This window comes from Gopherus evgoodei, unplaced genomic scaffold, assembly GCF_007399415.2.
Source record: "Gopherus evgoodei ecotype Sinaloan lineage unplaced genomic scaffold, rGopEvg1_v1.p scaffold_34_arrow_ctg1, whole genome shotgun sequence".
Classification (NCBI taxonomy): Eukaryota; Metazoa; Chordata; order Testudines; family Testudinidae; genus Gopherus; species Gopherus evgoodei.
In genome coordinates, this window is record NW_022060016.1 from 3,501,098 (window position 1) to 3,571,744 (window position 70,647).

The 70,647-nt window shown below is 52.3% G+C and overlaps 2 protein-coding genes across 5 annotated transcripts in view; both read right to left on the bottom strand.

Moving 5' to 3' along the window:
- Positions 1 to 9,961: 9,961 nt before the first annotated feature.
- LOC115641382 (serine/threonine-protein phosphatase 5) lies at positions 9,962 to 60,400 on the bottom strand. The gene is made up of 13 exons (XM_030544474.1): positions 60,265 to 60,400; positions 40,863 to 41,104; positions 39,883 to 40,030; positions 35,716 to 35,837; positions 35,252 to 35,317; positions 31,099 to 31,197; positions 29,689 to 29,794; positions 27,296 to 27,438; positions 26,269 to 26,356; positions 16,954 to 16,994; positions 16,045 to 16,223; positions 14,719 to 14,800; positions 9,962 to 12,238 (listed from the first exon to the last, which is right to left on the bottom strand). The coding sequence occupies exons 1-13, from the start codon at positions 60,383 to 60,385 to the stop codon at positions 12,176 to 12,178; spliced, it is 1,500 nt and encodes a 499-aa protein (XP_030400334.1). The 5' UTR covers positions 60,386 to 60,400; the 3' UTR covers positions 9,962 to 12,175.
- A 5,546-nt stretch (positions 60,401 to 65,946) lies between these two features.
- Positions 65,947 to 70,647, bottom strand: part of HIF3A (hypoxia inducible factor 3 subunit alpha) — a 22,320-nt gene continuing 17,619 nt past the window's right edge. For 2 of the 4 annotated variants that reach the window (XM_030544664.1, XM_030544663.1), the window contains exons 14-16: positions 70,279 to 70,375; positions 66,084 to 69,739; positions 65,947 to 66,030 (exon numbers count right to left, since the gene is read on the bottom strand). In XM_030544664.1, the coding sequence (XP_030400524.1) occupies positions 69,588 to 69,739; positions 70,279 to 70,375 (249 nt within the window). In that variant the 3' untranslated portion in view covers positions 65,947 to 66,030; positions 66,084 to 69,587. The remainder of the gene's footprint in view (positions 66,031 to 66,083; positions 69,740 to 70,278; positions 70,376 to 70,647) is intronic. The other 2 variants (XM_030544666.1, XM_030544665.1) reach the window with 1 other exon arrangement.

A 70,647-nucleotide genomic window follows, 5' to 3' on the forward strand; every position in this document is an offset into this window, starting at 1 on the left:
GGGACCTTCCGAAGGCATGCCGCCAAATCCACAGGACTGATGACCTCCTGCAGGCAAGCCACCGAATCCGCGGGATCAGGGACCTCCTGCAGGCAAGCCGCTGAATCCGCGGGACCAGGGATCTCCCGCAGGCAAGCTGCTGAATCCGTGGGACTGGGGATCTCCCACAGGCAAGTAGCTGAATTCATAGGACTGGGGCCCTCCCGCAGGCAAGCTGCCGAAGGCAACCTGCCTGCCGTGCTTGGGGCAGCAAAAAAGCCAGAGCCGCCCCTGCTTCCTGTATAGGTTCCTCCTTTTTTAAAAGGTTCCCCCAGTTCCTAATAAATCTAAACCCCTCCTCCCTACACCATCATCTCATCCACACATTGAGACCCTGCAGTTCTGCCTGTTTAACTGGGCCTGCACGTGGACCAAGGAGCATTTCAGCGAATGCCACCATGGAGGTCCTGGACTTCAATCTCGTACATGGGCAGTGGGTGAAGCTTCCCCTGGGGGATGTTAGCTCTCTGTCCTGCCTCTTCCCCCCTCAGCCCTCGCCACACTCCAGGCATTCCCGCCCCGCTTGGCCCCCTCCCTGCTCAGCCCCAGTCCCGGTGCCGTGTTCCTCCTCACCCCCCTGCCTGTGGCGAGATCCCCCCAGCCTGCCATTTGCCACGTCCCTCCTCACTCCCACACCAGACCCTCCCCTTGCTGCAAGACATCCCCCACCCGCTCGTGGGGGTGAAGAGTGAGGAGGGACGCTGCAAGCGGCAGGGACCTCCGGAGGTCAGGGGTGGAGTAGAAGATGACTTACCAGGCAGGCAGCAGCAGGCGGTGGGGGCCTCGGCGAAGAGGTGGAGCAGGGAGGGGAAGAGGCAGGGCCACCACGGTCCTGGTGTCCGCCGGTGGCTGCACCTTCCCTGGCCTATTATACCCTCCGCCCGTGATCTCTTACCCTGAATATTTTAGAGCATCATCATGGCAGGCTTTCGTATTGGGCCATGCCTGGTGCCCGGACTCATGTCTCTCCATGGAGCACAGGGTGAGGTTGTATCCACCGCCCATCTCATAGCTGGCCCACTAGAAGATAACAGCCTACTGCTGCCACCGGCGATGGGAGCCACTCCTTTAGCTTCAGCAGCAGACCTGCCTGTGCTGGAGGTTCAACAGCTGCCGAAATCCCACACAGGGACTAGTGAACCTGGGTGATAAAGCACAGGTGGGCCCCACCCCAGAGGCAGCATCCTGCAGCAGGCACTAGAGACGGAGAATGGTTTCTGGCTTAGCCACTGAAGGGACCTGCCAGGAGTCCTCTTCATTTCCCACTCCTACCCTTTGGTGCCCTCGCTCTGTTTGTCTGTGCAGCACGTGGTAGGTTCCCATGGGCTAACATCCCATCATAATAGCAGCTGACTTCTTGCTTGAGAATAACTCCGGGAAGGCAGGCAGGGAGTAGTGGGAGTAAGGGGGTGGGCAGGGAGAATCCTCTTGAAAACAAAAGGGCACCGAATCCTGTCACGCAAGCGCTGGGTGCTGAGGGGCTGATGACAGACTGAAGGGGAAGAACATGCTGTCATTGAAAGGGCGGCTGGTGGGTTAAATTTAGGGCTGCGGCAAAAGCAAGAATGTTCCCAGGGTTTTGTTTCTTTCTCGCTTTGCTTTTCTTTCCCCCCACTCAGAACAGGTTTGGGGTTTTTTCCCCCCTCCCGTCCTCCTTTATGGGAAGTCACTTCCCTCCTTGCTGCAGCTGGAATGGCAAACATCTGGCCGGCTCGGGAAAGTGGCGAACGAACAGGATGCCAAGCGGGCGGTTTTCATTATCACCCCAAGGGAGGAGTGGAGCTTCCTCTCCAGCGTGGTGGATTTCTGCACACTTAAGCTGAGGAGGAAATTCATATGATTGTTCTAGGCATTGCACCGACACCAACCAAGAGTAGAGCCAGGGGAAGGTGGAATCTTCCCAAAAGTGGGGGCCAGGAGCCCCACCTCCTCCATGGCCCCACCCCCTCCTCTTCTGCCCAAAGCCCTGCCAAGCCAGAAGCTGGAGTGGGCCAGGAGCAGTGGATCCTCTACCTGCCCAGGGTGGGGGGCCCGAGAGCAGACCCTGCCCATGTCCCCACCCTACGGGCCCCCCGTCCTGGGCAGGTGGAGGGTTTGCGGCTCCCCACAGCTGCCCACGCAGTTCTTACCTCGAAGCTGCAACCTGGCCATGGTAAGAGCCACCCGAGCAGCTGTGGGGAGCTGCAGACCCTCCACCTGCCCAGGGTAGTGGGTCCACGGGGCAGGGACATGGGCCTGGGACTGCTCTCACAGGTGGAGGGTCTGTGGATCCCCATAGCTGCCCGGACTCCCTGGACAGGCTCCTGCTGCCAGCCTAGCCATGGAGGGGGTGGGGGGGGAATTTGGGGTGGAGAGGAGGAGAGGGGTCAGGGCCCATGCTGAAAACTGGACAGGCCAGGCCCATCCACTTTCAAAAACTGGGAGGCCAGGGCCCTCCTGCTGTATTCCGGGGCCCTGCTCAGGGACCCCATTGTGCCTGGGGACCCTGACCGAGATCAGGGCCCAGTGATGGGGGGTCCACCCTGCACAGGACTGGAAGGGGTTAAGATGGCCAGGCCAACCAATTAACTCCACGGGCTGCATCTGGAGGAGCCAAGTAGAATCAGGCTCAGCTGGGCAGGAACAGGTGGGGCCTGTATAAAGCCAGGAAACTGGCAACAGAAGGCAGCTGCGGTCACCCCCCTGGGAGGCTGGCAAACCCGGGAAGGCAGGAGAAGGCCCAAGAGAACAGCAGTGCAGACCATGAGCTGGAACCCAGAGCAGAGGGCGGGCCTGGGTGCCCCTACCAGCCACTGGAGACATGGCACAAGCCAGGCAGAGGAGGCAGACTGCCTGGGAAGCCTGGAAAGCCTGTGTTACGGCTTCCCCGGAAAGGGGGAGTACCTAGGGTGATCTGGCCGGAGGGCCGAGTCATGAAGAGGAGGCTGCTGTTCCTGGAGTGAGAGGGGTCCACAGAGTGGGAGAGATCCTGCCGGAGGGGCGGGGGGCACAATGGCTGGCCAGAGCTAATCCCCAGGATGGCCAGCAGGAGGCGCCACTAGCAGTGAGTGCACCCCAAGGCCAGGGCATTGTACCTGGCATGGGGCTCCCGCCTGAGGCCAGGGCCCCGGCTGTACCGGGCACAGGGCTCCTGCCAGCTCCCGCCCGAGGCCAGGGCCCCGGCTGTACCGGGCACAGGGCTCCTGCCAGCTCCCGCCCGAGGCCAGGGCCCCGGCTGTACCGGGCACAGGGCTCCTGCCGGCTCCCGCCCGAGGCCAGGGCCCCGGCTGTACCGGGCACAGGGCTCCTGCCGGCTCCCGCCCGAGGCCAGGGCCCCGGCTGTACCGGGCACAGGGTTCCTGCCGGCTCCCGCCTGAGGCCAGGGCCCCGGCTGTACCGGGCACAGGGCTCCTGCCGGCTCCCGCCTGAGGCCAGGGCCCCGGCTGTACCGGGCACAGGGCTCCTGCCGGCTCCCGCCTGAGGCCAGCGCCCTGGCTGTACCGGGCACAGGGCTCCTGCCGGCTCCCGCCCGAGGCGGCCCCGGCTCTCCCGGGCACAGGGCTCCTGCCGGCTCCCACCCGAGGCCAGGGCCCCGGCTGTACTGGGCATGGGGCTCCCGCCTGAGGTCAGGGCCCCACTGATACAGGACATGAGACAGTCCCGGCCCAAAGAGCTTCCAGTCCCAGTAAACAGGCAAGACAGAAATACTATACCCATTTCACCGCTGGGTGAACCGAAGCTCGGAGAAGGGGAGGGACGTGCCTGGGCCGCACGAGGCGTCTGTGGTAGAGCTCAGCCTTGAGCCTACAGCTCCTGAGCACCAGCCTCGAGGCCTCACGGGACGGCACTGCCTCTCGTCGCTCCTTCCACCTGGAGCAGCTGCTCCACGGATGGGGTCAGCGACTGTGGGGCAGGCGACCGCTCGGGGGGAGGGTGCACTTCTGATTCTAAAGCCTCTGCCTTTGGCACCGAGGGGGCTGGTGATGCCAGGAGTAAAGAGAGACATGTCTGCTCAGGAGCAGGCAGAGTCCTCTCCCTGCTTTCAGCTGCTGGCCATACGGCTTCTGCTTTAACACGGGATTCTTTTTTAAACTCAGCTGTGTCCCGTTAAGGCCAGGTTCTGTGCCAGCAACGCCGCCCCAAGCCACCGGGTGCTCTGTCTCCTGCAGCCAGCCGCTGCCTCTGGCTTTACTCCCAGCAAGCCTCAGCGAAAGGTCTGGGTTTGGAGGGCCCGTCCCCGCCCGGGAGCAGGCGAACTGAGCCAGACGATCTGGTTCGCAGCTGGCACGGCTTGTGCTTCTCGAGTGATTTCAAGGAAGTCACTCCGATGCCTTCAGTGGGTTCCTACTAGTTTGTACATGTGTATTTTATTAAATCACCAAGGATCAGAGCAGCAATGCTGTGGGGTCCAGCGGCTGGAGCAAAGAACTGGTTTTCAGCTAGGGTGACCAGACGTCCCGATTTTATAGGGACAGGACTGATATTTGGGGCTTTTTCTTATATAGGCTCCTATTACCCCCCACTCCCATCCCGATTTTTCACACTTGCTGTCTGGTCACCCTATTTTCAGATATCTGGGTTTTTCCTGTTCCCAGTTTTGGGCTAGAAGGGGAGTGGGGTCGAGTGGTTTAGAGTGAGGGGAGGGGGGATCAGGACTCCTGGGTTCTATGCCTGGCTTGCTTTGTGGCCGTGGCCGAATCCTTTCCCCACCTGTAAAGCAGCGCTAATGGTCTGACCCCTTGGTTTGGAAGTGTGTCACATCCTTTCCGGCCAGCAGCAGTCTAGGAATTTGCTGAACGTGCTCTGCCAGCTCCGGTACGCACCCAGGAGAAGCCCTGCTCCTGATCCACGACTAAGCCCCATTCCTGGGAACCAAATTCCCAGCTCCCACATGCAGCTAGGGCTTCAGCTGGGCTGCTTATCAAGGCACTTAGATGCAAGAGCCTATCTGCTGGGACCGCAAGACCTCTGGTTCTCAGGAATTGGCTTCCGTCAGTCATGACGTCCCTTCATTTTCATGCACTGAGGGTGCCACTGACACGTTTAGGGTTATATTTTTCTAAAAGGGCTCATGATTTTGGGGGCCCAACCAAAAACCTCCTAAAGGGGCCTGATTTTTAGATATTTGGAATAACCCCAAGCCCTCAGAATCGGTTGATCTCAAAGGGAGAAATTCAAAGATGCTGTGGAGGCAGGAGCGGCGCCAGAATTTCTGGCGCCCTAGGCAGAATCCGAGGGGTGGCATTTTGTGTGCGCCCCATGGGGCACGCGGGAGCTTCCGCTTCCACTCCCATCATGCCACCGAAGGACCCTCCACTGAAATGCCGCAGGCGACAAGGACGGTCATCGAGCTGCTCAATTGCCTGCCACTGTTTTCCGCGGCATGTCGGCAGATCCTTCTTCGGCAGCGCAACGGGAGCGGAACCGGAAGCTCCCATGCGCCCCATGGGGAGCGCACAAAATGCCGCCCCCCGAATCCTGGCACCCTAGTTGATTCTTATGGTAGGAGACCTGGAGCACGAACAGGATGACTTTGTGGGACCAGCTATGACTGCTCCGGGGGGGAAGGTACCTGCCCACTCAAGGGTTACAGTCTTGAGGGGGAGGGTTTGCAAGGGGGTGTCCACCCCACACAGGACAGGAAGGTGGCCAGGTAGGCCTTAACGCCACAGGCTGCACCTGGAGAAGCCAGGGAGTAGATCGCAAACAGGTCCTGTTGGGCAGGAACAGGCGGGGCCTATAAAGCCAGGAAGCTGGCGACAGGGGCTGCAGTGCTGGGAAAAGGCAGCCACTCCTTGGGTGTTGGAAGTTGGAGGGGGTACACCCATAGAAAGCAGGGGGGTGAGGAGTGGTGGGAAGGAGCAGGGAGGGCAAAGAGACTACAGCCCAGAATTGCTGGGTTGAGGGGTCCGGGTTCCCATACCCGCCCCGGAGGAAGTGGTACTGGCGGGGCAGTGAACGGGAAGACGAGGATTCTCTGCAGCTTGAGCTCTTCAAACCACCATTTGAGAACTTCAGAACCTCAGACATACGTCAGCGGTTTGTTACGGGAGTGGGTGGGTGAGATTCTGTGGCCTGCATTGTGCAGGTCAGACTAGATGATCATAATGGTCCCTTCTGACCTTAAAGTCTATGAGTCTATGAGACTGCCTGGGTTACTGTGGGAGTGAGAGAGAACATGAAGGACCCCAGAAAGGGGAAACCACAGCCGTGATCGAGCCAGAGGGCTGAGTCATAGAGGTGGCTGCGGTTCCTGGAGTGAGCGAGGGGCTGCAGAGAGACGGCACGACGACGGGCTGACTGTGGGAAGGGGCGTAGCACCTGGCAGAGCTAATCCCCAGGACAGCCAGGGGGAGGCGCTAGCCAGTGGTGAATAGAGCACCCCATGACACTGGGTCAGACCAACGGTCCATCTAGCCCAGTGTCCTGTCTTCCGACAAGGCCCACTGCCAGATACTTCAGAGAGAATGAACAGAGCACAGAAATTACCGAGTGATCCATCCCATCATCCAGTCCCAGCTTCTGGTCAGCAGTTTAGGGAAACCCAGAGCAAGGGGTTGCGTCCCTGAGCATCTTGGTCAATAGCCATTGATGGACCTGTCCTCCAGGAACTGATCCAGTTCTTTTTTGAATCCAGTGATACTTTTGGCCTTCACAGCATTCCCTGACAATGAGTTCCACAGGTTGACTGTGCGCTGGGTGAAGAAATGCGTCCTTCTGCTTGGTTTAAACCTGCTGCCTATTAATTTCATTGGCTGACCCCTGGTCTTCATGTTATGTGAAGGGATAAATAACACTTCCCTGGTTACTTTCTCCACACCGTTCATGATTCTCTAGACCTCTGGCCTATCCCCTTTGCTGTCTTTTTTTCCAAGCTGAACAGTCCAAGGCTTTTAAATCTCTCCACATATGGAAGCTGTTCCAACCCCAGCTGCAAAAAATAACCCTTCACACTATAACTTTTATAGTGCTACTATAACTTAGCTGGTCCGCTCTCTTGGGACATCTTTCTGCTCTGTCTTTGTACAGCACCTGGCGCAATGGGGGCTGGCTCCTCGGTGCTAACACAAAATTAGGAATAATGGACTACAGCATCAGGAAAAGGAATAGATCCCAGATGTCCTGAACACCTGTCATCTCTTCTAACCACTAGTCTCCATTCCCGTCCAGTCCCAGGAGGGGAACCCAGGCATCCTGTGTGCCAGCTGGCTCCTCTCATTGCTCGTTCTCTCCTTTTGAGTCTCTTCTGGCTGCACATTGCACAGAGCGACCAGGCTGCAGTGCACCCCCAGGGAGAGTGTGAGTGGAAAAGCGTGACCAACTGAGCCTGGTTTGTAGCTTGCTTGTGATCTCAACCCTGGCGCGTGCTGACAGATCCATGGTGGTATCTCTGTGTGTGCGTCACTCACGTAGGCAGAGCAGAAATGATTCAGCATATTGGACCGGCTCTGTTCAATATCTTCATCAATGATTTAGATGTTGGCATAGAAAGTACACTTATTAAGTTTGCGGACGATACTAAACTGGGAGGGATTGCAACTGCTTTGGAGGACAGGGTCAAAATTCAAAATGATCTAGACAAATTGGAGAAATGGTCTGAGGAAAACAGGATGAAGTTTAATAAAGATAAATGCAAAGTGCTCCACTTAGGAAGGAACAATCAGTTTCACACATACAGAATGGGAAGAGACTGTCTAGGAAGGAGTATGGCAGAAAGAGATCTAGGGGTCATAGTGGACCACAAGCTTAATATGAGTCAACAGTGTGATACTGTTGCAAAAAAAGCAAACATGATTCTGGGATGCATTAACAGGTGTGTTGTAAACAAGACACGAGAAGTCGTTCTTCCGCTTTACTCTGCGCTGGTTAGGCCTCAACTGGAGCATTGTGTCCAGTTCTGGGCACCGCATTTCAAGAAAGATGTGGAGAAACTGGAGAGAGTCCAGAGAAGAGCAACGAGAATGATTAAAGGTCTTGAGAACATGACCTATGAAGGAAGGCTGAAACAACTGGGTTTGTTTAGTTTGGAAAAGAGAAGACTGAGAGGGGACATGATAGCAGTTTTCAGGTATCTAAAAGGGTGTCATCAGGAGGAGGGAGAAAACTTGTTCACCTTAGCCTCCAATGATAGATCAAGAAGCAATGGGCTTAAATTGCAGCATGGGAGATTTAGGTTGGACATTAGGAAAAAATTCCTAACTGTCAGAGTAGTTAAACACTGGAATAGATTGCCTAGGGAAGTTGTGGAATCTCCATCTCTGGAGATATTTAAGAGTAGGTTAGATAAATGTCTTTTAGGGATGGTCTAGACAGTATTTGGTCCTGCCATGAGGGCAGGGGACTGGACTCGATGACCTCTCAAGGTCCCTTCCAGTCCTAGAGTCTATGAGTCAACCTCATTCATAGACCTAAGGGACTTTGATAAGCTTGGCAACTTCCTAGCTTAATGAGATCCTAATCAAAACCTGGACAAATGGCTAAAAGCCAAGGACATTTACAGGAAACAAACCCCAAAGAGTTCATTAGACTGGGCCATGGCTGCCATGGGGTTAAGAGGCAGCGGCACTGCACTGAGAATTTGAACTAGGCTGAAAGTCCCCATCCACCCACCCCGGAAAAGGTCAACAGAAACAAATATTATTTTTGAACAAGCTTCTCAAACTCCCAAAATGTTCTTTCTGCAGCAGCCAAAAGGCAACATTTGTTCAGTTTAAAACAGACACTGCAAACTCAGCTATTTTGAATGGCAAAAAAATGACACACTGAGGAAACGGAAGTGGCTTTCCCAAGGTCAGCCAATGGCAGACCCTGGAATAGAACCCTGGGTTCTTGAGTCTCAGCCCACTAGGCTACGCTGCCTCTAAAACAGCATGTGATAGACTGCTCCCAATGATGCACACAAGGTGGGGCAGCATTAAGGTTATGGGGACATCCTTAAACCTAGGGCTGATAACAGCTGTGTGCTTGTCTTTGCAAGCTCGATAAGGTTCTTTCAGTGTCACTTTTGGGGGATGTGGTTAACTACTACAAAAGGAAAGGGGAGGCAGAGAGGACGGACTAAGACTCCCCCACCTGCCAAGCAGGAGATACCCAAGAGGCAGGTTAGAGGGTGAGGCGGCCATGTTTGTTGTGAATGAGGAGTTCTGAGGTTTTTCTGAAGCAGATATGCCGAGGAACTAAATGCAAAGGCCATGTTCATAGCAGCACCAGAGTATGGATGTAGGGTATCAAGTCAGTGAGTCTAGACTTGGGCAAACAACATTTTTTTTTTCAGTCCACTGGCAATTTCAAAAGGTCAAGGGGAAAAAATCATTTGGAGTCAAACCAAACATGAAAATTTTCAACCAATAGAAAAGTTGGGGGAAAAATGAGGGTTGGATCAAAAGCCACATTTCACTTGGACAAAATGTAATTTTTTTTGCCAACTCTGACCGAGTTGGCAACTCTCCCCATTGCACAGAGCCCAGCTAAAGTCTCTTCAGGGGCCCCTTTGCATCCTGTTCTATTGTCTCCGCCAACACGAACGCCAGCAGCAGTTGTGTGATCAGTAGCTGGCTGATGATATCCAGGGCAGGGCCTGGGTGTCAGATCTGGGCTGAACTGCAAGCCAGCACCAGCAAGGAAAAAGCTCCATTATCCCTTCCCCAGATCCACCCACTCTTTCATAGCAGCTGATCAGGAGCCCTGAGCACCATCCTGCAAAACCCCACTGCTCCGCCAATGCACAGCCTGAGGAGCAGGAGGTAAGCTATGAAATGACTAGGGGAAATTGATTGGCATAACTAGGGAAATAGAGTCATTCTGCTCTAGCTCCATGGGTCAATTTCCCTGTGTAAATGGGGGCCTTTTGCAGCCCAGGCAGAACAGCAGGGGGCGCTACAGCCACTCGGGCCAATCGATCTGCTTGCGGGCAGGCCCGGGACACAGGAGTGGCCAGTTAGCCTGCAAGGCTTATAATAATTACTTTATTTTAACATCTTTAATTACAGACAGTAAAATAACTCGAGAGGTGGCGGTGGGAGGCGGGCTCCTGGATCCAGTGGTGCACACGGAGACACCCAAGTGCTTTGGACGCATCAGCTGTTGGCTTGCGCACGTGGCACAAAAGGTCGGTCACGCTTCCTTGAGGAGGTGCCCGACGCTCCCCAGGCTGAGAAGGGGGCAAAGGTTGGGGTGGGCAGCTGGGGTAAAGCACCCCACAAAATCCAGTCTGGTGCCCCTCCACTGCCCCTGCTACACACACACACCCACACACTCCTGGCATGAGTTGGAGGCTGGGCCTCTGCCAGCCCAACACCCACACACCTATTGCTTATCTGTAAGGCCAAGATTAGGTCACGGATTCCAGGACTTTCCGAGACCTCTGGGACATTTTCCGCTTCAGCCCTTGGGCGGTGGGACTTCAGCTGTCAGCCAGCAGGAGGCCCCCTGGAGCTCTGAGCCACTATGGGGGGGGGGGGGGTCCCACATCTCCCAGCCGCTGCAGACCTCCTCCTTACCTCCCCCGCAGCAGGGCTCGGACTCTTATCCCACCCGTCAGCCCCATTTTGTCTCAGTTCTGTTGGGCGAAAGCCAGGGCCGGGTCACAGGGTTCTGTGAATTTGTGTTTATTGCCTGTGACCCGGACCTGGCTTTTACTAAACAAACTGTGACAAACTCTTAACCTTACTTCTTGGTTGTGGAGGGCTAGAGGCAGATGCCCAGGGAGGAGGAATGTCTCATGGGAAGGGAAGGGTGTATGCTGTCCCTGTCCTCTGCAGCCAGGAGCTACAATCAGAAAGCTCACAGAGGACCTAGAAGAGGGGCACCGCAGGGTGACAGCGCTCCTGTGAGACTGGCGGCTGGTGGTCCTGGAACCAAGATCCTGGCACCCAGGGGTCCTGGATCCAGATCCTGGCAGCCAGGGGTCCTGGGACTCAGATCCCAGTATTAGGGAGGTCCTGTGAGACTGGCAGCCATGGATCTCGTGGCCCAGATCCCAGCAGCCAGAGGTCCCAGGGCCCAGATCACAGCAACCAGAGGTCCCGGGGCCCAGGTCCTGGTATTAGAGACCTCTTGTCAGACTGGCAGCTGGGGGTCCTGGGACCCATATCCAAGCAGCCAGGGGTTCCAGCCCCAGATACAAGCAGTTAGGGGTCCTGGCCCCACAGATCAGCAGCCAGGGGTCCCAGGGCCTAGGTCTCGGTATTAGAGATTTCTTGTCAGACTGGCAGCTGGGGGTCCTGGGACTCAGATCCCAGTAACTGGGGGTCCTGACCCCACATATCAGCATTAGAGAGGTCCTGTGAGACTGGTAGCCAGGGATCCCAGGCCTAGATCGCAGCAGCCAGGGGTCCTGGGAGCCGGATCCCAGTATTTGAGAGCACTCGAACGACTGGCAGCCAGGGGTCCTGTGGCCCGGGTCTCAGCATTAGAGCCCTCTTGTCAGACTGGCAGCTGGGGGTCCCGGGCCCAGCTCCACCGAGCACCGAATGCCTCCAGGAATGCGATCAGAGATCCCTCCTGTGCCCAGCTCTCTCCCCGCCTCTCTGAGCTGACACAGGGAGTGCCTCCGAAGCTGGTGACAGCAGAGCCCTGCCTGCCCACCTTGGGTTTCTGATGCAGAGGGAAAGGATGACTAAGGATGGGACCCTCCCCCCCGTCGACACCTTGCTTCTGCTCGTGACCTGATCCTAATCTCTGACCCCACCTAGCCCCCTCGCCTCTCCTTAAACCCCCAAGCCAAGAGACCACCCATCAGAGACACGCCTCAAAGCCAGAGCACTTAAGGAAGGGAGGGGAGGCCTCTGCGCTCCACCCTGCAAGCCGTCTGTCGGGAGAGATCGGGCCACAGACAGAGCTGGCTTGCACCCAGCGGCGTCTCTGCTCCAGGCCGGAGGCTGAGCGAGCCCTGGAAATAAATACAATCTTTCCAATATATTAAAAAAAAAAAAAATACTCCTGCCTCTCGGCTGTGCGGCACCAGCTCACGGCAACACTACAAATGGGCTCGGCGTGGGGGGAAGAGAACCACAGCAACCCCCCCACCCCGCCCTCGTGATGGACGCTCCGGCGCCTGGGCAGCCTGGGCTGATGGTGGAAGAATGTAAAAAGGCTGAGGGGCTGTCTCTGCCTAGCATGAGGGGCCTCCAGGCGGGGGCGGTGGTGACAGGGGAAGTTACATCATCCCCAGCTGGAGGAGGGTGTTGGCGTAGGCCATCGGTTTGACGTTCGGGTGAGGCTGAAAGAGAAGAGGCGGCCAGGTTAGGGCCCGGCGGGGCTCTGGGGGTAGCACTGTCCCCCCTCCCATGGTATCTGCGGATTCCCCCACCCATTCGAGAAGCAGAAGCACAAACCAAGAGGCTGTAGGGAGACTGCGACGGTGGCGCTGTCCTCTCTCAAACAATGTCCCAGTGTGGCACTAAGGGGCGCCATGCTGCAGGAAGCAGGGTGGGGGGCGCTCTCCCCAGCAGTCAGTGCTTGCCCCAATTGCCTGGAGCAGCAGTAGGGGGTGCTGTGCTGCACGGAGTGTTTTTTGGGGTAAATAGGTAATATCAAGGTCTTGATAGCTTGTGGCTGTCAGAGGCAAAACAGGATCTCCCCTCCACACACAAGCTGGGGCATTTGCCTCTTCCAAGATAAATTCTAATTGGATAAATATGTCAGGCCCAGTGTTTCTGTTCACTTCCAGCCCTGAACAGGTGTGGTTGACTCCAAACACAGCTGTGCTTCTGCGCTGGGGGAAGTGACTGTGACACACATGCTGAGCCATTAAGCACTCAGGAATCTCAGATGCTCCAGATGGGTAGTAAATTAATTATTACAGGGGCTCATCAAGGCCCCAGTGCAGAGCCGGGGGGTGCTGGGCAGATCCCAATGCCCAGGCAGGGTGTCAGAAGGCACTGGGGGGAAAAGGATTGCCCACACAGCTGGTCAAAACGTAACATGGGGCACCACCACAGACACGTGGAGCATGACTCTCGACTGGGGATTAGAGCTGAGTGACAAAAAAAAGGAAAAAGGGGGGGGGAGTTCCATTTTGGGCAGAATTAAAGGGTCTGTTTTCTGGTGGGTTAATGGATGTTTTCACTCTATGTTTCTGGGGGTATGTCTACACTACCCCCCGGATTGGCGGGCAGCAATCGATCCAGCCGGCGGTCTATTTATCGCATCTAGTTTAGACACGATAAATCAACCCCCGAGTGCTCTCCTGTCGATTCCTGTACTCCGCCGCCACAGGTGCAGGCAGAGCTGACGCAGGCAGTTATTCATGTAGCTGAAGTCACGTAACTTAGCTCAACACCCCTCCCCGCAGCACAGATCAGGCCTAAACTATTCAACTGTCTGGAATATTTTTTACCTGTTATTCTTTTCAGCTGAAACTATTATCCAAATTTGACTTCAATTCACAAACAGTTTCGCTCCACCTGAAACTGCATTTTTCACCCAGAACTGCCCATCTCTCTTAGCCAGGGCCAGGGCTCCTGCCCCTTCTCGAAATCAGACCCTTTGGGAGTCTCGAATTGGCCCTTGAATCACTAGGCACCTTGGCAAACATAACCCCGGAGGGCCTGTTTCCCCTACAGTTACGGGACACCTGTCTCTCCCCTTCCCTTTGATGGGGCAGAGGCTGCCCAGCTATTCTGAGAATCGGGCCCTGTCCCTTTAAGACCCCTCAGTCCCCACAGGAAGGGTTTAAGTGCGTCCCAGCCTTTGTCTCCCATGGTTCATTCCCCTCAGGAGCCTTGTTGCCAATGGCTGACTCCCCGCTCAGGCAGCAGGGCTGGAAAACTCCCTCTAGCCCAGAGATCCTGTGGCTGGGATGAGGTGACCCCTCCCCAGTGCGATGATTTCATTGCAGCGAGGAGCAGAGACAGGAGAAGGGTAAACATCCCTTCACAGCCAAGGGCTGATGAAACTTCAGCGCAATTCCTCCTCCCTGCAGCTCCCAAGCAGCTGACGCCTGGCTGCTGATCGGCCTGTGTCCAGAGCATCCGAGGGAGGCTGACTCCATGGGCTGGGAGATTTGGAGGGGCACATGGTGGGCAGGTTTTTTCAGGATTCGGCCTCATTCCAGTGACAGTGGGCCCCATTCCCAGCTCCCCTGTCCCTGGGGAGAGGGGCAGCTTTACGCCCCCTCTGCGCTCCCCATATTCTGGGCCCCTGGTGTAAGACCAGCCCTGAAGCTGCTGTAATTAACTCACACTCTCTGCCCCTATGGGTCCTGGAGGGTAGAAAACAGCAACTGCGCCGTGTGCTCTGAGCATAAACCTGATCTCCCTCTTCCATGCTCCACACCTGCTGGGCAGACCCCTAGTGCGGGAGAGGTGGGGGGTGTTCCTGTCTCCCTCAAAGGCCTCTTCACGTTGCCAGAGCGGCCTACAGGGCCGCAGTCTGTCTGCACACTGCAGCACAGGGTGGTGTGGGACAGGACAAGCACATCCCAGAGCCCAGGACAAGCTCAGAGATTTCTCACCCACCCACCCACCCTGCTGCCCCAGGTCTGGTTGCTGGAACTGGGTCTGGACGGGCAGGGAACCCCAACAGGCAGACGGAAGGAGCAGGGGAAGGCCTGGGATTGTCTGCCTAGCCACAGAAACAGGCCATGCCCATGAAACTGCACCCGTGGGCAGCGTGACGGCCGGAGGGAGTTGCTCCAGGCGCACAGGGTTGGGTGCAGTCAATGCCCAGAGGCCCCGACAGGACAATCCAATCACTCACCACGGCTGTGAACTGGTGGAATTCGGGGCGCAGGTCCGACCCCCGCAAGTGGATGTATGAACCTTTATTCCCCATCTGGTCGCTGGGGAGAGAACGCACAGATAGCTGGTCACGTCCAGCAAAGGGGAATCCCATCCCCCGCCCACAGAGGCCTGCCTGACCTTTACCCAGCGGGCCCGGACCACCCCTGACTATGCTGCTGCGTGGGAGAAAACCACCAGACCTGTCTGCTTCATCTGCTTCAGGAGTAGGACGAGCAGCGCTCAGCACTTCCATTGAAACCTCAGACGCTTCATCAGCAGGGCTGGGAACCCCATGGGGAAACTGAGGCACAGAGCAGTACCGTGCCCAAGCACTTGCTGAGTTGAGGATAGCACCCTAGAGTCTGACTCCCAGCCACCTCCCCTGCTCTAACCACTAGACCACACGTCCCTCCCAGCTCTAAATACTAGATAACGCTGCCTTTTACATGTGCGCACAGCCTGTTAGCTGCTTGCTGGCCGCACTGCTCCCTTTTCCCAGGCAATGTGCCCTACCCGGGGGTGGAGGTGGGATATGCAGACGTTAACCAGGCCGGCTTTGCTCCTGCACAGAAAAGACCAGCCTGAAGCCCTGTGCTGTCATCCCACTGAATCTCACCCTTGATGCTGGGCTAGGTCAGTATTATACCATGATTTGAGACCTTCTGGAGAAAGCCAGAAACTGCTGGGAGCAGGGCAGAAGGCTCAGCAGGGGGTGTGCTCCCTGCTGGACACAATGTCCCAGTGCGGAGTTAGAGGGCGCTGTGCTGCAGGGGTTGGAGACTCACCTGGGGATGCTCTCCCCTCATACTCAGTGCTGGCCAGTGGTGTTAGGGAGTGTAGGAAGCGTGGACAAGATTGAAGCCTGAGATCCTGACCTCCTGGGGGTTATTAAGAATCAACAGCACTTCTCACAGGAGCTCAAAACTCGGCTTCCTGGGAAAATCTAGCAAATTCCCTCTGGCCATAGGATTCTTTACTTCCTGCCCTAACCTTGTAGAGTGTTGTGTTATTGCTGTTAAACAACTGCCACGCCCCAGAGGTGGCTGCATCTCAGCAGCAGGTGAGCATCCCTATACAAGCAGTGGCCATGTTCCACCTCAGATGTGGCTGCATCTCAGCGGAGGGGGAGAGGGAGGGTGGGAGCAGTGATCCCTGGGGTTGAGACTTCACGATCCGAATGCAGCAGGCTAGACAAGTGGCAGGGGCCCATACAGGCCAGGCCCTGAAGAAAACAGAGACGTGCCCTGCTCACTCCGTGGCGTGGCCAGCCAGGGGTCCCCAGGGCACGGCCCGGACCACTCACCAGTAGTTGGGTGCTGAGAAGACGGTGATGCACTTGCCCTCGTGCGTCACCTCGTAGCCCTCGGGCTTGACCTCGTGGCTCCGGATGATGTAATCTAGCTGGTTCCGCTCCAGGAAGCTTTTGGTGACGTCAGGCCCGAACTGACAGCTCACGCCGCGCTTGCTGACCGACCGGCCGTTCTGGAAAGGCGGGGGGAAGGGATCCCGACGGAGTCAACGAACATGTCCTGACGCAGCTGAGCGGGGGGCGGGGTCTGCACGTGGCGTGGGGAGCAGAGATCCCACAGACACAGGCTCACAATGCAGGGTGGATGCCCCCACCAACTCCCAGGCTCCTTTTCGATCTCCCAGATGCAGCTTAACTCCCTCCTGCCTGCCAGAGCTTTGGGCTGGCGTCAGGTGCTGCAGACAGCCCTGGGCAATCTCCCTTTCACCCCTGTACTGATAAACCTCTAGGGGGCGATGTGGATTCAATTTCCATGTCCCTCAGCCTCACAGCAAACGCGCCTGTGCCAGCGGAGACGGGCAAGCCCCTGCCACACCTCTGAGCTGAGCCCACCCAACTTACCCACCCCAGCCACTGCCAGAGGGTGGGGCTGACCCTGGGCTAGCACCAAGCAGAGCAGCAGATGGTCCCCCCTTCCCCCGCAGGGAGCTGTCAGCTGGGGCGGAGAACCAGCATCAGCTGCCAGGCGGTGGGGGGCCCCACACAGCTCCCTGGATGCCCCACACTGGTGAGGGCCAGCAGAGGCCGCTCTGAGTGAGCCCACCCGGAGCAGTGACCCGCTCGGCCTGTGATCAGCACTTCCGTGCAGATGGGGGTGCAGAGGACAGCGGCTCGGCGCAGAGCCCGCACCGGGAGCGGAACTAGCTGCACGCCCGCAGTGCGGGGGATTTCACTGGCACTCACCTGAGGCTGTGGGTCGGACCAGAGCAAGTCGCACATGGGACCTGCCAATAAGGAAAGAGCACACGTCACTCCACGCAGGGTGTGCTGGGGGAGCGCTGTCCTCGTGCAAATCCTACACCAGCTATCGGCTGTGACTGAGTGAGCCTTCCTCCCCCCACCCTCCCCAGCTCAGTCCCCTGGGCCCCTCCAGCCCAGAACCTCCCCGGCTCAGTCCCCTGGGCCCCTCCAGCCCAGACCCTCCCCGGCTCAGTCCCCTGGGCCCCTCCAGCCCGGACCCTCCCCCCACCCTCCCCGGCTCAGTCCCCTGGGCCCCTCTAGCCCGGACCCTCCCCCGCCCAGTCCCTTGGGCCCCTCTAGCCCGGACCCTCCCCCGCCCAGTCCCCTGGGCCCCTCCAGCCCAGACCCTCCCCGGCTCAGTCCCCTGGGCCCCTCCAGCCCGGACCCTCCCCGGCTCAGTCCCCTGGGCCCCTCCAGCCCGGACCCTCCCCGGCTCAGTCCCCTGGGCCCCTCCAGCCCGGACCCTCCCCCCACCCTCCCCAGCTCAGTCCCCTGGGCCCCTCCAGCCCAGAACCTCCCCGACTCAGTCCCCTGGGCCCCTCCAGCCCGGACCCTCCCCCCACCCTCCCCGGCTCAGTCCCCTGGGCCCCTCCAGCCCGGACCCTCCCCGGCTCAGTCCCCTGGGCCCCTCCAGCCTGGACCCTCCCCCGCTCAGTCCCTTGGGCCCCTCCAGTCCGGACCCTCCCCCCACCCTCCCCAGCTCAGTCCCCTGGGCCCCTCCAGCCCAGACCCTCCCCGGCTCAGTCCCCTGGACCCCTCCAGCCCGGACCCTCCCCCCACCCTCCCTGGCTCAGTCCTCTGGGCCCCTCCAGCCCAGACCCTCCCCGGCTCAGTCCCTTGGACCCCTCCAGCCCGGACTCTCCCCGGCTCAGTCCCTTGGACCCCTCCAGCCCACACCTCCCTCTCCCTTATGGGAGGATTTACTCAAGTGGACACTCTGCATCAATGGTTCTCAACCTTTCCACATTTCTGAACCCTCTTCAGGAGTCCGGTTTGTCTCACGTACCCCAAGCTTCCCCTCGCTTACAAAAATCAGACATCAAAACACACGGGTGCCCCAGCACACAGTTACTGACCAATTGCCGGAGTTCTCATTTTTACTATCTAATGATAAACGAAGGCGACTGGACTATGAATATGGCACTTTCATTTCAAATGTAATACCTGAACCTGGTTTCCCCTTGTGAGCCTGGTCACTCCAGGAGGCGGTGGAGCAACATCAACAATTAGGTTTTCCTCCCCACTGAATCTCTTCCTGCTCTTTGACTTGGCTGGCAGTCAGGGCAGAACACGAGACTACTGATATGTTAACCAGGAAGGTAACAGACCATCCGAAGCCTGGCTCCCACGGTCAGTGTCCTCTCTCTGTACTAAACACCAGAACTGGGCGAGTGAGAAGTCATTAAACATCATTGGCAGACCACGGTCTGAGGCTAGCTCAAGAAGGGATTTTCTTGCTGGCTGGCAAAGCGCTAACATCTGACAAAAGGAATGGGTTTTTTACCAACCTGAGCCGAGCTGTATTGAATGTTGGGGAAATGACTTGAACTCAGATGTCTACTATTATTTCTTTAATTTTGTTCTGCTCAAATTTCCCCTGTGCAGACATCAGTGACATGTGTGTGATGCAGTGGAAAACAGGTATAGTCGCTGCCTCTGCACCTGGACTTCCAGACTTTCTTGATAAAAGCACGCATTTTGCCATAGAGAGTCAGAATGTTGGTGTCACGGCCTAGTGTGGGCAAATTTAAATCATTCCGCTTGCTGAATATATCTGTGAGGCAGGCAAGTTGAGCTAACCACACATGTTGTCAAACACAGAAGCAAGAGGGGAGGAATGATCAGAAAGAAACGTGAGCTTCCGTGCGTAATTCAAACAATCTGTTAAGTACTTTCCCTCTTGAAAGCCAGTAAACCTCTGGGTGAAGCAACAATTGCTGATGTTCGAACTCCACCTCTTTGCAAAGAATGGGAAACAGGTAAGCATTGAGTGGCCTGGACAGGAGAAAGTTGACAATTTTGCCAGACTCATTTAAAACTTCATGCAGCTCTTTTGAAGCAAGTAGATGGCACAGTGCAGGCTCTGCAAGGAAGGGTTTTTTGTCCTGATTCTAGCTATTAAGTCTGTTCACTCTCCAGGTCAATGCACCAGCCCCTTCAGGGCAGCTGAATCTGCATAAATTCAAACTCAGTTTGTGTTCAGAAAAAACAAGTCAATTAAACATGTCCTCTCCAGTTGAGTGGGCCCTGGGCGGTGTGTGAACACCCACACCCCCCTTTTGGGGAAGCTAGCCCCCCCCAGCCTTGACCCTTTCGCCCGAGGCCCTGCTGCCCTCACCCGCTGAAGCCCCAAGTCCCTCTCCCCCATGGCAGGAGGAGCCCCTGCCGGCTCGCCCAAGCACTGTCCCCGACCCCTGGCCAGCCCAGACAGTTCTGAGCCACCAGCTGTTTTGAGCCCCGAGCTCCATGCCGCCAGTTGGAATTGTGCCCCCACCGGCTTCAGGGGATGGGGGGAGTGGGCGGGGCCTCAGGGCGGAGCATGGGTGGGGCCACGGCCTGGGTTAGAGGAGGCATAGCCTCCCCTGGCCTCTAATACCCGCCACCACCCATGGAGTTGGCCTTTATCCTTTTGCAAAACAGTATGTGCCCATTGGTATCAGTGGTTTCAAGTATCAAATGTGAGCAGCTGAGCGTCTCCGCTGATATCCGTGGACTCGTCAAGCTGAAGAGCAAAATGTTTTTGCCATTTTAAGTTTCCCTATAAGCTGAGAGACAATATCCTCAGCCACTTCTTCACTTCTACAGCACATGGTGTCATTTCATCAGGGTACTTTCTTGAGTATATCGGCTGCTTTTTTTAAAATCAAGCATGTTTTCTGCAGGCGCCACAGCGGCAGGCAGAATCAGATTTCCTGCACTTCTTTGATTTTGAGACCGCAGATGAAGCTTTGAGTGCATCTGTGGAAGCAGTTGAAGCTTTTTTCATTTTAAGCAGGTAAGTCTGGACCTCAGAAAGCCTTCTTTGAAAAAAATTCTACTCACTTACCCGCATGCACAGGGTGTATCTTCACATGTCATTGCAAATGCCCTGGCTTCATACTGTTAACTGATGGTTTCTCCGCAAACAAACCACAAAGCCTGAGGTGGATCGTTCTGTGTAGATGTGCATCCAAAAGCAATATACTCCTCACAGATCTGAGGATGGCGTTTTTCCAGTCATTTTCAATTTCCTATAATTTTCACCATCGCCACTTCCAGCTCATCGTTTTAAAAAAAAATCTAGGCACTTTTACATCACAGCCGCATACACACCATGACAACTTCAGCCTCATTAACGTGCTCGAATGCCTCAGTGACATAAAACGCATGTCTAATACAGTGCGGATACGCAGGTTACGTTATATAAAGCAGTCTAAACAAGTCATTGTCTGTATGAAACTTAAGTTTGCATTGCCTTCGCTAGGGCTTTTTATATAGCCTGTCATAAAACTAGGCAAATATCTACATGAGTTGACGTAACCCCTGGAAGACGCCTATGTACCCCTGGTTGAGAAGCACTGCTCTGTATCCTATTAAAGAGGAGAGGGTAGAAGTTGGTAAAGTACAGGTAGGAACTGAACAGAAACAATCAAATGAAAGAGAGTCCCATTCAATTACATCAGAGGAAGGCAGACAAACTAGCACATTCTGTAAGTAATTGTATACCTGTGCTAAAAGTCTAAACACTAAGATGGGAGAACTAAGGGGTGGCATTAAATGAGGATATTGCTATAACAGGCATCAGAGAAACTTGGTGGGACAATGACAACCAATGGGACACAGTCATACCAGGGTACAAAATACATAGGAATGATTAAGTAAGTTGCGCTGCTGGGAGGGTGGCACTGTACATGAAAAGAAGCAGAGTCCAACATAGTAAAAATCTTCAATGAATCAGACTGTGCCACAGGATCTCTACAGACAGAAATTCCATGCCTGAACAGTAAGAGCATCCCTTCAGGAATAGACACCAATCACCTCACCAGGATGGTGATGGTGAAATGCTCAGGGAGATTAGAGAAGCCCCAAAACCAACAAATAAGGGGGGATTCCAATAACCTCCATACGGACTGGGTACAACAAGATGCTGAAATAAAATATCAAGACGCCGTTAATGACGGCTTCTTGGAGCAGCTAGTCCTGGAACCCACAAGGGGAGAGGCAATTCCTGATTTAGTCCTAAACAGAGTTAGCGGAACCATCCAGTAACAGCAACCATAAAATTATTACATGAACATCCTTCTAGGGGGGAAATACCAAAAAACCCACATTTCAATAGCACTTAACTTCAAAAAGGGGAACTAAACAAAAATGAGAAAGTTAGTTAAATGGCCATTAAGAGAGGGAAATGCCTGCAAGCTGCAAGGAAACTATTTAAAACCACCATAACAGAGGCTCTAACTAAATGTAAACAATCAATCAATCCACATATACATACATACAAACTGTAAAAGGAGCAAAAAAACAAAGACCACTATGGCTAACAGCAGAGTGAAATGGCTATTAGAAGCAAAAGGACATCCTTTTGGGAAGTCAAATCCTAGGGAGAAAACTAGAAAGGAGCACAAACTCTGGCAAGTCAAATATAAAAGTATAATTAGGCAGGACAAGACAGAATCTGAAGAACAACTCGCAAAAGGTACAAAAACTAGCAGCAAGTTTTTGTTGTTGTTTTTTTAAGTACAACGGAAGCAAGGAAGTGGTCCGAACAATGAGTGGGGCTGCTGGACAATTAAGATGTTAAAGCACCACTTATGGAAGACGAGGTCATTGTGGAGATGCTAGATGGATCCTTTGCATCGGTCTTCACCACAGAGGATGTAGGGAGATTCCCACATCTGAGACATTCCTTTTAGGTGACAAATCTGACGAACTGTCCCAGATGGAGGTGTCGATAGAGGAGGTTTTGGAACAAACTGATAAATTAAGCAGTAATAAGTCACCAGGACCAGGTGGTATTCACCCACAACATCTGAACAAACTCAACTATGAAATGGCAGAACTGTGGCATGTAACCTATTGCTTAAATCAGCCTCTGTACCAAATGACTGGAGAGGAGCTAATGTAATGCCAATTTTTTAACAAGGCTCCGGAAGCAATCTTGGCAATTACGGGCCATTAAGCCTGATTTCAAGATAAGATTTCCTAATTTTCAGGCAAACTGGTTGAAACTATAGTAAAGAGCAGAATTATGAGACACACAGATGAACATGATATGTTGAGGAAGAGTCAGCATGGCTTTTGCAAAGGGAAATCACGCCTCAATCTATGAGAATTCTTTGAAGGTGTCAACAAGCATATGGACAAGGCTGATAGAGTGGATATAATGTACTTGAAGTTTCAGAAATCCTTTGACAAGGTCCCTCCCCAGAGGTTCTTAAGCAAAGTAAGCAGTCCTGGGATAAGAGGGAAGGGCCTTTCATGGATCAGTAACTGGTTAAAAGACAGGAACCAAAGAGAAGGAATAAATGGTCAGTTTTCACAGAGAAAAGACATAAACAGCCAGGTCCCCCAAAGATCTGTATGGGACCAGTGCTGTTCAACATATTTATACATAATCTGGAAAAGGAGGTAAATATTGAGGCAGGAAAAGTTTGCAGATGATACTAAGGTATTCAAGATAGTCAAATCCAAAGCAGGCCATGAAGAGTTACAAAAGGGATCTCACCAAACTGGCTGACCGGGCACAAAATGGCAGATGAAATGCAATGTTGATAAATGCAAAGTAACGCGCATTGGAAAAAAAATAATCCCAACTATTCATACAAAATGATGGGCTCTGAATTAACTGTTACCACGCAAGAAGAGAGACTTGGAATCATTGTGATTTGTCCTCGGAAAACATCTGCTCAACACGCAGTGGCAGTCAAAAAAGCGAACAGAATGCTGAGAACCATTAAAAAAGGGATAGATAGTAAGACAGTAAATATTATGATACCGCTCTATAAATCCATGGTACGACCACCCCCAGAACAATGCCTGCAGTTCTGGTTACCCATCTCGAAAAAGATTTATTAGAATTGGCAAAATGATGCGGGGGATGGAACAGCTTCCAAATGAGAAGCGATTAAAAAGACTGGGACTGTTCATCTTAGAAGAGAGACAGCTAAGGGGGGGATTTGATAGTGGTCTATAAAATCAAGGAGAAAATGAATAAGGAAGTATTATTTACCCCTTCACGTAACATAAGAATCAAGGGTCACTCAATGAAATGAATAGGCAGCTGGTTTAAAACAAACATAAGGAAGTACTTTACATAAAGCACAGTCAACCTGTGGAACTCATTGCCAGGGGATGTTGTGAGGGCCAAATGTATAACCAGGTTAAAAAAGAAAAAGAAAGAAGTTCCTGGAGGACAGGTCTATCAATGGCTATTAGCCAAGACGTCCAGGGACACAGCCCCATGCTCCAGGTGTCCCTAAACTTTTGACTGCTAGAAGCTGGGACTGGATGACAGGGGATGGAACGCTACATAATTGCCCTGGTTGTGCTCATCTAGCACCAGCTACTGTTGGAAAAGAGGGTACTGGGCTAGACAGACCACTGGTCTGCCCCAGTATGGCCACTCTTACGTTTATTCTCCCCCTCAAAAAATACAGGGATTTCATTAAAAAAAGAAAAAAAGCTTTTTGGTTTCCCAATGGAGAACAGAAGATTTCCCAAGTCACTTTCCCTCTCCTGGTACATAAGAATGGCCATAGTGGGTCAGACCAATGGTCCATTCAGCCCAGTCTTCTGACAGTGGCCGATGCCAGATGCTTTGAGGGTGTAGACAGAATAGGGCAGCTGGAGTGATGCACCCATCTGCCCCCTCCCACCCTCCAGCAGCTGGCAGTCAGAGGTTTAGGGTTGTGTTCCTGACCATCTCGGTGGAGAGGAAGGAGGGTCCAGTGGTTAGAGCACTAACCTAGTACTTGAGCTACGTGGCCAATTCACTGCTCTGCCACAGACTGGTCTAAGCACCTTATCGGCATCTGTAAAACGGGATTATGGCACTGCCCTGCCCTGCTGGAGGGTTATGAGGATAAATATGGTAAATATTGCTGGGTGACGAGGACAAGACAAAAATCTGAAAGAGGCGGAGTGACTCCCCGGGACTTAGGATCACAGAGTTGTAGTGCTTCAGAGACAGGCTGGGCACTGAGGCCTTTTCAGGCTAAATGTAGGACATGGCAGGTGGTGAAACTACAGGAGGGTGAAGGATCCAAGTGGGCCCCTGAATGTGGCTGGAACAGTGGAGCTAATTGAAACTCTGGTGAAACTGTTACCAGAGCTGAATCTGAGCCAGGACACCTCTGGTTAAATAAGTCAGTCTTGGGAAAAGCAGTCGGTAACCGGTTTGTTTTGTCCTTAAAACAGCATTTCCTGCAGTACAGTGCCCCCTCGAGTGCTGGTGCTGTATTGACTCATGGCAGCTACGTACCAGCCCCACTTCCCGCAGCATGGCGCCCCCTAGGGCACTGCTCCTGTACTGATTTACAGGGGCAGCTACCTAACACCCAGCCCCACTTCCCGCAGCACGGCGCCCCCCAGGGCGCTGCTCCTGTACTGATTTACAGGGGCAGCTACCTAACACCCAGCCCCAATTCCCGCAGCACAGCGCCCCCTAGGGCACTGCTCCTGTACTGATTTACAGGGGCAGCTACCTAACACCCAGCCCCACTTCCCGCAGCACGGCGCCCCCTAGGGCGCTGCTCCTGTACTGATTTACAGGGGCAGCTACCTAACACCCAGCCCCAATTCCCGCAGCACAGCGCCCCCTAGGGCACTGCTCCTGTACTGATTTACAGGGGCAGCTACCTAACACCCAGCCCCACTTCCCGCAGCACGGCGCCCCCTAGGGCGCTTCTCCTGTACTGATTTACAGGGGCAGCTACCTAACACCCAGCCCCACTTCCCGCAGCACGGCGCCCCCTAGGGCGCTGCTCCTATACTGATTTACAGGGGCAGCTACCTAACACCCAGCCCCAATTCCCGCAGCACAGCGCCCCTCAGAGCACTGGTCCTTCCTGTATTGACTTACAGGGGAATTGACCTAGCACCCCGCCTCACTTCCTGCAGCACGGTGCCCCCTAGTGCACCATTCCTGTATTGACTTACAGGGAAGGTTACCTACCACCAGCCCCCTTTCCCTTGGTCTCCCATCCACACACTGACATGGCCTGGCTCTTCTAAGCTGGGGGTGGGATGAGATATATTACAGCATGCGAAATAAATCTACAACACCAGCTCCCTGACCCTTTTCCCGACCCCCCTGCCTGCCCAGACAGTTCCGAGCCACCAGCCGTCTTGAGCCCTGAGCTGAAACCGCATCACCCTCCAGACTCCCATGCAGGTTGCGTCAGAACACCGTGGCCTAGAGGCAGCCCCGGGTGACTTTATCGAAGGTGGTGGGTTGACAGCAATGATCAGTTCGGCCCAGTGCGTGACCACAGAGCTGAAGATTAACTCACTCCAGTTTCCAAAGGAAACCGCTCCACTCTGCAAGCCAAGCAGTCCCTCGTGGAAATCAGCAATGGAAAGTCCACAACATATGTGATCGCTTTCCATTCAGTGCAGTCAGTCCTTAGCCTGTGTTTTCTAATATCTTATTTAGCCTTGTTTCAAAGACCCCCAGCTGCCCTAGGAAGGGGGCCATGTTATCTGGCCAAAACGTAATTCCTTTACATTCCTCAGTCCTGCCTCTTTAAACAGCACGTTACTTCCTCCAGATTTACGTCCTTCGATTGGGTTCGAGGCAACTGATCCAGGGGATCCCTCAGTGGTTTCCACACCTTGCTGCATCACCTGACACCAGCAGGCCTCTGATAAGCCCGGAATTCTTGAAGCCCGGTCCCATGGGATGTCAAAAGCAGCAGGGGAGGAGGATCTGGTGCGAGACGGCCAAGCTGGGGACAGGGGTACGGTCATGTCCAGCCCCTGAGCATTATGTGGGCCAGTTCCAAACTGACATAAACCAGCACAGAGCCATTGTAGTCACTGAGGTGACACGGATTAGCACCAGCAGAAGTGCCCATGTACTACAGGGATGGGTGCTTCACAAAAACAGGCGACGCTGCTGTACAGTGTGATCCAAGGGGTCTTCCCGTCTCTCCCCATGGGCCAGGATCTGTGCACCCAGAGGACCGTCCCACCCCACCAGTGCAACCTCTAGTAGCGGGAAAGGCCCGGCCCGAGACAACACCCCACCCCGCGCATGGCGCGCCTTCCTATCCTGACCTGAATCCGGAGGCTGCCGATTCCTCTCGATCTTCCGGATGTCGTCCAACGTGACCCCGTCTTCACTGAAGAGCCCGCCGTGCATTATCTGGCAGGGAGCACAGCACAGGTCAGGGGTGGGGAGAGGGCGCTCAGATAGGTCAGGCCCTAGCAATGAGTTGGCCTGAAGCTTCCACACTGCCCAACGGGAGTGGGGTAGGAACAGCTGGGAAGGGGAATAAACAGCAAGGGGGCACATCGGAACCCTAAGACACTCAGTGCCCTTCCAGACCAGCTGTGAGGGAGGTAACGGAGAGGCTACAGCAGGGATAGGCAAACTTTTTGGCCCAAGGGACACATTTGGTATGGAAATTGCATAGTGGGCCATGAATGATCACAAAACTGGGCGTTGGGGTGCGGGAGGTGGTGAGGGCTCCATCTGGAGATGTGGGCTCTGGGGTGGGCCAGAAATGAGAAGTTCAGGGTGCAGGAAGGTACTCCAGGCTGGGACTGAGGGCTTCAGAGGGCGGGAAGGGGATCAGGGCTGGGGTAGAGGGTTGGGGCGTGGGAGGGTGTCAGGGGTGCAGGCTTTGGGTGATGCTTAGCTCAAGCAGCTCCCAGAAGCAGCAGCAGCAGCAGCAGCATTTCCCCCCTCCGGCTCCTACGCAGAGGTGCTGCCAAGTGGCTCTGTACACTGCCCTGTCCGCAGGTGCCACCCCTGCTGCTCCCATTGGCCGTAGTTCCCGGCCAATGGGAGCTGCGGAGGCAGCGCTTTGGACAGGGGCAGCATGCAGAGCCCCTTGGCTACCCTTATGCATAGGAGCCAGAGGGGGGACATGCCGCTTCTTCCGGAAGCTCGAGGGCCAAATTTGAACGTCTGGGGGGCCCGATGTGGCCCCCGGGCCGTAGTTTGCCCACCCTTGGGCTACAGGTAGATCCAAGCCATGGAGGTGCCCAGGATTACACACAGGGCCTTGGCTACTCTCCATGCCCAATGCCGGTCCGTACACGTCGTCCCCCCCCCCACGGTGCTGCATTCTGCTCTCACCAACACTTTGCCATTGATGCATTGCGCCAAGGGCAGCCACTCAAAGACCTCGCTGAAAAGCGCAAACATCTGGGCTGTGTATTTGGCTTTCACTTCCCCCTCGAACCCGTAGATCTGGTTCATGTTATCCGTCTCGTGATTCCCTGGGGGCCAAAGAGACGGGGGAAGGAGGAAAAAAACAAAAATCAATCAACCAACAGGGGACCAGCTAGAGAGAGGAGAGCTGCTGTCGCCCCTTTCCCAGGGCAGAGGGAGGGATGGGGTTTGAGGAGTTCACTGCAGCAGTGTATTAATAAAGGTCAGTGTGGCTGATCCCCAAGGAAGGCCCCTGGTCACTGGGCTGATTTGACAGCTCTGCTGTTCCCAGGCTTCGTGAATGGGCCACTCACAGCCAGCGGTAACAAGGGGGAAGGGGTGAGTTTTACTGCTTTAGAGATTCACCGATGCCAAGGCCAGACGAGAGCATCTAGTCTGACTCCTGCATGGCACAAGCCAGAGAACTGCTCCCAAACAATTCTTTGGAGAACTTAGCCATTCGAGCCGGGCCCACTGGAGCGAGACGGAGGGGGAAAAGGGGTGTCATCTCATTAACCCTGCGCTACCTGGCTCCCTCATGCATTTCTAAGTGAAAGTCAAGCGGTGGCTTTTAACCTGAAGTTAAACCTCGCCTCCCACACTCTAGTATCTAAGCACTTCTTAATCCTTAATGCATTTATATTCCCAGCTCTGCAGTGAGGCCAGGGAGGACTAATATCATGAGAGATGGGGAAATGGAGGCGCAGAAGGATTAGGGGACTTGCCCCAGGTCACAGAGGGAGTCTGTGGCAAAGCTGGGACTTGAACTAGTGTGCCCTAACTACTGGGCCATCCTTCCTTCCTCTCTGGAGACTCTACTGAACCTCAACTGGCTTGTGAGCTGGGACGCTTTCCTGTGTTCATACAGGATTGGAAAGCAGCTCCCACACCTCCATCTGTTTAGCTGAAAGAGAAGGTGAAGGGGTGACTTGATCACAGTCTGTAAGTACCCATATCAGGAACACATATGGGATCACAGGCTCCTCGATCTAACAGATAAAGGTCTAACAAGAGCCAACGGCTGGGAGTTGAAGTGAGACAAATTCCAACCAGAAAGGAGCTAATTTTTAACCATGAAGAGAATCAGCCAATTGCACCAGTTTACCAAGTGCTGGGCTGGATTCGCCATCCGTGGCCATTTTAAAATCAAGACTGATGGTTTTTCTAAGGGCAGGTCTATATTACAGTGACGCTCTGAGATTGATCCACAGGGCAGTCGATTTGGCGGGTCTAGTAAAGACCCACCAAATCAACTGCAGATCGCTCTCCAGTCGATCCCTGTACTCTACCCCCGACGAGAAGAGTAAGATAGGTTGACGGGAAGTCTTCTCCCGTCGACACCCCCGCGGTAACTCGACCTGAGGTACGTTATTCATGTAGCTGGAGTTGCGTCGTGTAGCTCGACTTATCACGGTAGCATAGACATAGCCTAAGATACTGGCTCCAACAGGAATTGCTTCAGGGCAGCTCTCTGGCCCGTGCTATAAGGGGGGGCAGACCAGATGATGCCTTGCAGGAAGTGATCAATGAAACAAAGCACTCTGGGACTGGCAGGCCTTAAATGTGGATCTCGCGGCTGCTGCTCGGTGGAGGGCCTCTAGCTGTGGTAACTGCTCCTCTCACAAGAGTCACCCAGAGCCTGGGCTGTTTGGCAAAGTTCAGCTTCTCAAGCATGCGGAAGGGTGAGAGTGGTGGCACCTTTCTCTCGTTCCTGGCAGGGAAGAGGTTAATATTGCTGCCCAAGGGGAGTGGCGATAGCTGCTATACAGGAGTGATCGCTCTGGGGAACTTGGTTCTTTTGTGGACGGGGGCGTCAATTTCAGTGGGTTTAGCTCAAAGCAGATTCTGTGATTGGGCTGGTGAATTTTCATGCCCGTTTGGTTCGGCTAAGTTAGCTTTAGGGCAGGGGTGCACCCAGGTCTTTTCAGATACGCAGGCTTAGCTAGAACCATGAAATATCAATGGCTTGGAGACTATGACCACCCAGAGACCAACTGAAAGGGCGTGAGAAAGCTGGGAAAGGAAAGGAAAGGAGCGAAAGCTGGAGCATCCAGGAAATTCTGCATTTCCATGATGATTCCCATGATCCTCTGCAGCTGGGGAATCCCAGAGACAGAAGGTGGATTTGGAGAGGCCAGTTTTGCTAAGAAGGGGAACGCCAACTCTGGGCCTCAGCTGCAGGCTGGGGAAGCACCAGGAAAACAGTCAGCGGAGGGGACAGTCTGGGGAGTTCTTGCCCCGACTTGAGTACAAAGCAGGGGTCTCCAGTGGCTGATTCCCCCTTCCCCACCCCCAAGGTGGGATGGGACTGCACTTACCACGGAGTAAGTGGAAATGATCCGGATACAGCAGCTTAAAACCGAACAGTGTTAATATCACTTCCACGGAGAAGGACCCGCGGTCAACGAAATCCCCATTGAATATCTGCCAAGGGGGCTGCGCTCAGGAAAAAGGGCCCAGGCATCACTCTGGGATGAAGAACACTGCGATCCACCTTGGGTACGCGTGTGCCCCACATACACACCCTCTACACTACGGCGGTGCTGAAGCAAGCAGCTCTGGGAATTGCCATTTTACAGAACCAAAGCACAGAGAGGCTAATGGATTGGCTCAGGATCACACAGGGACTTACACCCTGGTCTCCAAGCCCTAGGCTGGTAGCCCTAGCCACTGGGCCGGGCTTCCTTCCCGCCCTTTCAGCACCTTCCCTCTCCCCAATGCTGCTTTTCTGGAGCCACTTTCCCAGTCCCACTCAAAGGTCTGACAGATGGTGGGTAGCCCTCCTCCAGCTTCTCTTCCCGGAACGCATCTCAGAGGCATCCCAGCACGCCCCAGCACCAGTGTTGCCTCTAATTTTTCCCACGCATGTGCGGAATGAATTTTGTTATGTGCACCAATATGGAGGTGATGTGTTACACACCACAATTCATGTGGTGGGGGTGAAGCCAAGGGGTTCGGAGTCTGGGAGGGGCCTCAAGGCTGGGGCAGAGAGCTGGGGCACTGGGATCTCCAGCTGGGAGTGTGGGCTCTGGGGTGGGCCCAGGAATGAGGAGTTTGGGATGCAGGCTGCCCCGGGGCTACAGTGGGGAGAAAGGACTCCCCCAGCTATCTCTCCCCGCAGCAGCACCTGGGCTATGGGGGAGAGATGCCTCTCCTGCGGCAGGTCCGGGGCTGCACTGGGGTCAGGGCACCTCTCCCCCGGCCGTGGCAGGTCTGGGGCTGGGCTGGGGTCAGGCTGCATCTCCCCAGGCCGTGGCAGGTCTGGGGCTGGTCTGGGGCCAGTGGGGAGAGGCGCCTCTCTCCACCATGACAGGTCTGGGATTGGGGAAGAGGCATCTCTCCTCGCCGCAGCCCTGAGCACCTGCGTGGCACTTAACAGGCTGCTGAGCGACTGTACAGCTTAGAAGGAATTTAGCCCAGCACCAACAAGATGTAGTTTTAACTCATTCCCAACTCGTACTCTGTTGTCAAGCTCAACAAAGAAATTACCCACCCCAGCACAGCAGTCAGGAATGCGACACAATGGGAGAATAACCTCTATGCCGGTCAGGACTGTTTCCCGCGCAGTACAAATGGGGAAACCGAGGCACAGGGAGGGAACGCGATACATCCCAACGCTGGAACAGAACCCAGGTCTGTCTCCTAGCCCTGTCACCTCCTGTTCTTACAGAGTTCCTCAATCCATACACGTCACATGCTGGATCAAAGGGGGAACCAGCCAAGGATACATATGGGTTCGTTTCAGACGGCAGCCCGTTGAGTTCAAATATATTCAGCAAGTCATAATACTGCCCGTGGGTGTCTCCACACACGGTGACCTTCTCTGTCTGGAAGAAGAAAGGCCGAGAGAGGAGAAGAGGAAAAGGAGACAGAAAACAAGTAAAAACTCAAGCCAGACAGAGCTCCTCTCCCCCTGCAGGATCCCACAGCACTTTGCAAGAGTGGCTTCAGCCCACTGTGGACACACGGTCATCTCTGAGGTGGGACGTGGCAGCTGTTTATACTGGGATCCCTCACCCAGCACAGAAACTCAATCACATCTGGGGTGGAGCGTGGCAGCTGTTCATAAAGTGATCACTTCCCCATCCACCTCTGGAGGGGGCGTGGCAGGTGTTTAAACAGGGACTGCTCACTGTTCTAATAATTGGGCCTATAAATTTACCCTAATTGCAAGGTCAATTCTAAAAAGTGAGTATATGTTTAATAAGCTATAACGATGACTGTTGATGGGAAAAGGTGCCAAAGGAAGACAAAAAGTTTGAATCAGTCTAAACCAAAGGCCTACTGACATAATTCAATGATTGTGTTACGATCGTGCCTGGTAAACAAGTGTGGGACTAGAAATCAACAAACCAAAATTGTTGTGTCGGAAAACAGGCTGAATGGCAGATAAAATAATGAGAAGTCGGGTTATTCCAGCCATCACATCCTTCCAGGGTCCTCCAAAAAGAGACTTCAGGGAAGGAGAAAGCTGGCAGACATGGGAACAGTTTACCAAGAGTTGTGGTGGATTCTCCATCACCGACAAGTTTTAAAACCAGAGTGGCTGGTTTCCCAAAACATCTCATAGACTCATAGACTCTAGGACTGGAAGGGACCTCGAGAGGTCATCGAGTCCAGTCCCCTGCCCTCATGGCAGGAACAAATACTGTCTAGACTATCCCTAAAAGACATTTATCTAACCTACTCTTAAATATCTCCAGAGATGGAGATTCCACAACTTCCCTAGGCAATCTATTCCAGTGTTTAATTACCTTGACAGTTAGGAACTTTTTCTTAATGTCCAACCTAAATCTCCCTTGCTGCAGTTTAAGCCCATTGCTTCTTGTTCTATCATTAGAGGCTAAGGTGAACAAGTTTTCTCCCTCCTCCTGATGACACCCTTTTAGATACCTGAAAACTGCTATCATGTCCCCTCTCACTCTTCTCTTTTCCAAACTAAACAAACCCAATTCTTTCAGCCTTCCTTCATAGGTCATGTTCTCAAGACCTTTAATCATTCTTGTTGCTCTTCTCTGGATCCTCTCCAGTTTCTCCACATCTTTCTTGAAATGTGGTGCCCAGAACTGGACACAATACTCCAGTTGAGGCCTAACCAGCGCAGAGTAAAGCGGAAGAATGATTTATCGTGTCTTGTTTACAACGTATCTGTTAATGCATCCCAGAATCACGTTTGCTTTTTTTGCAACAGTATCACACTGTTGACTCATATTAAGCTTGTGGTCCACTATGACCCCTAGATCTCTTTCTGCCATACTCCTTCCTAGACAGTCTCCTCCCATTCTGTATGTGTGAAACTGATTGTTCCTTCCTAAGTGGAGCACTTTGCATTTATCTTTATTGAACTTCATCCTGTTTACCTCAGACCATTTCTCCAATTTGTCCAGATCATTTTGAATTTTGACCCTGTCCTCCAAAGCAGTTGCAATCCCTCCCAGTTTGGTATCGTCCGCAAACTTAATAAGCGTACTTTCTATGCCAACATCTAAATCGTTGATGAAGATATTGAACAGAAGCCAGTCCCAAAACAGACCCCTGCGGAACCCCACTTGTTATACCTTTCCAGCAGGATTGGGAGCCATTAATAACTACTCTCTGAGTACAGTTATCCAGCCAGTTATGCACCCACTTTAAAGTAGCCCCATCTAAATTGTACTTTCCTAGTTTATCTATAAGAATATCATGCGAGACCGTATCAAATGCCTTACTAAAGTCTAGGTATATCACATCCACCGCTTCTCCCTTATCCACAAGGCTCGTTATCCTATCAAAGAATGCTATCAGATTAGTTTGACATGATTTGTTCTTTACAAATCCATGCTGGCTATTCCCTATCACCTTACCACTTTCCAAGTGTTTGCAGATGATTTCTTTAATTACTTGCTCCATTATCTTCCCTGGCACAGAAGTTAAACTAACTGGTCTGTAGTTTCCTGGGTTGTTTTTATTTCCCTTTTTATAGATGGGCATTATATTTGCCCTTTTCCAGTCTTCTGGAATCTCCCCCATCTCCCATGATTTCCCAAAGATAATAGCTAGAGGCTCAGATACCTCTTCTATTAACTCCTTGAGTATTCTAGGATGCATTTCATCAGGCCCTGGTGACTTGCAGGCATCTAACTTTTCTAAGTGATTTTTTACTTGCTCTTTTTTAATTTTATCTTCTAAACCTACCCTCTTCCTGCAAGCATTCACTACATTAGACATTCCTTCAGACTTCTCAGTGAAGACCGAAACAAAGAAGTCATTAAGCATCTCTGCCATTTCCAAGTCTCCCGTTACTGTTTCCCCCTCCTCACTGAGCAGTGGGCCTACCCTGCCCTTGGTCTTCCTCTTGCTTCTAATGTATTGTCCTTGGTCTTCCTCTTGCTTCTAATGTATTGATCTGCTCTAAGAATGACTGTGGGGAAGTTTGCTGGTCTGGGTTATGCTGGAGGTCAGACTAGATGACCACAATGGTTCCTTTTGGCATTGGAATCTATGAAACCATGAGGCTGGCTGACTTAGACACATGCTTCACCATCATGACAGCTACACTCATCATCTCCTGGGACCCTGGAACGTCTTCATCCCAATCCTGAGACATATCCTGACCGTCCTGGCCCAGAGAGAGGAAGCCAAACGACATCGTCACCTCCAGCAGCTCCGGCTGAATCCTGAATGCTACCTAGGACGTGAGACTTTTATCTCCTTCCTCCAATATGCCCTTTTCCTTCCCTACTTTATTTCTTCTCTTTCCTGTGTCTCTCCATTTTCCTTCTGTATAAGGGTATGTCTATACCACCCGCCGGATCCATGGGCAGCGATGGATCCAGCGGGGATTGATTTATCGCGTCTAGACTAGACACGATAAATCGACCCAAGAGCTTTCTCCTCGCCTCCTGTACTCCTGCGCGGCGAGAGGTGCAGCCAGTCGACAGGGGAGCAGCAGCAGCAGTCAGCTCACTGCAGTGAAGACACCACAGTAGGCCAATCTAAGTACATCGACTTCAGCTACGTTATTCACATAGCTGAAGTTGCGTAACTTAGATCGATCCCCCCCAGTGTAGACCAGGGCTAATGAGAGTCTGGCTTAGCCAGCCAACACTACTGTAAGCCTTGGACCAGAAAGAGGCAGCCTAGAACAAGGCCCTAAACAGCCCGATGCTAGTACGAGTTTGCCGGGTCTCAGAGTGGCTGATCAGACCAGGGGCAGGGCCTGAGTTTTTCCAGCAGCAAGGCTGCAAGTGAAAGTTGACCGCAGAGACAGAAGCTGCCTTTTCTGGCTTTCCTCTTGCGGCTGTTTGTCTGGTCTCCTCTTATCTTTCAGACTGTAACAGCAGCCGCTCAAGCGCATCTCAACTAACTTTGTCTCTTTTCCCCAAATGTATAGTAACTATCATCTGTAACGCCACCTAAAAGACTGGCAGGGACGGGGAGTTTCTTTCTAAAATCTGACCAGCGAGAGGGAAAGGGAACAAGGGATACCATTAAAATGAAAGCTTGATTTAGTATTTTACATTTCAAACTGTTTTTCCTTATTTTCTGTATCTTGAATAAAAGATTAAAACGACGTTTAATAATGTGCCTGCCGTGGTGCTAAGCCGGCTGCGGTCCCCACACGTTGTTTAACTCTGTTTAACGCTGGACAGTTGCAGGGCCAGGTTAACGCTTTTGACTCGTTGGGCCCATACGCTCCATCTAAATTAATACATCGGTGGTGAAATGCTCGAGTTACACCACAGGTATTTTGGTCCCCAAGCAGCCTGTGGGGGTGGGGTATGAAGCCACCGGAGATTCTGCTCACCCAGCACTGCAGGTTTGGGATCCAAACCTGCCCCCTGGTTATACAAAGTACGTCCCAGGACCTGCCACCCCAAGGCTGCAGAGAAGGGTACCCACCTCTTTTAACGTGGTTTCTACTAGAGTGGGAAGTTTAACGAGCACCTCCTTCACCTGCACCAAGATCTGCCCAAGTGAAAAGGGAAGAGTTAGCAAGGGCAGAAAATGAATGACACAGCCCTGTCTCCAGATACAACAGGTCCCCGCCCTTCGCCAGCGTCTTGCTGGCCGAGTCCCTGCCTTGCAACCAAGGGACCTGACACACAGGGTGGACAGTTCAGCTCCCAGCATGCAATGTGCAATCTCGATGACTTGGAAGCACTGCATGCTGGGACATGTAGTCTTGGTGGCTTCCTCTATGGTTGCAAGCTGGCTCCATTTTACACCCTGGACTCCTGTCGGCCTACCGCAGCAGTCTTTGTCACCCACAGCCAGGAAAGATGATGCCAGCTCCTTCCAAAGAAGGGGGCGAAGGATTCCACCCATGAGCCTTCTCCCCCATGGCAGGACAGGCGGGCAATTACCTGATAGGCACATTTTCTGTGGAGTTTCTTTTGATCCTTGTACCATTGCATTAACTCCTTCATGAACGCTAGCGTCACCTTCCCGTTGTCCAGCTTGGGCCCACTGTACTCGTCCTCGATGGCTGGCAGAGGCGGAGACGGGAGAAGAGGAGAATCACTCATTAGCAATAGGATGGCACCCAATAGTCCAGAGCCCTGCAGGCACTGCCCCACCTCCCTCCACTGCTTACACGGGCTGCCCACTTCCACCCTACACATCCCCAGCTGCACAGGAATCCTCTCCTTCGTGCATCAGCTCCGAGTGTTTAGAGCCAAGGCTGAGACAGAAAGGTCGTCAGGGGACTGATCCTGCCAGAGGCAGAGTCCCCTTGATTCCCACTCCAGAGGATGTTCGACACATCATGGGATGAAGCCCCATCGGCTTAAACGGGCCCTGGAACCAAAGACATTCATCTGACAGAGGGACAAGCCACTGATCAAAAAACCTCCATGAATTGTCCAGGGGAGCTCGGCAGAGGAGACTGAGCTGGCACAGGCAGGGAAGCGGATTAGGTGCATGTTTTGGGCACTGGAGCTGCTCTCAGGTAAAAAGAACTGATTCCTACCACAAGCACAAAGCTCTGCTGAGCAGATGGATGGTCCTGTAGCCATTTGTTCGGTAAAGGAGCCAGCACTTGGAATTTGTAAGCACTCCTCTTCCCAAACGCTGAACAACAAGGGCAATTAACCACTGGAACCAACTCCCAAGAGAAGGGGTGGATTCTCCATCTCTCGACGGCTTCAGGTCAAGACTGGATGACTTTCCGGGAGAGACACGTTGTGGTGGGCTAAGTTAAGGGGCTCAGCACAGGGGTAGCAGGATGGGTGTTATACAGCAGATCAGACTACATGACCTAACAATCCTTCCCGGCAATAAAATCGAGGAATCTGTGCCCCCAAAGGATCAGAATTTCAAGAGCTCTCAGCACCCAGTAGCATGAGCTCTTCAAAAAACTGGTCTAGGTGATGATTTGCTATGATTCTTGAATCATAAAATCATGTTTCCTTGTAATTTTCCAGCTTGGGGGGGGGGGCGGGCTATTTATAGACACCCTGGGATTGTTGCTTTAACTGCTCAGCTTTTCCTAACGGCTGCTTCCTAGCTACTTCTTGGCCTTTCTCCGTATTATTTGCATGATTGTAGCACCCTGGAACCCACCCCTTTTACTCAGCTCAGCAAGACAGGAATGCCGGTCCAATTTCAAACAGCGCGTCTTGCATTTACACAGGCGCTGACTTTTATCATCTCGCACGACACAGTTCACTTATGGGTGAGGGATGTTAACCGCAGTTTGCGGAGTCAGCTCTGACTCAGAGAACCAAAAAGTCAGAGGTGAAGAGCCCCAATAAACCGGAGCTAATCCAGTGGCTCCCAGCGAGCGGTCTGTCAGCAATACATGACAACACATCTACTATCTACCGCAGACACACCCTTGAAAGCAAAGAAGTAAAAAGGGGTGAAACTATCAGCGGTGCTCTGGCCCCTTTATGCCGAAGAGCCAAAGTGGTGTAAAGGGGCCTAAACCCCCCCAGATCCAGCCAGGCCAAGATTCTCCCCGGCGCAGGCACTGTGGAAGCTAGCTGTAAGGCTGTCAGCAGAGGACCCTCTCAGAAGCGCTGGCATAAGGTGGTGTTGGGGTCAGGACGCAACCTATAGTGCTGTGACTTAGACAGGCCCCCAGGACTATCTAAGATATGCTGGCAGGGCCTTTCCAGCCCCTGAAGCACCCCAAGATTGGGAGGGCATAAAAGTGGCTTAAAGCCACCCTAGCGCCCCCTCTACTCTCAGCTGTACTCTAGCTCTCAGCAGACCCCCCAAAGGCACCCAGAGTGTGTATCTTCTACTCCTCCAGCCAGACACCACCCTCCACAGCCAATACACCACAGCCTTCGCAGCCATGTCTCACCCTCGTCCTCCCAAACACACCCTATGAAGGACACGGTCAAGTCACGGATTGTATAAATCTTGGAAGAGGACACACATTCCTCTCTTGCCTGGCCGACTGAGTGGGTTGACACAGGGCCAGGCTGACAACTCTAAGATCCCAGAATGTCTGTAAATAATCCAGAAGCCAGGAGGTTACAAGGAAAAATGATTTGGGTGATTCACCCAAAAAAACAAAAGGGGTGGAGGGGGCAAAGCCTAGCCACCTCACCTGCGTGGTGTGTGAAATAGATGGCTTTGATCCTAGAGCCTGGTTCCCCGAGCCACCAGACTACCTGGGCCTCTTCCTGAGACATCTGAAACATCAAGGGGAAGAGGGAGCCTTTGCTCTTACAAATGAAGCAAATTGGATCTAAGTCGCTGACAGAAAACAGCTCACAAAGCTCTTCTGGCAGAACCCCTTTTTACGAGCTTGGCACGGCACTCACTCCGAGGGGCTAGCAGTCTGAGTCTGGTTTCCAGAGTCGGGAAGCCTGGGTCCCTGCCATAGATGACGCAGGCCCTTCTGATACTAGCAGAATGGGGGAGAGGGTTACAGCCCCTGATCGGGACTTGGCAGAGCTGAGTTTAGTTCCTGCTTCCGCCACGAACTCGCTGTGTGCTCTGGGGCAAGAATTTTCAGAAGTGACTAAGCAGGTTTTCATTAAATCAACAGGAGCTGGGTGGCTCAGTCCCTTAGGGCTGGGTTTTCAAAGATGTTTAGGAGCCTAAAGATGCAGCTAGGTGCTTAACTAGGTGGGATTTTCCACGGTGCCTGGGCAGGTGAGGTGCCAAAACCCCCACTGATTTCACCTGCTTCGGTGCCTCTGAAAATCCTACTAGGTGCCAATCCGCGTCTTTGGGTGCCTAAATCCCTTTGAAAACCTGCCCGAAGGGTCTGAGGCGCCTGAGTCTCGATGACTTTGGCTGTTTTACAAACGGGGTTAAGGTGCTTTTGAAAGATTTATTCCTAATCTTTCTGGGCCTCAGCTCTTCATCTGTAAAACAGGGATAGCGACTGATCCTTTGTCCCTCGCCTTATCTATTCAGACTGCAAGCTCCCCTAGGCAGGGACTAACTCACTGTGCCTGGCAGAACGGGGGCGCTGATCCCTAGCACATGTTACTGTATAGATAGAGTCAAAAGCAACCGGGATTTCCCAGTTTCCAATCCTGGGTTTTGTTCATGAATCAGCAGCCTTTGTGGTCACTCCAGGATGAATCTGCCCCAATTCTCTGCAAGGATGCCAGAGGCACACGGGAGAGCTCGGCTTTGTCGGAATCGTACACACATATTCCTCTCCAGCAATGTCCTTGCAGTCTCATGGCAATCACACACACGAGGTGTGGCGCGTGTGATTGTGGCACGTGAGCCCAGATTAAAACTACACAGAGGCCAACTAGCTATTATGTTAGGCCCAGAGCCACATCTTTTGGTAGCTGCATTCATGAGACATGCATCATTTGCGAGGCACTTATGGCAAGATACCCATGCAATAGGAAGCAAGACCATATCGTAGTCTGCTCTGACTTCCTGTACAGCACATGCCAGAGTATTTCCCCTGTACCGAGCCTAATCACTTGTGTGTGACAGAGGCGTCTTTCAGCAAGGCAGCCGGGCTGGAGAACCCACCACTTCCCTGAGCTGTTAGTTTCAGTGGTTAGTCACCCACACTGGTAAGCACTGGTTCTGATTTCCAGCTGGAATTTCTCCAGCTTCACCTGCCAGCCATTGGTCCCTGTTCTGCCTTTCTCTGCAGATGTCAGAGCCCTTCATTCCCCCGGGATGTTCTTCTTGGGAAGGAGCTTAGACACTGTAATTAAGTCACCTCTCAGTCGTCTCTTGCATCAGCTACCCAAATCGAGCTCTGTCCGGCCCTGGCCCGCATTTCTCCAGCCCTCAGATCGATCTCCTGGCTCTTTTCTGCACCCTCAACAATTCTGCAACATCCTTTTTTAAAATGCAGGCACTAGAGCTGGAGGCAGGATCCAGCGTCGGCTCACCAAGGCCGGGTACAGAGGGAAAAGCCCCTCCCCGCTATCCCCGTTTCAACATCCAAGGGTCCCATTAGCCCTCTGTGCCCCAGCGCTGCTCCGGGAGCTCATGGTAACTGCCCCTCCCCCAAGTTAGCCAGTTCTCCCCCAGCACCCCTGGAATCCATGTGACCAGAGAAGCCAGGCCCGGAGACCCGCAGCCCAACTCACTCATGCTCTCTATATCCAGGGAGTCAACCACGGAGCGCTTGTGCTCGTCACTGGCGATGGCGCGCTCAAACGCCTTCTGCTTCACGATCTTGTTGCACTCCTGATACTTCATCTTGGCATCTTTGTCGTTTGGCTTCACCTTCACCACCTGGAAGGGAGAGAGCACAGAGCCCATCACAGGCCAGCGTCAGGCAGGAAGGGGAAACGGAGGGAAGGGCAGACACAGGGGCATGGCAAGGAGAGGCCCGGGGAAGTGTGAGACTGGCATTAGGCTGGGAGGCACGATTCCTGGGTCCTATACCCAGCTCTGGGTGGGGAGTGGGGTCAAGTGCTTAGAGCAAAGGGGCTGAGAAGCAGGACTCCTGGGTTCCATTCCCAGCTCTGATAGGGGAGTGGGGCCTAGTGCTTAGAGCAGGGCAGGTTGGGAGTCAGGACTCCTGGGTTCTCCTAGCTCTGTAGTGCTGGGCACACTGTTTAGTCTCACCCACTGAAAACACGGTGACTGCCTTAATAGACAACGTCATTATTGAGGGAGGCGGGGCCTGACCCTACCTAGTGGCACTATAACGCTGCTGGGTAAACCATGAGCAGGTGGGACCTGGACACACATGGGGCAGAAGTTAGGGGGCTATTTTTCTGGACATCACCGCACCTATGTGTCCCAAACAATGGGACCTCTCCCTTTCCCCGGGGGAGACAGTTCACAGTCCAGCCTGACCAATGGGAAACATTCCCCAGGACAGGGGCTAAAGATCCCTTTGTTCAGTTCATCCCAGTCCTACCTGTCCCCCACCCCATTTCAACCCATCACCCTCCTGGATGCAGACGCCCTCCACGGCTAGCTCTGCTCTCAGCTACACCCAGGTGAGGTTACCAACCAGGTCTTGGCAAAGGCAGAACTCGAGCCAGAGCGTTGCAACGCCGGAGGGGACTGCGGCGCTGACGCTGGGTTCACCGCACAGCGCCCTGCTCACACTCACCGTCTCGTAGTCGCGCAGGGCGGCCTTGAACTTGCCCAGGGCCATGTTGCTGGTCGCCCGCCGGTAATAGCCTTTGATGTACTTCTTGTCCAGCTCAATGGCCTTGGTGGCGTCGGAGAGCGCGTAGCCATAGCACTCTGTCCGCAGGTAGGCCAGGCTGCGGTTCCCGTAGTAGATGGCATTGGCGGGGTTCAGGTCGATGGCCTCGCTGTAATACTTCACAGCGTTCTCGTAGTCCTTGCCTGGCAAGTAGGGGCAGAGCGGAGACGGGGCGTCAGCAGGATGACCAGGCCCGAGCAGCTCCGGGGGAACCATGAGCATTTTGCAGGGGGAACAGATCCATTCAGGGGCAGCAACAGCAGCAGGAGGCTGCCTACAGGCGTGGGCTGTTCCCGAGCTCTCTCTGATGCACCAGTCAGGATCGAGGGCACGAGTCAGCAGAACTGAGGCTCCCTCCACCTCAGCAGTAACAGTGAGGGCACTCGCCCCCGACTCTCCCCAGGGCACTGCCAGATATCTCCCCAGTGGTGCCAGCAAGGACTTCCAGAGGGGGTGAGCCTGCCTGCCCCAGTCATGGTAAGCCAGCAGGGCCCCTTTCCCACTCCTGCGGCGCCTCCCCACTGTAAAGGTGGCACCTACAGGTCCATCGTAAGGCCCAGCACTCACAACAGCCCTCAAGCACCCAGGGCTCCCCTGCACCTCTCCAGAACTCAAGCTGTCTCCATAGAGGCTGGTCCCCAACCCTAGCGATTTTGCCAGAATGTGGCCAGGGGCCTCTCCCCACCCTGAAGCAGAGCCGCACTCAGTAGCATGCTGGGATGGGCCCAGCCCCACAGTGCTACATCAGAGGCCCAGAGAGGAAGGCAGAGCCTAGAAAGCCTTTGTCCACCCCCAGCCCCCTCAGAGAGGCTCTCTTAAGTACAGTGGAATAGAGAGAGAGCCTGGAGCAAGACCTGAGGCCTGAAGCACCGTCAGCAAAGCCAGGCCACGCTAGGAAACAAAGTCAGATGCTTACAAGTTCACCGGCCGGTACATGAATTTGGCAAAGGCACGGCTAGCGGGGCGGAGACCTAGGTGCTCCTGAGTACCAGGCACTGGGTATTCGTGTAAACACATCCCAGAAGAGAAGACTCGCCCAGGTTCACTCTAATGGAGCACAAGATAAGATGGCTTGACAGAAGTAATGAATAGGGATGTTTTGTTCAAGACATCAGCAGCAAGGTACAAGGGAGGGGGTAACCAACAGATGTCAGGAAGCAAGGAAGGTGGTACATAAGTTGTTTGTTCACCGTACAAATATCAACGTACCACCCCCTGATTCTTCATGCTGGCTTAGGGGACTACTTGACGTTGAACATGCTGGTACCTTCCCACAAGCATACAAGCAATGCTCCCATGCAGTGTATGGGATGCTGGTAACATGCTTTGGAGACAGTAAACCTGGCCAAGCCTTTCTGCCATCAAACCGAGCCCATGGGCGTTCTGGGTAGTGCTACTGAGGTTCTCTGAACCAACTACCTGTGCAGAGATGGGACAGCATGCAGCGAAAACTCACACGCATGTAGATGTGCAAAGTGAACATGAATTCAAAAAGGGCAGTGGGGAAACATGGCCTGGAATCTGTAAAGTGGACTAACACTTAGACTTGATGCATTAAAGACTAATGAACTAACTGCTTTAATGGGAACCATTAGAAAATTGTAATGAATTTCTGTTGCAGAGACACAAATGTTCCCAATTGCTGCAAGAGGGGAGAATCCATTTGGAGGAGGAGCCATTGCTTTTTTGAACACTACTAGGCTCTTTAAGCACCCACGCATTTGGGTTCGAGAAATAACATTACTCAAATGATTACTCAAAACCATCCTGCGATGTAGGAACATCACGGGGAATTGCACCTGCAGGAGTTCTTTCAATGTAAACTGGATAGAGGGGAACACAAATTGCAAAAGTAGCTGCACTCAGACAAGTGTGAAAACTAATGAAAGGAAAACAAATTAAAGTAATTATTGGGACCAATTCGGACGATGTGTACAAAGGTGTTACAATCTACCTTCCCTGGTAGAGTACTATAAACTGTACAGGAATGGACGGGTCTGAGATTAAACACACGCCACTACGGCAAAGATTAGAGAATCTGACAATTAGTTATATATATAAAAAAATCAGAATAGTTAAAATAGTCACATTAAAAAGGGGGCGGGCACTGCAGTGGGGGAAACGAACAAGTAGATAGATTTGAGTATACTTAGTGTGAAACCACACCTGTAGCTGTAACCACCCATGCTCGGGCCAGGGAAGAACAAAAGAGAAGTAGAGAAAATCAGGAAGGAACATGGACACTGCAGAAATGCAAGATGACTTATCAAGCAATGGATTTCAGAATGCCCTTCAAAGCAGCATGGGGTTACAATAAATAAAAAAGAATTTACTCTTGGCCAATCCAGAGAACGATTGGGTTTTAGTAATTCCACAGCAACTACGACATTGATTGGAGAGCTGGATACGTGAATCTCTTGTAGGGGGACATCTCAAGTTAGAAGAGGCTATAGGCTGGTGTCCAGGGATAAGGAAAGACGTGGAAATGCATACACACAGCTGCTTAACATGTGCAAAACAAGATCCTGCACAACAAATGCATCAGGCTTCGAAAGGGCTGTTCCAAAGCCTGCGGGTGGATTTTGTAGGGCCACTGCCTATAACATCTAGGAAGAACTGATTTTTGTTTGTCATTGTGGTTAGTTTCAGTAAGTGGGTTGAGGCATTCCCCACAAGAAAGGAAGGTAGCAACGTCACCGCAAAGCCTTAATGAGAGAAGTATTTCCTAGATGGAGCTTACCTCACAGTGTCGATTCTAATAATGGGCCAGCATTTATTTGACGTGTCCCGAAACACGGGAGCTCGGGCTGGTATTCCCTTACCATTGCATATCCCATACCACCCTCAGGCGAGAGGACAAGTAGAAAGAATGAATAAATCTCTTAAAATTGAGTAATCTATGGTACGTGATGAACTAGGCACAAATTAGGATCCAGATCTCCCATGGGTGTTCATGAGAATCCGTAGTCGTCCAAACCGTACGACTAGGTTCAGCCCACATATAATACTGTTTGGAAGGCCTATGCCTGCATGGGAAAATCTATTCTATCCCTCAGATTGACAAGCCACAAAAACCTGGATGAATAGTGTTAAATATTCACTGGGCCCAGTCTAGGGGTCAGCCTCAGCATAAGCAGCTGTGCAACAGCAAACAGTGACCCAAGTCTTTCATGAAAATAGTGACAATTAGGAACTAACTAATGCAGGGGTAGGCAACCTAAGGCACGTGTGCCGAAGGCGGCACACAAACTGATTTTCACTGGCACTCACACTGCTGGGCCCTGGCCACCAGTCCGGGGGGCTCTGCATTTTAATTTAATTTTAAATGAAGCTTCTTAAACATTTTTAAAACCTTATTTACTTTACGTACAACAACAGTTTAATTCTATATTATAGACTTATAGAAAGAGACCTTCTAAAATATTAAAATGTATTACCAGCACGCAAAACCTTAAATTAGAGTGAATAAATGAAGATTCGGCATAGCACTTCTGAAAGGTTGCCGACCCCTGAACTAATGGTTAAAACTGTCCTACCACCCAAAAAGAAATGGAATGGTGTGGTCCACATCAGACTATAAATAAACTGGGACCATCACTGTACCTGGTCAAAAGGGAGAACCAACCTCGGTGGAAACACGCCATGCAGTTCAAAGAGCTCAGGGCTTAAACTGTATCTTGCGCTTGTTTTTACAGACGATCTCTAAAGATAACCATCTACAAGTAAAATGGAATCTTTTCAAATTGGGATGGAGTTTTATTAAATTTGGACCCAAGGGCTATATCGGCGCCCCAGGCATTCACACAAGTAGCCTGGAATCAAATGACAACTTTTGAATTAAGCAGGCCTTATCCTGTCAGACAGTTAACCGGAAAAGCATGAATATGATGGAAAATAGACAATGTACTAACTATTTGGTGAAATAATAGATACGCAACAATATGGAAAATGGAACAGGAAGGAAAGAAAACACTCTGGATGCTGGGCTGGCTGGACAACTGCCAGGTCTATAATCCAACCATATCCTAGATGGTTTTTTTTATTTTATTTTTTTGGAAATCCCATGACAGAGGATGAAATTTTGGTTGAATTGGATGTGGAGTGCTGGCAGGAAAATGGTGCCCTTTCCAATGTATCTCAAACAAATAAGGTTTACAATACATACAATTAAGCCGCTTTTTAAAAAACATCCCAAAAGTTATTGTTTTTGTTTTCACAGGTCATGAAATTAATCTGGATACGAGGACTGCTGAGTGTAATGGTAGCGATCCAATGTGCAGAGGGACTGGCTAACACTCAAACACTAAACCAGATACGTTTCGTGACCAGAGAATTTGGGTAGAAATTTCAAATAATCCCACTGTACTGGAAGCAGCCAGCCAAGCTCATCCTGCAGGAACTGTTCTAAATGTAATATGTGAAACAGAAGGAAGACTGTAGTCGGGCTACATCAAAGAGCGGCCGAGGGGCTGGCAACAGAGCCCTGCACCCGGGCCGGCAGCAGAGTTCTGGGTGCGGGGCATTAGCAGGGAGCCCAGACCCAGGCCAGAAGCTGGGATGCCAGGTGCGGGCAGCAGTGGAGCCCTGCATAAGATGTAGGGGTGCTGCAGCACACACCTCTGCACCCCTATTTTCCTGCTTATGTGAACTCCTTAACAGTTAATGTTAAACAGATAGAATTTTAACAGGTTAAACTGTTATTATTTTTAAACTCTATTAACATCCCTAGCCATTACCCGTACTTTAACTCCCAACACTGACTCAGCTGTTACAGAAAATACTGACACACCTGCAATTAATAGCCCCATTGTACAGGAATTCCCGCAAGCTAAGGAAAAGGAAGCAGGAATTCCGGAGAGGGAACAAATCTCACTTACAAAACATCAAAGAGTGGAACGTCCAATTACAGCTATAGCAGGGGATAACCTTACTTTGCCGTGTAATGTTAAATCATTCCCACGTGAGAATGCTGATGGACCAGTTGATTTTATTTTAAAGCAGTCAACCCAGTAACGAACCACATGGAAGGAATCACTAAAATATACAGGACCTTGACAGACAGAGTAATTTTTATCAACGTAGAGGATAAGTGTAGTGCATCCATTTGTCTTAATTATCTCCAGTTGGAAGATGAGGCTTTATACACAGGAATTTGGGGAACGTCTCCAGGTATTAGCAAATGTATTTATGGTGTGAGGGTATTACTGACCTGTTTGACCGTGGTGCCAATCTTATACCCGCAACTTAGTCTACCACTATCACTGCTCCATCAATGAAATGCCCACATTTACAACTGGAATCGGGCATCTTCCTACATCCTACCACTCAGTTCCTGGTGGAAAATGTGGGATGGACGGATGGATGTGCCACTCAAATTATAATTTCACCAGTATGGCTATGCACATCCACCAATACGACTGGTTTAATACAGAGATCAGGGTACAGATACAATATTGGAAAGGTTTTCAAAATCCTTTAATGAAGTGACAAGGATGGGAAGAGAGAAGTGTCACAGACACAATGTGGGGAGGCTCAAGCCTTGGCCTGTCTGTATGGAAGACAGGAGATATTGAAAACCTAAATGTAAAAATGAACAGCATCATCAATGGGGTAGGAAAGGCAGTGAAACCTGGACGACGTATTCACCTGTTGCTTTATCAACACGCAATAACCATTGATAACATACATTTGATTGCTCCCGGGGTTTGAATACCTCAACGCCAGTATCCTTTCAATGACTTACGCCTGGACGATTTCTGTGCCAAAAAATTAAAAATTCTGCAATTTTTTTGTCAAAGGAACATAATATAATCAAGGTGGTTTCAATTATTATGGTCATTTATTTAAACTATAGTACAGTACATGGAGAATGGGAGTGGGGAGCATTGGCAGAAATCTCCAAGCCCCCTCTGTCTAACAGTAATGTACCTAGTATTGACCCTTTACTTCTAGTTATTAGTCAACAAACAAATGCAGCCATATGCTCAGTGTTACCTCACAGGAAACTGAAGAGCAGGCAGGCTGCTACATTCTGCTCTGCCTGAGGGAACAGAGCCTGCCAGCCCATACGTACCTCTTCAGAACCATCCCCACCTCTTCAGAACCATCCCCACCTCTTCAGAACCATCCCCAAACCCCCGTCCTTCCATGCGGAGCATGCCGCAATAGCAAGCAAGAGGGAAAGTGCGTGTGTGTCTCTCTCTCTCTCTCTCACACAGGCCTGCCCAGCCCCTCCCCACCCCACTCCACCCCAGGTGGTGATTTACATTTCTGCCGACTGCTCTGGGTGCCCAAACTGACCTGCCTGCACTTCCGGGGAGGGAGCGCATGATCACTCTTGCAGCTTCCTTTTGCTTCCCCGTCAGAAGTCATTTTTCTGCGGGGAAGCAAAGAAATATGCAGGGGACCATGAATTCTGCATGCGTGCAGTGATTCAAAATTCCCGCAGGAGTAAATAATCAATAGTTGGGAAAATAATGGTATTTCATTGGCAGTGGCTTGAGTAACCTATCGAGACAAACTAATTGAAATTATCAAACAAGGGTTATTACATATAAGGCTACAAAAATGGCCCCACTTATTAAATGGCACCACTTTTATAAAACAGATGCAGGAGCAAGAAATAAAACTATTACCCCAGATTTCTTACTATTTGTTTTCTAGACAGTTGTAAGAAGAGTAAAAATATTCAAATTATGATGGCTATCCCAAGGTGGACCCAAGCTCCAGTAAAGGTATCTTACGCCAACAGTGTAGGAACCTTAGTAAACAACACTTATGTGCAACCCTATCGTAGTGTGCCAGGGTGGATTTGATTTAAATCAAATTGATTTAAATTATGACTTAAATCACCAGCCAGGAAGACCTGATTTAATCATGGATTTCTACTTAAAAGTGCATTCTTGTTGGGTGTTGTAACCTTAATACATATTCTACACAGGTAGAGGAACTTCATTAAAACTTCATTCCCAAACTGGGTCTCTTTTACAGCCTGCTACCATTATAGGTTTTCCCTTCTAGTGGGAGAATGGTATGATAGATCTCAAATCAATGAAGGCTACACTCAGAAAGACCTCAAAACTTCTGGAATATGCTGCTCAAACAGTTTCACTTTTGTTTCTACTGCCTGTCCCTCCCTTCTCACATTTATCTCCAGACTTCTTCTCCTTGTCCAGATCTATTCCGTCCCCAACAATGTTCAGTTCATTGAACTTTTTGAAACTTTACACTTTTAGAGAGAGGGAAGGGATTGACTCTGTGTACATAAATCTGCAGAGGGACAATAGGGTTGAGGTCTGTTATTTAAAAACATTTTTGCTGTTAACAATCATGTTATCTCTGGAAACACAAATCTACAGTTTGAGAACTGCAAAACTAAGCATCTCTGATGGTATCTTCTAGACTGATCACTGAGTCCTATTGGATAGATAGAAAGATTAACCTAAATAATCTATACAGAAGCCCTTGGTACCCCATAAAATTGGGTCCCTAATCCATTAACTATTGGAACTCATGTACAAAACTTTTCTTAAACATTACATGAATATATTGTCTCATACTATAGAATAAGAATTTATAATCCCTATTCCATGAGGAGATATCTTTGAGCTAAAATGTATCTTAATTAAAAGTATCTTTAGATAAAATGCTTTTTAAGGAAAGAACCTATCAAAAATACTATTTAAATTAAAAAAAATCTGATTTTGTTTATATATATATATATATATAGGTTCTGAAATCAACCAGGCTGGCTGCAGAAAGAATAATGAGTGGTAGCTGTGCGAATGCTATGCGAATATTGACATTAACAGTACAAAAAAATGCTGGCCTTGACTGGTACAGAAAGAATTGGTCAAGGATTTGGTTTGTGCATTGGGAGTTTAATTTCACAATGAATGAACAAACTTGTCCTGGACTCTGCGTAAAGGTAACGAACACAATCCAAACTGAATGAACGAACTTGTCCTGGACTCTGCGTAAAGGTAACGAACACAATCCAAACTGGAACTCACTTTTTCTGGCCAACCAGTGGCATGAACACTATCACTCTTCTCAATAACATAAATCATGTAGCGATCAGGTTATTTCCGACCATTATGCAATTACATTTAAATATACAGGACTCAGTAGCACAAACCAAGGAAGCTTTGGTACCCATAGCCAATCTAATTCAACAACAGTTAGAGGAGATGGCGTACAAGAGGAGGTGGAAACACCTTGGTGGGCCATTCCAGAGGATATCACTTCACATCCTATAGCAAGGGTTCTCAAAGTGGGGGTTGGGACCCCTCAGGGGGTCACAAGGTTATTACTTGGGGTGCAGGTCACAAGCTGTCAACCTCCACCCCAAGCATTCATAATGGTGTTAAATATATATAAAAAAGTCTTAATTTCTAAGTGGGGGGTCACATTCAGAGACTTGCTATGTGAAAGGGGTCACCAGCAAAAAAGTTTGAAAGCCACTGTCCTATAGTCAGAACACTCAGCCTAACTCTTATGGTGGTAGAAGTAATTGCCCTCATTGGACTGTGCTGCTCTATCCATTATCAAATGAAAACAGCAAAATTACAGCAGCAGATTGGAAAAGGCTTGGCTTGGCTTGGCTAGACTATTAAAGCTGTGGTAATGGATGAGGTTTAGACACTTATAATCATACGACCATGGATGATCACTAGGTATTATGTTATTCAATGTTTTACTCTTTAATCAACTATAAGCATTATACGCGGTGTTACTTACATCACACAAACTACACATACATTATTTGTATATAAATCATTATTTTAGGTACATGGAAGTGTCTCCCAGGCTCAAGCATAAAACACCCTTCAATCAAAGTCCTAGACCTAATATTTCCAGGCCCACCATATGGGGCTAAGAAAAAACTGGAAACGAAAATCTGCCTACCGGTCGTATGTGGGAATGTGCAGCCCAAAGAACAGATGGGACATGAATATGTGGATGGGAATGTAAGGTAGAGCCATATAACAGCGTTTAGCGCACTGGCTCTTCTTCAGTCCACGCATTAGGTTCTTCTGGGATGATGAGTAAACATGCTCCCCATAAAAAGGACAAAAAACAGGGGAATGAAAGAGAGAGAGAGCGCGCGAGCCTGGAACAAGACCTGAGGCTTAAACCACTGTCAGCAAAGCCAGGTCATGCTAGGAGCCAAAGTCAGGCCCTGTCATCAAACAGACACTTGCTTACAAAAAAAAGAACAAGAGTACTTGTGGCACCTTAGAGACTAACAAATTTATTTGAGTATAAGCTTTCGTGGGCTACAGCCCACTTCATCAGATGTGCATGTTCCATTCTATGCATCCGATGAAGTGGGCTGTAGCCCACAAAAGCTTATGCTCAAATAAATGTGTTAGTCTCTAAGGTGCCATAAGTACTCCTGTTCTTTTTACGGATACAGGCTAACACGGCTGCTACCCTGAGACTTGCTTACAAGTTCACTGGCCGGCACATGAACTTGGCAAAGGCACGGCTAGCGGGGCTAAGACACAGGCACTCCTAAGTACAGTAACTCATCACTTAACATTGCAGTTATATTCCTGAAAAATGCAACTTTAAGTGAAACGATGTTAAACAAATTCAATTTTCCCATAAGATGTAATGTAAATGCAGGGGGTTAGGTTCCAAGGAAATTTTGGGGGGCAGACAAAAGGCATTATATCCTGTACTGTACTGTGGTTGGGAGGTGCCCCTGGCTTACCCCATACAGGCACAGCCTGGTGCAGACAATGAGGCAGGCAAGGACACTAGGAAGTATCATGTGCAGCAGCAGCAGCAGCTTCCCCCAGAAGAACAGGTGCCGACTTTGCTGGGGGATGCTCCAGGCCTGCCTCTTCCTAGTCTCGCTCCACTCCAGGCCCACCTCTTGCCATCCCCACTCCACCTCCTCTCCAGAACACGCTAACTTCCCACTCCTTCTCTGCCCTCCCAGTGCTTCCCTGTCACCAAATGGCTGTTTGGCAACGCTTAGGACTTTCTGGGAGGGATGGGGAGGAGTGGAGACATGGCTCTTCCCTGCTCCCCACCCCCAGCTGTTTGGCGGCAGGGAAAGTGCTGGGAGGGAGGCAGAGAAGAGGATCTTCTGCAATTTTCCCTTGTAAAGTCGCTCTCTTCCACAGAATCCTACAAGCAGTGGACAGAGCAGGCAGCCAAATGACATTATAAGGGAGCATTGCAGAACTTTAAACGAGCATGTTCCCTAACGGAACAGCAACGTAACTTTGAAACAACGTTAAGCAGAAGGACGTTCAGTGAGGAGTTACTGTACTAGGCACTGGATGTTCATGTAAACACATCCCAGAAGAGAAGACTCGTCCAGGTCCACCCCAGCCGAGCACAAGATAAGATGGTTTGACAGAAGTGATGAACGGGGATATTGTGTCCGAGACATCAGCAGCAAGATACAAGAGGAGGTAACCAACAGATGTCAGGAAGCATGGAAGATGGTATGGAAGACGCTGTTCGTTTCATCCCATAAATATCAAGGTACCACCCCCTGGATTCTCTGTACTGGCTTAAGGGATGACTTGACGTTGAATGTGCTGGTACCTTGTCACAAGCATACATGCAGCGCACCCATGCAGCGTATGGGACGCCGATCACGTGTTTTGGAGACAATAAACTTAGCCGAGCCTTTCTGCCACCAACCTGAGCCTGTGGTCTTTCTGGGTAGCACTGCTGAGGTCTGCTGAGCCAACTATCGCTGGGACAGCCTACGGAGAAAACTCACACGTTCACCAACTGACAACACACAGAGCCCCTCACATGCTGACCGTTTCCTCCCAGAGAGATCAGGCTGAAGTCACCGAACAGCCCCCCAAAATATCCTGCAGAGCCTGGACAGCCCAGAGTTGGACACAAAGCCTGGAGATCGTGCCCCTTGCTGAGGACTAGGCACCCAGCTCCTCTTCTCCCAGCAGAGCCCTGGCTGACTGCTGCTTTCCCACAGGACATAGCGGCTGCTGTATTTGGAACACTCACTCGCTGGCTGGCACCCTGTTCTACATGGAACAAGCTGGCATGGACAGATGCCCAGCCTGGGCATCCCCACCTCCCCACTCATCACCTTTTAAATGAGGTCATTGATCAACACAAAGGTCACTGAAATCAGGGAAGGGCACAAGCTACTACAACCCACTGAATCCAGCATGGAACTCCGACCCAGACTGTCCCTTCACTATGGTGATTCCTCCAGAGTTTTGTTCCCTTCCTGGGGTTGAGATCCTGTTATCCAGGAAACTTCTCCCTGACACTCACCCCTTGCTTTGCTTCATCCCCTTGCACTGCAGTAATATTCTCTGCCATGAATGCGACTAGGTCATTATGTACCACTCCCCACCTGTGGTCATTTGGCCAAACTAGGCAAGTTTCCCTCTCTCGGCCTTTCCCTATAAATCCGTTCCCCTCCAGCCCCTTGACCATTTGCTTGCTTTTCTCTGAAATCACTGCAATCTTATTGACACTCTCTTAGCACTGATGCCTCCAGAAATTAATATCGTATATTTTAAAGGGCTGTGAAGGAAGCCCCCTAGTGGCCCATTCATTGCAAGTCACAAACCGGAAGTTTTATCAAACTAAAAATAGGAACCTAGATAAGATGCTGTATGTAACCCTTCAGGACTGAAAATCAATTACCTGACCACATTAAACATAAAATGAATTATTTCTCTCCTGCCAAAACAGTACTTGAAACACTAGACCGGGGGTAGGCAACCTAAGGCACGCGTGCCAAAGGCGGCACGCAAGCTGATTTTCAGTGGCACTCCCACTGCCCGGGTCCTGGCCACTGGTCCAGGGAGCTCTGCATTTTAATTTAATTTTAAATGAAGCTTCTTAAACAGTTTTAAAACCTTATTTACTTTACATACAACAATAGTTTAGTTCTACATTATAGACTTATAAAAAGAGACCTTCTAAAAATGTTCAAATGTATGACTAGCACGCGAAACCTTAAATTAGAGTGAATAAATGAAGACTCGGCACAGCACTTTTGAAAGGTTGCCAACCCCTGCACTAGACAATGCAGCAGTCACTTGGAAGGCTAGGTCTCTGATCCTCTCAGCATTTGTGGTATATCTTGACTTTATATATAACTCGACTTTAGCAAAGCTTTTGATATGGTCTCCCACAGCATTCTTGCCAGCAAGTTAAAGAAGTATGGCTTGGATGAATGGACTATAAGGTGGACAGAAAGCTGGCTAGATTGTCGGGCTCAACAGTAGTGATCAATAACTCGATGTCTAGTTGGCAGCCGGTATCGAGTGGAGTGCCCCCAGGGATCGGTCATGGGGTCAGTTTTGTTCAACATCTTTATTAATGATCTGGATGATGGGATGAATTGCACCCTCAGCAAGTTCGCAGATGACACTAAACTGGTGGGAAAGAAAGATACACTGGAGGGTAGGGATAGGGTCCAGAATGACCTAGACAAATTGGAAGATTGGGCCAAAAGAAATCAGATGAGGTTCGACAAGGACAAGTGCCGAGTCCTGCACTTAGGAAGGAAGAATCCCATGCACTTCTACAGGCTGGGGACCAACTGGCTAAGCAGCAGTTCTGCAGAAAAGGACCTGGGGATTACAGTGGACGAGAAGCTGGACATGAGTCAGCAGTGTTCCCTTACTGGACAAATTGGAGAGAGTCCAGCGGAGGGCAACAAAAATTATTAGGGGGCTGGCGCTCATGACTTATGAGAAGAGGCTGAGTGAACTGGGATTATTTAGTCTGCAGAAGAGAAGAGTGAGAGGGGATTTGATAGCAGCCTGAAGGGGGTTCCAAAGAGGATGGAGCTCGGCTGTCTCAGTGGTGGCAGATGACAGAACAAGAAGCAACGGTCTCAAGTTGCAGTGTGGGAGGTCTAGGTTGGATATTAGCAAACACTATTTCGCTAGGAGGGTGGTGAAGCACTGGAATGGGTTCCCCAGGGAGGTGGTGGAATCTCCAACCTTAGAGGTTTTTAAGGCCGGGCTTGACAAAGCCCTGGCTGGGATGATTTAGTTGGTGTTGGTCCTACTTTGAGCAGGGGATTGGACTAGATACCTCCTGAGGTCTCTTTCAACCCTGATAGTCTATGATTCTATAATACCTCTCTCTTGTACAGCACTTTTTATCCCTAGATCTCAAAGCATTTCCCAATCCTTAGTGTACATACTCCCATAACACCTCAATGCGGCACAGCCCAGAGAGGCAAAGTGACTTTCCAAGGTTACACAGGGAGACTGTGGCAGCACAGGGAACTAGGCCTGCATCTCTACAGTCCTAAACTAGAGTGCCACGTTCAGTGAGCCATCCTTCCTCTACACACGTTTAACCTCGACCATTAGACTATGGAACTCAGGGGGACCAGTCACAACGTGTGGAACTTTGAGTGTGCAGTATAGGGGCTTCACTTCTAGTAAAGACATACCTGATCATGTGATCTCACCGGACACTAAGCCAGGTGATATACTTTCCTATTTCTGCTCTCCATACTTTGGTTAGACACGAGTAAAAGCATTTTTTAGAAGTTCTACCAGCAAGAGCCAAATCGCTGACTAATGGGGAAGAACCTACTGCTCTAATCAGATAATTCCATCATTGCATGTTCCTCTGAAGCAGCTGGTGATGAACACTGCGGAGAGATGGGAAACGGGAACTACCCCCATCGGGTCTGATCCAGTCTGGCACGTTCTCTGTTCCTAGAGTCAGTGGCGGTGACACGGTGTGTTTAAGTTCCAGGACAGGAAGTGCAGACTCCATCCTGCCTCGGAGGGATCATATCTAGAGGTAAGAGGGGTACCTGTGGTTGGGGACATGACTTCCAGCCTCCTCCTGAAGGGCTGCCTGCAGAGAGGATGGTTAAAGTGATAAAGAAATGACTGACCGAGCAAGGAAGAAAGGAGGATGTCTCCTGCTGAAAAGCTCTCCAAGCTGGGGAGATGGGGTCTCTTTAGCACAAGGCCAGCCAGACACTCCCATGGACAGAAAGTCAGGCCTAAGGACAAGCAGCCTTAACGAGCTCACACACATGGCCTATTCCAAGAGGGTCGTGGCTGCTCTCAGACTGGACATTAACCCCTCCTCATACAGAAAGAGGGAAGTTAAGCAAAGCAACAATCAAGTTAAAGTATTTCTTCAGGCAGCTCCCAGCTGGCAGGGCACAGCCAGGCTCTTCCTGTTTATGCCAAACAAACAGGCCAGGCTGCTTCTGAAGCATTCAGAACCAAGCCACAAGGTGGGAACCTATGGGAACCAGTGCCCTATTTGCGATGCCCATCCGCAATGTCTTCCCTCTCCCGCTAGTCGCTTGCTCCAATAATGTATTTCATCTCACTCACTATTAAGCTCGGCTCCACAAATCCTCCCCTGAGGGAACATGCCCTCTGTTGCATCAGACGGTACTTCCCTCTCCTTACCTCAGGTCTTGTCTACACAGGAAAGTCACTCTGGAATTAGGTAGGATATGAATTTAAAGCAGAACAGCCATTCAGGAATAACTCCATGTGTGCACGCTCTTATCCAAGATCAAGAGGGCCTTCTTCTGGTTTGGCTTAATCCATTTCCAAAACAGACTAAGCTAATTTGGAAAAAGGCACCCTTATTCCAGAATAAGAACTTGTCTACGTAAGATACTTTGCAATAAGGTAGGATGTGAATTTAAAACAGAATAGCTACTCCAGGATAACTGTGTGTGTGGATGGTCTTATTCTGGAATAAGGATTTGTCTACACAAAAATGTTGCACTGGTTTAACTTAAATCTGATTTTAAACCAGTTCAGTTAAACCAGTGCATACTGCCGTGTGGATGTTTGATTTAAAAGGGGCTTACTTTGGTTAAGAATCTGTTTAAATTAACCAGATTTAAGATCAACTGAAATAAGCCTGGTTTAAATGGAAATAAGTGTGTCCACACACAGAGTTTTCACTGGTTTTATTTTAAACTGATTCAACCACGGAGTTATTCCAAAATAGCGTCATATGTAGACAAACCCTCTGACACATTGTCTCCTCTAACACTAACTCCATCAACAGATCAGATTGTTGTGCTAATCACTTCAGCTGAACACCTTCCCTCCCACCCCACCCCACCCACACATCCTGAGGCCCTTTGCTAGCTCAGCCTCTCTTACTCTGATTTAATACCCCAGTGATGGGTATCAGGGAACATCTACACATCAAACGTGAATCACTGAGTGTGCCGGCACAGTTACAGCAGTACAACCCTGTTGTGTGGACACACTTACATCTGTATAAATGCGCTTAGACCAGTATAGTTTATTCTCCTAAATGACCCCAGTGCAACTGCTTCTACGTTAGGGCTTGTACTGGTGTAACTGTTTCAGTTAAAAAAAAAATCACTTTCCAAATCACAATAATTATAGCCATAAAACTTTCCTATGTAGAGCAGACCTCAGCAGTTAGAAGAGGGAACCTGGAACTGGAACTCCTGGCTTCTACTCTCAGCTCTGCTACAGACTGCCTGGGTGACCCTGAACAAGTCACCTCCCCTGCCCCATGCCTCAGTTTCCTCAGCTGTGAAATTAGGATGCCCAGGGAGATGTAGGGGCGAATTAACAAATCCTTGCAAACTGCTTGAAGATCCTGGATAAAAAGCAAGAGAAGGGGGAAAGCATTCACTCTGAAACCATAATGCCCTTTCTGTCGGCACCCCTGCAAACGGAGCTGAGTGTGTAGGGCAGTGTGCTTCCACTGTTGGCATGAGGCCTCTGCCCTGAACGTAACAACAAATAATAGCGATGGTGATAATCCTGAGCATTTCTCCAGCACTTTTCAGCAGTAGATCTCAGAATACTGTACAGAGTAGAGCAATATCATTATCCCCGTTTTACAGACAGGGAAACTGAAACGCAGAGCAGGGATGCATCCTGCTCACGGTCACTCCACACACCATTGGCAGAGCCAGGAACACAAACCACAAAAGCAGACTTTGACTCCGAAAAGCAGACTTTGACTCCTTCAGGGAACTGATGGGCAGGATCCTATGGGAGAACAACATGATGGGGAAAGGAGTCCAGGAGAGCTGGCTGTATATTAAAGAATCCTTATTGAGGTGGCAGGAAAAAACCATCCCGAAGTGTAGAACATACAGGTCTGTCGCAACTTACACGCATTTAACATGCGTGATTTCAGCTTTATGCTGAAGGGCTGGAGTCGGGGGGCGTGGCCTCCAGATTTAAAGGTACTGGGGCACCAGCTGTGGCTGGGAGTCCCAGGGCCTTTAAATCACCCAGGGGGCTCCCAGCAGCAAAGGTGGCTGGCAGCCCCTGGGGCAAACTAAAGGACCCGAGGCTCCAGCCACCATGGAGCACCAGGCCCTTTAAATGCCAGCCCCAGTCCGGCTGCCAAAGCTGCGGGCGGGATTTCAAGTGCTCCTCCAGGCTCCCCACTGTAGCGGGAAGCCCGGTGGAGCCCTTTAAATCTCGCAAGCAGCGGGGCAGGAGCCAGCATTTAAAGGGCTCCTCACGGTGGCAGGAGCCAGAAGGAACCCTTTAAATGCTGCCCCGGCCCTGCCGCCGGAGCTGCGGGCGGGATTTAAAGGGTTTGGGGATATAATTTTCAGTATATGCGGTTTTTGCTTTATGCGATAACCACAGAACGGAACCCTGTGTATGATAAGACTTACCTGTAGTAACTACGGCAGGCGACCAGCTTCGCTTAACAGTGAAATCCTTGCTGATCTTAAACGCAAAAAAGAAGCTTACGAGAAGTGGAAGACTGGATAAATGACCATGAAGAAGTATAAAAATAATGCTCGGGCATGCAGGAGTGAAATCAGGAAGGCCAAATCACACTTGGAGTTGCGGCCAGCAAGAGATGTTAAGAGTAACAAAAGGGTTTATTCAGGTATGTTAGCAACAAAAAGAAAGTCAAAGGGCCAGTTAGGCTCACCTCAGTCCCTGGAAAAATCATGAAGCAGGTCCTCAAGGAATCAAGTCTGAAGCACTTAGAGGAAAGGAAAGTGATCAGGAACAGTCAGCATGGATTCACCAAGGGCAAGTCATGCCTGACTAACCTAATTGCCTTCTATGATGAGATAACTGGCTCTGTGGATGAGGGGAAAGCAGCGGACGTGTTATTTCTTGACTTGAGCAAAGATTTTGATATGGTCTCCCACGGTATTCTTGCCAGCAAGTTAAAGAAGTATGGGCTGGATGAATAGACTATAAGGTGGATAGAAAGCTGGCTAGATCATTGGGCTCAACGAGTAGTGATCAATGGCTCCATGTCTAGCTGGCAGCCAGTTTCAAGCGGAGTGCCCCAAGGGTCGGTTCTGGGGCCGGTTTTGTTCAATAGCTTCATTAATGATCTGGAGGATGGCATGGACTGCACCCTCAGCAAGTTTGCAGATGACACTAAACTTGGAGGAGTGGGAGATACGCTGGAGGGTAGGGATCAGATACAGAGGGACCTAGACAAATTAGAGAATTGGGCCAAAAGAAACCTGATGAGGTTCAACAAGGACAAGTGCAGAGTCCTGCACTTAGGACAGAAGAATCCCATTCACTGTTACAGACTAGGGACCGAATGGCTAGGCAGCAGTGCTGCAGAAAAGGACCTGGGGATTACAGTGGATGAGAAGCTGGATATGAGTCAACAGTGTGCCCTTGTTGCCAAGAAGGCTACTGGCATTTTGGGCTGTATAAGTAGGGGCACTGCCAGCAGATTGAGGGATGTGATCATTCCCCTCTATTCGGAATGGGTGCGGCCTCATGTGGAGTAGTGTGTCCAGTTTTGGGTCCCACACTACAAGAAGGATGTGGAAAAGTTGGGAAGAGTCCAGCGGAGGGCAACAAAAATGATTAGAGGGCTGGAGCACATGACTTATGAGGAGAGGCTGAGGGAACTGGGATTGTTTAGTCTGCAGAAGAGAAGAATGAGGGGAGATTTGACAGCTGCTTTCAACTACCTGAAGGGGGGGTTCCAAAGACGATGGATCTAGACTGTTCTCAGTGGTTCTCAGCAGATGACAGAACAAGGAGCAATGGTCTCAAATTGCAGTAGGGGAGGCTTAGGTTGGATATTAGGAAAAACTTTTTTACTGGGAGGATGGTGAAGCACTGGAGTGAGTTACTTAGGGAGCTGGTGAAATCTCCTTCCTCAGAGGTTTTTAAGGTCAGGCTTGACAAAGCCCTGGCTGGGATAAATTAGTTGGGGGTTGGTCCTTCTTTGAGCAGGGGGTTGGACTAGATACCTCCTGAGGTCCCTTCCAACGCTGATATTCTATGATTCTAGGAGTCAATCCCCTGAAATAATGACTAGACCCCACAAGACTCCCAGTTCCATCCATCCCACATAAGGCATGCATTTTTAACGGTGAGGGTAAACCACCTTTGGAGCAAGTTACCAAGGGTCATGGTGGATTCTCCAAGATGGGATGAGTTTACATAAGAACAGCCACACTGGGTCAGACCAAAGGTCCATCTAGGCCAGTATCCTGTCTTTCGACAGTGGCCAATGCCAGGTTTCTAAGAGATCTGCTCTGGAAATAATCTGGGGCAGTTCTCTGGCCTGTGCTTTATGAGGAGTCAGACTAGATGATCTGTTCCCTGCTGGCCTTGGAATCCATAACTAGAATACAGGAGCTCCAAGTCCCACTCCTCTTCTCTAGCCACTAGACTAGGCTGCCTCTGGCGACCTACCACCTTCTCTGCTCCCCACACAGGACTCACACTCTGATAGCCCCTCCCCCAGAGCTAGCAGGACCCTCCCACCATCATCCCTCCCACATGCCCCTCGCTTCCCCATCTAGCTGCCCCCTCCCTACAATGGCTCCCTGTGTGCCAGCCCCCTCCCTGCTATGACTCTCCTCTATGTCTCCCATCTGGCAGCCCCTCACCCAGACTGCCCCAATGGCTCCCCATCCGGCAGCCCCTCCCTCCATGGCTCATTATCTGGCAGCCCCTCCCCCTATGACTCTGCTCAATAGCTCAATATCTGGCAGCCCCTCCCCCCTCGACTCCCCCGTGGCTCCATATCTGGCAGCCCCTCCCCTCCAGCTCCCGCCCATGGCTCCATATCTGGCAGCCCCTCCCCCTATGACTCTGCTCAATAGCTCAATATCTGGCAGCCCCTCCCCCCTCGACTCCCCCGTGGCTCCATATCTGGCAGCCCCTCCCCCCTCAACTCCCCCCATGGCTCCATATCTGGCAGCCCCTCCCCCTATGACTCTGCTCAATAGCTCAATATCTGGCAGCCCCTCCCCCCTCAACTCCCCCAATGGCTCCATATTTGGCAGCCCCTCCCGACTCCCCCTCTAGCTCCTTATCTGGCAGCTCCCCCCCGCTACCTTTGAAGAACTCGTTGGCCTGGCTCTTGAGCGCCTCCGCCCGGTCCAGCGCCCCCGCCTCCCCCTCCCGGGGGGGCCGCCCGAGGCCGCCGCTCTGCTCCGCCCGCTCTCCCTCCGCCATCGCCGGGCCGTAAAGCGACCCTAGCAACCGCGCGCACCCAACGGCCCCGCCGAGCGCTGCCGCAAACAGCAAGGGGGAGGGGCCGAGAGGGGTGTCGCAAACGTGCGCGCGCGCTGAGGCGCCGGGCCCCTCTGTCAGCGAGGGGGCGGGGCTCGGAGCTCAGCCATAGAGTGGCGGGAGAGCGAGGGAAGGACGACCCCGCACCATAGAGTTCAGGGAAGGGGGGGCTAGAGTGGCCATGCCCCCCAAGGCTCCATTGGGCAGTGCCCAGTGGGACGTGATTGGGCAGCACCTGGGCCCGAGGGACGGGCATGATTGGGCAGCATCCGGGGGAGGAGGCCTGATTGGGCGGCATCATTGACTGGCACCAGGCGAAGTTGCAATGATTGGGCAGCACCCGGGGAAGGAGGTGTGATTGGGCAGCATCATTGGCTGGCATCAAGGGAAGGGGCATGATTGGGTAGCACCCGGGGGAAAAGGCATGATTGGGCGGCATCATTGGCTGGCATCAAGGGAAGGGACATGATTGGGTAGCACCCGGGGGAAAAGGCATGATTGGGCGGCACCAGGGGGGCACATGATTGGATGACATCAAGGTGGAGGCACGGGATTGGTTAGCATGGGGGGACCAGGCCAGGACATGGCATGGTTGTGACTGGGCGGCACCAAGGGAAAATCTCTGAGCCCACGTGGGGGATGCCCGCCCTCCCCGAGTCCCGTCCTGGGGCGCGTGGCCGTGGGGCCACAGGACCTCAGCAGGTGCAGCGAGATCCAGCGTGCGCCCCATCCCAAAGCACCTGGCTTTGAGGAGTGCCATGAGCTCGGAGCTGATGCAGAGTGGGGCTTGGGGCTGTCGTCCCCTGAATGAGCCCCCCCAGCCTGAGAGCTCTGCTGAGGCCGTGCTGAATACTGCAAGCCCCTATCTGCTGCACGGGATCATTCCCCCACAGCATCTATTCTGGAGTAATAAAAATGTCATCCCTAGCTCTTATCTAGTGCTTTTCACGGGTACATCTCAAAGCACTTTGCAGAGGAGGTCAATATCGTCATCCCTATTTTACAGATGGAGAAACTGAGGCACGGAGCGAGGAAGTGACTCGCCCAGGATCACCCAGCCGTGGAGCCAGGAACAGAATCCAAGTGCCCTGAGTCTCAGTCCAGTGCTCAACGTCCTAGGCCATGCTGCTAAATATCACTGGAGCTGCCCCTGGGGCCTTGACCGCAGATGTTAGGTTCTTTCCATGATCATCCAGACCCAATCGTTAGGTACTCAGGTTAAACCTGCATCTTGACCCACCTCCCCAGGAAGTTTTCCAAGGGGAGTGTTTTCAGTAGCGTGGGTCATTTGGGAACCATCTAGGGAGCTGAGAAGCCAGAGCTGGTGGTTAGCCATGGCCATGTTGTGCGAGGGCCCAAGAGAGGGGTGCAGGGTAAGCGGGTCTGGCAGCTGCTCCTCATTAGCTTCTCTGTGGCTCATGCATCCTGAAAACAGTGCACAGAGCCAGGGTCCTTTATGCTCGCTTGAGGGTAGACGTCTGGTCTACGCTACAGAGTTAGGTCGACGCAAGGCAGCGTTAGTTGACCTGACAATGGAAGTGTCTACACTAAAATTTTGCTCCCGCCTTCTTTCTGTTATTCGTTTGCAACAGAGGCAAAAAAAGGCCAAGTTAGCCAGCTTCTACCGCAGCAACAGCTGGGGACCTGAGTCGGGAGGCCCCTGTCGGAGCCATTGCATGTTTAGTGAAGGAAAACGACCTCCCTTATCCCTGCAGTAAACCTGCTGACCAGAGTGGGGCGGGGAGGGTGTGTGTGGGGGGTGTTGGTTTGGGGTCTTTGTGCAGTTTAGTGAGGAAATTATCAATCTTGGAAGGGAAAGTCAGTTGCAGTCTTGGAAGCGTGGAGCATCTTCTGTTCCTCCATTTTGTGTGTGTGCGTGTGTGTCCTTTTTGTGTGTATCTGTGTGTGCGTCTCTAGATATCTATATAGCTGTGTCTAGGGGTGTATGTCTGTGTGTCTGTGTATCCATGAGTGTCTAGATATCCGTGTCCATGTGTATTTCTAGATATTTGTGTAGCTCTGTCTGTATCCTTGTCTCTGTGTATCTCTGTGTGTCTAGATATCTGAGAATCAGTGTGTGTCTGTGTATCTATTATCAGAGGGGTAACCGTGTTAGTCTGGATCTGTAAAAGCAGCAAAGAGTCCTGTGGCACCTTATAGACTAACAGATGTTTTGGAGCATGAGCTTTCGTGGGTGAATACCCACATCATCGGATGCATGTAGTGGAAATTTCCAGAGGCGTGCGTGCGTGTGTGTGTGTGTATATATATATATATGCATGCAAGCAAGAAGCAGGCTAGAGATAACGAGGTTAGTTCAATCAGGGAGGATGAGGCCCTCTTCTAGCACTTGAGGTGTGAACACCAAGGGAGGAGAAACTGCTTTTGTAGTTGGCAAGCCATTCACAGTCTTTGTTTAATCCTAAGCTAATGGTGTCAAATTTGCAGATGAACTGAAGCTCAGCAGTTTCTCTTTGAAGTCTGGTCCTGAAGTTTTTTTGCTGCAGGATGGCTACCTTTAAATCTGCTCTTGTGTGTCCAGGGAGATTGAAGTATTCTCCTACAGATTTTTGTATATTGCCATTCCTAATATCTGATTTGTGTCCATTTATCCTTTTACGGAGGGACTGTCCAGTTTGGCCGATGTACATAGCAGAGAGGCATTGCTGGCATATGATGGAGTATATTACATTGGTGGACGTGCAGGTGAATGAACCGGTGATGGTGTGGCTGATCTGGTTAGGTCCTGTGATAGTGTCGCTGGTGTAGATATATGGGCAGAGTTGGCAGCGAGGTTTGTTGCATGTGTATACATTTGTGTCTAGATATCTGTCTGTGTGTAGCTCTGTTTGTGTGTATCTGGGGTCTGTGTGTATTGGGGAGGGGGGTGTCCATGTGTGTACATTCCAGAGTGATGCTGGAGGCAGAACCGCTCCCATCTCTGCCTGCTGCTCTGACAACGGCTCTGGCCCGGATGCTGCTGACCCAGCTAGTCCCCCTGGCCTGTGCAGGGAGCGGCTGAAAGCTCCTGTGGGGCCTGGGAAGAGCAGCGAGGGCTGGGGAGAGCAGAAAAGAACTCACCCCTCCTTTTCCCTGTTCCATGCCCCTCCAGGTACCCTTGGGAGCAGGGTCACTTCCACCTGCCTGCTGCCCCCCCACCTGCATTGGATGGGAATCCCATTGCCAGCCACCTCCCAGCCTGGAGCAGCCTGGGCACTGGACAGGAGAACGGGGACAGACGTCAGCCCCATGGCAAAAGGACCCTCCACTGGGGGGCCCGGCTGTCTGTCTCTCTCTGTCCAGAGACAGGTAGAGGAGGGTAGCTCAGGGTTGCCAAGTGGCTCAGCCTTCAGCTTTGGACTAGCAGCTAGGCCAGTGTTATGGCAAAGCCCAAGAAATGCTTTGTAGCTGAGCCAGCAGGGGGCACTCTCCCTTGCAGTCAGGGCTGGCACCAATGCCCCAGTGCAGCACTAGCAGGTACTGTACTGCAAGGAGTGGGGGGGGATCAGTAGGGGGCGCTCTCTTGCTGTCAGTGCTGACCCCAGTGCAGCACTAGGGGGCACTGTGCTGCAAGGAGCAGGGCTGGGGTTCAGTAGGGGGCGCTCTCCCCTCACTCTCCCAATGCAGTGCTGGGGGTGATTAAACGGGGTGCCCGTCACTCTGTTTAGCACCTGGACTCTGCCCCATCCCTGGGCTAACACCGCCCTACCCTGCGGACGTAGCCCATAGGGACACGCTGAGCAGGTGCTGGGACTGAGACCCCCCGTGCAGTGCTCTGATGCCCTCTAGTGACCAAGAGGTTGATGGGATGGCTCCAGCTGCAGCTGGCTCTTGCAGCTCTGGCACGCTGGGCCCCGATCTTGGTCAGTGTGTGTCTGGGCAGCGCCTGGCACGACGGGGCCCTGATCTCAGTCACTGTGTGTCTGGGCAGCGCCCGGCACGACGGGGCCCTGATCTCAGTCACTGTGTGTCTGGGCAGCGCCCGGCACGACGGGGCCCTGATCTCAGTTAGCGTGTCATTCTGCCCTCCTCCAGCAGGAACCATAGTCCAGGGCCCAGTACCATGAGGTCCTGTGCCCAGCTCCTCCAATCCAATAAACCAACCCTGTGGTGAGGTTTTCATTGGCTTCCTTGGATGTTGAGTTGGGACAATGACCAGGGACCTGCCAAAGGCCTTGGCTGGTGCATGTCCTGGCCCAAAACTCCCCTATGCCCAGGCAGGCCTGGTGCCCTGCCATGGGGCGAGGAATCCGTGGATTGTGGCCACTGCCCTCGCTAGGCAGGGAATGGGCGCAATGTCCCATTCCTCACCATACCACGCTCCGAGGGGCACTGGAGCCTTCCCCGCTGGGATGGCAGAGCCCTAACTGTGGGGGAAGAGGGGGAGGCTGAGCTTGGCTGACCCTTCACCATACCACTCCCCAGTGCCCCCTATTAGCACCGCATCCCTCGCCCCGGGGTAAGACTGCACCTGTGCAGCTCCAGCCAGCTGCTCCTCTCTGGCCAGCTGGGCCAGGGCCTTGGCCGTGGAGCCCATGGCATACCAGGGGGCTCTATGGTAAAGCGGCAGGGAGGAGGAGGGGGTTTGCCCCCGCCGGCAGTACTTTGGCAGGCACAGGCAGCCAGTTCCGGGTTCCCCCCGTACTCCCTGGGTACGCACCCACAGTGCAGTGCACCAGACGCTCGGGGGGGCATGCACCCAGAGACAGCACAGCTGACTCCCCCCCTCCTCCCAGGAGGCAGGTCAGATGTACCCAAGTCATTGGGCAGGCATGGGGAGGGGGGAAACTGAGGCACAGAGAGGGGAGAGGACCAACTGCAGGTCCCATAGCAGGGTGATAACAGAGCTCCTCCGTGCCTTAGCTCTGGTCCCAAGGCCATGCCCCCTCCCCCCCTTACCTCTGAGGGGCAATTTGTCCAGACTAGGGCTTCTGTCAGACTGTTGGTGAGTTAGAGGGGGGGGGGCTGGGAGCCAGGACTCCAGGGTTCTCTCCCCAGCACTGGGAGGGGAGTGGGGTCCAGTGGTTAGAGCAATGGGGCTGGGAGCAAGGACTCCTGGGTTCTCTCCCCAGCACTGGGAGGGGAGTGGTGTCCAGTGGTTAGAGCAATGGGGCTGGGAGCAAGGACTCCTGGGTTCTATCCCCAGCTCTGAGACTAAGGCTGAGTGATTAGAGCAGTGGACGCTAGGAGCCAGGGCTCCTGGGTTCTCTCCCCAGCTGTGAGAGGGGAGTGGTGTCTCGCGGTTAGAGCCATCGCAATGAGGCACCTCCAGGTGCCAAGTTCTCCCCAGACTGATTTTGTAAGAAAGCCAGCCGAGAACACAGAGGTGTCTGGCAGCCTCAGCCTGTAGGCTCCTAGAGCTCCCCTTTCCTGGTGGGCTTGGCCCAGGGGGGTTCTCCTGACCCCCAGATCAGATCCCCCCCACCCCCGGCTTGGTCCCTGCAGCCAATGACCAGGCGAGCCGAGGTTTGTTACCAGAGGTGTTTATGTCTCACAACAGTGATAGGTCCAGAGGGCGCCGGAGGACAGTCCGGCCCCAAAAGAAACCGGCCGCACACGGGGACAGGAGACAATAGAAAAAAATACACCTCCCCTCAAAGCCTGGCACCAACCCCCACCCCCGCGGGGCTGCCCCCCTCACCTCCTTCGCCAGAAATCCGTCCTCTGGGTGATCCGATCCTGATCTTCCAGCACCTCACTGGAGTCACTCCTGATTAACACCCATAGACTTCAGTGAGGTCGCTCCTGATTCCCAAGGGGTCAGCAAGATCCGAATCGGACATTGCCCCAGCTCCAGGCTGTTAAACCCTGGGCTTCCTGGCTCAGAGGGGGGAGACAAAGGTTCGGGTGGGGCTGCAAGGAGCCAAGATACACAAGGCCAAGAGCTCTCCCCCCGCCAAAGAAATTGCTCAGCTCTAATGCACAACAATGCAGGGGGGTTCCAAGTTCTACTGGGGTATCCCCCTGCTCCACCATCTCCCCCAGATTCCCCCCCCATTACAGGAGGGAAAGAGGGGACCCAAGTCATAGTATTTCTAATCCCCTCTAATTAGAAACAGGGTGCTCCTGAAAGAGGGTTGCCCCGGTGTGGACTAGCTGCCATGGGGTAGGGTAAAGACCCCAGGGATATTGGAGGGCTAACTTGGATCCCCATTGCCATGTACCAGGCAGGTTGCTAATGGGGAAGTAATCAAAGAGGTAGGTGGGAAGGCGGCATCAGACACCCCCCAACAGTTGGGCTGGCTGAGGGGGCACCAGGCTTTGAGGGGGGGTGGGGTGTGTGCGCGTAACAACCCGACAAGAAGGAAAACGCTAACCCTACAATAACAACAAAGGACAAGTAGTAAAAATGAGCACCACAATCTTGGAAAATGAAATCAACGAAATAAAACCAAAAATGCCGGTGCTGGAAGGGCGGGGCAGGGCCACGGCCGGAGAAAGGGGCACATGGCCCTGCCTACCCCCCAGCCATGGGCACGTCCTCCTCCAGGCTCGGAGAAGGCCGTCGGTCTGTGCGCGTGGCCATGTGCGGCTCTGAACAGCTGCCTGGGTGGGCGGAGCCCGTCTACAGATTGTGCGTGTGGGTGGGTGGGTGTGTTGCGTTCGCAACGCGATTAACAGTCGGTATTGAAACATGGCGCCTCACGCGGGGCTCGGCTCAGCCCCCTCTTTCCCCTCCCTCACCCCACTTCCCGCTAGGGTTGCCAACTGTCTGGGATTGTCCTGGGGTCTCCAGGAATTCAAGATGAATCTTTAAAGATTATGTCAAGTGATCAAAGCTCCAGGAACACGTCCAATCAAAATTGGCAACCCTACTTCCCGGCAACTGGCATCGGGAAAGATAACTCCGGGGGGCGGGGTAGGCCCTGCAGGGAAATACGGTAGGAAGGGGGAGGTAGAGGAGGCATGTCCATCATTGCTTAAACGGAACATCTGTGGGAAAAGGAAAAACAAAACCCACTCCCATTAAGGAAAAAAAAATGGGGCTTGAATTGCGCCTTGTGCAACCATCAACCCCAGTGCCCTGCAAGCCCAGCTGGGAGCGTAGGCTCTGCACTAGCGCAAGTGGTGGCACAAGGACCCAGGGTGGAAGCATCGTCCCCTGTCCCACCGCTGCCACCATTCCTGTAAATCCAATTTAATGCCAAACAAGAGATTTTCCACTGAAGCAAGTCCCCACATCTGGGTTTGGTAAAGGAAAAAAAAAAAAAAACCCACCAATAAAACCCCCCACAACTTTCGTTCTCCCCAACTTTTTGTTCAAAGAATTCAAATCATGGTGAAACTTTCCCGCTAAGTGGCTTTGAAAAGGGGATCAGTGAAAACGGACTTTAAATATAAGTCTAGTTCAATTTCCACCCCCCGGCGACCCAAGGGCTGGAGAAGTGGAACTGATTAGGCAGGGAAACAGAGGTTTATGTCACACAATAATTACTCCACCTTAACTACACTGGTGTAATGAATGCAGTACAACACCCCCTAGGGCTTATCCTGTATACGAAGGAGAATATGCTTCACGGGTTTAACTTAATCCAAGTATAATTGCATTCACATTCGAGATTGGACTAGTAGAACGCTACCAGTAAAAACCCAACCTGACACATTCATAAGGCCAGGCGGGGCTGCTGCGATCAGCTAGGCCCGTGGTTTCCAACCTGTGACAGACTCTTAAAACATTTCAAATGGAGATGCAGACTCCTCTGAGAATCAGGCTGCAGACCCCCTAGGGGCATGCGGCCAACGGGTTGAAAACCACTGTTCTAGTCTGATCGATTCAGCCCTGTTTGAACCAGAGCAGAGCTTTTAGGAAAACATCCCATTGTGACTGAAAAAATTGTTCAAAGCGGGCAGGGGAGTCAGCATGAGCAGAATTGGATCCGAGGCTGGACTCTGACGCTAGAAAGCGGCTGGAGAGTCCTTTGCTCCCAGATCAACCAGAAACAAAGCTTAAAAATAACCCTTTTGAAAATAGAATTATCTGCCCCCCCTATGAAATAACACCCCCCCCCCTTTGCCAGAACATCCTGGAAAGCCAAAGGAACACACCTGGTGCAGGATGGATCACCCTCATTCCAGGACCGCCCCTGGAAAATGGGGTCCCCTCTTAGGCAGAGCGAGGGGGCTGTGGCTACAGACGGTGGGAGCCGCCAGCTGGAAAATGACCATTCAGGGCCATGAGGCTCAGACGGGGAAACTGGTTTGGAAACACAATCCCGAGTGGCCACCGTTTTGGCCACTAAAAAAAAATGGAGAGATTTGGGGTCCTAAGGCCAAATTCTGCCAGGGGGAAAAACAGCTGCCAGTTGGCGATTGATGGGGTGTCGTCCCTTGGGCCCCCCATTGTGCTCCTCCCCCCATGGGGGGCAAGAGGAGACGGCGTTGCTGAGGTAAATGTGGCAAGAGGCACCAGGAGGATTCTAGGTAAGGACTGGGGAAGGGGAGTATGAGCAACCCCAACCCCCCAGGGTGGTCCCAGATAGGGCAGGGAAAGATGTGGGGGTCTGGTGAGGTGAGCGGAACATAGGGAGAGCAAATCTCAACTCTCCTCGACCGCACTGAAGGAAGGGACCCCACCCTGCACCCTTCCCTGAGCAGGAAGGATGAGGGGGACTGTCCGTACCCCATCACCAGCCCTGTCAACATCCCCCAGCTATTGGGGTCTGCCCCAGTTGGGGCCAAGATCCAGCCAGCATGACAGCCTGGCTCCCTCATCCAGACATGGCTCCAGAGCACAGGGGAAGAGGGGGGGACTGCCCCCTCCCCCATTTGGTTGGCTTCTATTGCAATCCCCAGTGTCACCCCTAGGGGGCAGATTTCCCCCAGCACCATTAAGGGGCAGCCAGCATTAAAGGGAGATTCGCCCCTCCTCACACCCCAGGGCAGGGCTGGTGAGCTCCCCTCCCTGACGCACCCCAATATTTCAGGGGGAGGGAGGCCTAAGGAACAGAATGCCCGGTTGGGGGGGGGGGCAGGGCTGAGGTAGGTAGCATTCTCTGGGCCCCATAGGGGAAGGCGAGCAGGTGAGTGTTGCTGGTGGGGGGATGGCGGGGAGAGGCAGGTGCCTCCCCCTGGAACGGACTGGGGTCGGGTTTGGTTCCGTTTGTCCCATCTGCGGAGTGGGAGCGTCAGGCGAGAGCCCGACCCATCAGGTGGCCTGGTCCAGCTCCCCCAGGAGCTCCTCGCTCGGCTGGAAGTGCCCGCCGCTCTGCTCCAAGGCCTCATCCTCAGCGTCGTACAGGGCCAGCTGGGAGAGCGCTGGACCATCCACCACGAAGGGCAGCATGTCACCCAGCAGGGCTGGAGGGGGCGGGGTGCAGGGTGTGAAAGATAATGGGATGGGGGGTGGTTAGGAGAGGACAGGGGAAAAAAAAGGAGGGGGGAATTAATCTCATGTGGCAGGGAGCTCCGCTGGTTAACAAGGCAGACTAAACAAAGCGTGCCAGCCAAGGGGTGCAAGGAGCGAGCCAGTAAGTGTGCTGCTGCCCTCTGCTGGATGCAGCCAGAATTGCTCGCCTGTGAATGCCCTCTAGTGTTATGGTTGATTCTCCCATAGCCCCAGAGGCAGGGGGCCAGGCCAGTCCCCGCTGGGAGCAGTGTCTGCTGCGACCTTACCTAGGGCAGCAGGTCCCTCCCCTCCCACATCAGGGCAGGAGTGGCTCCCCGGTGGGGGCTCAGGAAGGAAACCCATCCTGGGGCAGAATCTGCAGTGAGGTGCCTCCTGGGGGGACAAGATGGGCTGTGGGTGGTCGGATCTGCTGCTCTGCCCCCTAAAGATGCCCCAGCCTCCCACATCGTGACTCAGACTGAGCCCTGCCCCCACGCCGTGCAGCACTCACCCATTGGTTCCTCTAGGGCCAGCAGCTTCCGACCTAGCACCATGCTGCCTCGGGGAACCCCGGCGTCCAGCCCCTCCTCCACACTCAGCAGGAAACCCTGGGGGCGGGGGGGGGGAGGAGGGAAGGAAGAGTTGTGCAGCTGAGAAGACAGGGGATCACCGAGCCCCATCTCCCCAATTCCCATAGGCTGCCCCCCACTCAGACTAATCCCACTCTACCCCCACCCTTCCCATTCCCCCACCTGGCCCCCTTCCCAAGCCCCCCAACCTGACCCCTTTCCCCACCCTTTCCCTGATACCCTTGGCCTGCCCCCCACCCCTTCTGCCCCATGTCCCTGAATCTCTCAGGCCAGTCATCGGTGCCAGGGTG

Bases quoted from the DNA above. Each gene is read 5' to 3' on its own strand.
- LOC115641382 (XM_030544474.1), bottom strand. From the start codon at position 60,385: ATGGCGGAGGGAGAGCGGGCGGAGCAGAGCGGCGGCCTCGGGCGGCCC. The intron at 35,838-39,882 runs GTGAGTTGGGCT...CGCCTCTGCCAG, and splicing joins CCTGGATATAGAGAGCATGA to CCATCGAGGACGAGTACAGT. The intron at 26,357-27,295 runs GTGAGAGCAGAA...GCTCCCTGCCAG, and splicing joins GCATCAATGGCAAAGTGTTG to ATAATGCACGGCGGGCTCTT.